General features: G+C 38.5%; 3 protein-coding genes and 2 long non-coding RNA genes across 7 annotated transcripts; 4 read left to right on the top strand and 1 right to left on the bottom strand.

Annotated features, from left to right (window-relative positions):
- The first annotated feature begins 2,742 nt into the window (after positions 1-2,742).
- On the top strand, positions 2,743-4,006 carry LOC137248552 (uncharacterized). Its single transcript, XM_067779481.1, has 5 exons — positions 2,743-3,169; positions 3,235-3,372; positions 3,438-3,539; positions 3,611-3,786; positions 3,939-4,006. Exons 1-5 carry the CDS (start codon positions 2,937-2,939, stop codon positions 4,004-4,006), a joined length of 717 nt encoding a protein of 238 aa, XP_067635582.1. The 5' UTR covers positions 2,743-2,936.
- Positions 4,007-6,193: 2,187 nt separating this feature from the next.
- LOC137249945 (uncharacterized) lies at positions 6,194-8,155 on the bottom strand. Of its 3 annotated transcripts, XM_067782041.1 has the most exons (5): positions 8,041-8,155; positions 7,829-7,969; positions 7,349-7,737; positions 7,146-7,274; positions 6,194-7,082 (listed from the first exon to the last, which is right to left on the bottom strand). In XM_067782041.1, the coding sequence occupies exons 2-3, from the start codon at positions 7,920-7,922 to the stop codon at positions 7,403-7,405; spliced, it is 429 nt and encodes a 142-aa protein (XP_067638142.1). In that variant the 5' UTR covers positions 7,923-7,969; positions 8,041-8,155; the 3' UTR covers positions 6,194-7,082; positions 7,146-7,274; positions 7,349-7,402. The 3 variants fall into 3 exon arrangements, 2 of the variants coding, with proteins under 2 accessions (XP_067638142.1, XP_067638141.1); XR_010952631.1 differs by having other exon boundaries at positions 7,798-8,105; XM_067782040.1 differs by having other exon boundaries at positions 7,829-8,121.
- A 2,359-nt stretch (positions 8,156-10,514) lies between these two features.
- LOC137247987 (uncharacterized) lies at positions 10,515-17,866 on the top strand. The gene is made up of 4 exons (XR_010951978.1): positions 10,515-10,622; positions 10,695-10,906; positions 16,016-16,196; positions 16,267-17,866. It is a non-coding gene; the product is annotated as an uncharacterized lncRNA (long non-coding RNA).
- Positions 17,867-37,765: 19,899 nt separating this feature from the next.
- Positions 37,766-43,372, top strand: LOC137249943 (uncharacterized). The gene is made up of 4 exons (XM_067782039.1): positions 37,766-40,144; positions 40,243-40,455; positions 40,513-40,668; positions 40,731-43,372. The coding sequence occupies exon 1, from the start codon at positions 38,123-38,125 to the stop codon at positions 39,047-39,049; it is 927 nt and encodes a 308-aa protein (XP_067638140.1). The 5' UTR covers positions 37,766-38,122; the 3' UTR covers positions 39,050-40,144; positions 40,243-40,455; positions 40,513-40,668; positions 40,731-43,372.
- Positions 43,373-48,103: 4,731 nt separating this feature from the next.
- LOC137247986 (uncharacterized) lies at positions 48,104-49,032 on the top strand. Its single transcript, XR_010951977.1, has 3 exons — positions 48,104-48,197; positions 48,253-48,361; positions 48,432-49,032. It is a non-coding gene; the product is annotated as an uncharacterized lncRNA (long non-coding RNA).
- The last annotated feature ends 7,983 nt before the right edge of the window (positions 49,033-57,015 follow it).

Here is a 57,015-nt window from a genome sequence, read left to right as displayed (position 1 = left end):
ACTTAAAGAAAAGTATTCAAAACTCGCGGAAGAGGAACGCATACTCCCGAGGGAAACGCGTGTCACTCTTGCTCAACTTCGTTCTGGATACTGTAACAGGTTAAACTCTTACCTATCCAGAATCAACCCCGACATACAAAATGTATGCCCCGCTTGCAATGTGTCCCAACATGACACCAACCATCTCTTTAATTGTAATGTGGAACCAACGCCTCTAACACCCCTTTCCTTATGGTCCAACCCTGTTGAAACGGCAAGTTTCCTTGGACTCCCGTTAGAGAATATTGATGACAATTTGTGATCGGTCGCGGCTATTAGGTGGGGCGAGCATTGCTACAACAACAACAACAAGGTGGAAGAAATATATGGGCGTAAATCGCAACATATTATCTTGGTCGAGCGTTTCTTCAATAGCTCTCTAGTGGTGATGGTGACAGCAGAGAAACCCAACTGTTTACAAATGTTACACTTAAAAAAGAATCAAAATATCTGCCATTGCGTCTACGGCTCAAATACCCACAGTATATGAATGAATCGAACGCACCTAATTGTCTGCCTAACGGATAGTATACATATTCATCAAATCGAAAATATTGCACCAAAAGAACTGGGTCTGAATACTGAAACAGTACACATATTCAAAATCGATGAGAAGGCCGTGATGATGGTATAGGGTGAGTTGTTGAATAACATACGAAAACCACTTTAACCCATCTATATATTTGCATTACAGCTAAAGCTTTACAAACAGCAAAAATTGCTGGCGCCAAGCAATTGGAAAAGGCAGTGAAGCATGCATCACACTGTACGGATGATGCAAAGTTAGAAACTGCTGTTGTAACTGCTGCCACCAACACAACGGTCTTCTCTACTTCGCCGAGTAGCGGCTCGTGCGACTATCTATCGAAGACAGTATAATCATATCTTTTACCAACACAGGTTAGCGATGTGCTTGCACAGGAAAATATTTAAAGTGGAAAACAAAAACCAATTAAGAGAGTTTATTTATTATTAAAGTACTTTTCTTTATATCAACTGTATTAATTTAAGTTGCAATTTCATGTGCATATATAATAAGGGATGTCGTGATACGATTGCTGTCGGAATTAGATTTGGAACCAATCAATACTCCTGCTAAGGGTTGAAGAATTATTGCTTGAGTGATTAGATTTAGAACAATAATAAGTCTGACTCAATTACTAGTCGTACATTTTTAAGTTCACCAATTACGACAGCAATCGGATTCCACGACACCTTTGAATATTCTTGATCTAAAAAAAGAGTAAACCTAATCTGAATTTCTACTAAGCTTTAAGTTGTAGATTATTCAAATAATTGAAGTTTTTTCTAAAGCTTAAAATTATTTTCTGCTCGCTTAGAAAAGATTTCAATTGGAAAACAAAAACCAGTTAAGCGAGTTTATTTATTATTAAAATACTTACTTTCTTTATATCAACTGTATCAATTTAAGTTGCAATTTCATGTACATATATAATAAGGTATGACGTGATCCTATTGCTGTCGGAATTAAACTTGAAACCAATCAATACTCCTGCTAAGAGTTGCAGAATTATTGCTTGAATGATTAGTTCATATTTTAATTTACTTTATTGCTTTCCAATTCAATTACGACAGCAATCGGATTCCACGACACCTTTTAATATTCTTGATCTGAAAAAAGAGTAAATCTAATCAAAATTTCTACTTAGCTTTAAGTTGTAGTTTTAATTGATTCAAATAATCAAATTTTTATTCGAAACCATGTAAAAGACTCAAATTTTACATGAATATAACACACTTCTGAATTGTCCAAATATAAAGTTAGCTGCAGTAGCAATATAGCTCAAAGCAATTAATATATTTTTATGTTATTGTTAAAGTACTTACTTCCTTTTTATTTTAAATGTATTAATTTAAGTTGCAATTTCATGTATATATGAGGCTCCAAGATGCAAAACCAGATGAATCCATGATATTTAAAACTTAGAAAATCACAAAAAAGCCGAAATTTTTAAAATTGCTATGAATTTTCAATAGCGGTTTTTAGAATGTTGGCTAGGCAATATTGTCGAAATTTAAATATTTTAAAATTTTTAAATACATATCTGGTTTTGTATCTAGGGGCCTCATATATTCTTTATTTGGGAAAAAATTACTAAATCTAATGATATGCTTTAAATAAATGTTTATATCATATGTTATGTTTGGTTAAATAAAAAAAATACAAAATTATTGAAATTTCAATTTTTTTGGTTTGTATTTTATTCATGTGGCTGCTCCAAGTAAAGTAAATCGGCAGGTAAAATTCAAGTTATATGGCGGTTATATAAATGGTAAAACCGCAGTAAAAATGATTGTCAAATGACTGGAAAATGTAGAGTGAAATGACCCAAAGTATGACCGCCATTTAACGCGCATTGTGACGTGTGTGAGCTGAACAGTGATATGCTAACATCCTATAAGTGGGAGCGGAATGCACAATCACATAAATAGGTACGAAATGGGAAAAGTGTAAAATAGTTACCGACGCCTGAACAAACGTGACTAAAATTTAATAAGGGGCGTGACCGCAGTATGACGGTAAAATGAGTGGGTTAAGAGTGACGAAGTGACGAAGAGCCCAAATTGGTTGGCAGCATCGCCGAGGTGGATACTGTTGTTGGTACTTGAGCGCACTTACAATATGAAACAAATAATTTTTAGAATGTTTATGTATATGTCAGGGTACAATTACCAGGTAAAAGCATCAGAGTTGCATTTTACATGTTTTTTCATTCGAAGATGGTCATAAAATGTCAAACTTTGTTTATGTTTACATTTTTCGTTTATTTACTTTTGATGTGAAAATTTCTTAATACGCAGTGGTTTTTAAATGTTTTGCAAATTTTTGTAAAGAAAGAAAACAAAATTTACTTGTGTTTTGTGCATATTTAAATATGGGAAAGTGTTGTTTGTGCAATATTAGAAGGGAGAAAGCGGGTGTGGAGCTTTTCACAGTCCCGCAAGATCCAAGGAAGAGAAAAAATTGGGAAAAGGCTTGTGGCGTTAAGTTTCCGCAAAACGGCTTCATTTGCTCGCTCCATTTTCAAGCCTCTGACCTAATTGTGGGAGCGCAAAGACTAAATTTGATGCCCAACTCCACTCCGTCGCTATATTTACCGGCTTTTATGTAAGTATTCAGTTTCCCGATTGGTGCAAGATAAAAAATGAAATATAATTTTATTTATGACTTAGGAGTACTAATCAAGAGTTTGTTAAAAACGAAAGTTGTCTCGTCGTCCCCAACCGTAATTCCTACGGTGATCTACCAAAATTTCGGACAATACTTTCGCCGCTACAAAGTAAACCTTTCATCTCTAATATGAAAGAAAAGTAAGATAATATATGCAAGTTATTTGATAGAGTCCCTTCTACATGTTTGGTTTTTTTTGTTTAAGTGACACGTTTGGAGCGAAAAGCCAATACTTGGCACGGAAAAACTGCAGCACACAAACGGATATACATGATGTTCAACAAATAAGCTGTGAAACCCAGACGCAGTAAGTTCACGTAGTTTATTCACTTTACATTTTAGTCTTTCTAATACCTCATATAAATTTAATTTATTTAGTGAAATATTACTCCAGTGTGCAATGGAATCAGAAATTACCCGCTTGAGGGTGGAAAATCTTAAGCTACGTGAGGAGAATGAAAAATTGAAAGGAAATATTGCCAACACGGCCATCGTAATGTCTGCCGTGGAGTCTCTTTTTACAGAAGGACAGATGCAGAAGATGTTGCTACGTGGTAAGTGTTTTCCGTTACCTTGTATTGTATATATACTAATTGGCATGCGTAGAACTTAGGAGTAAAGTACCATATCTTTTATTTGTGCATAGAACTTGGGATTGGGCTTAAAACCATTTATGTATTCAACATTACAAATTAAAACAAAATAGTTCCCACCCAGTATTTATTGAAAGTTTTGATCAAAAAATATTTAAATATCATACCCCAAGATGATTAAAAACGTTCAAATTTAAAAGCATTTTCTGTTCGAAAATTAACGTATCGTCTAGAGAAAAATGTACCATAAATGTGATTATTCTTGAATAATCATTTATGATTCCTATTTCGAAACGCTTTTTATTCATATTTGATATCATTGTAAAATTGAGCTTTAATAGTTTTAGAGTAATATTTGACTGCTTTTCACAGTCATTTTCTGATCATATTCGTGAATATATTTCAATCGTTTTGGTTGAGATTTTTGAATCATTTTGGAATGCCATTATAATGCATTTATTCTTCATATCTCATTCAAAATAGGATACTACATAATAATCTTATTTCATCAGGGGAAGAAAGCATGCAAAAGTGAGCTATTCGAACCACAGCTAACTCGCAAACAAACTTGACCGATATACACCTGCGACTGCGGGATGTTGAAGCCGTATCCAGGTATGTCAAGATAGTTTCACTTACCTGGGGTTCAAATAGCTCACAACCTATGTATTGTCCAATCATTATGTATTTTCTGGGAAGCTGAAGGAGAGAAATGGTTGGGGAAATCTTCGTTCACAAGCAGCATTACATTATTTTTGTCTTGAAGAATGAATATCTTCTGCATAAATAATACAATTTTTATATATTTTTTTTAGCTTCATGAAAAAATATGTGTATGCGAAAAAAAAAAGATTTTTAATGAAAAGTAAAATTTCAACAAGTATAAAATTCATTATTCAGTCAACATACATATTCATACAAGATTCAGAAAGCAGAATGAAAAATTATTATAAATTTTTGATCACCTAAAGTAAACACATTTGATTCAAATATGATTCCAAAATGTGATTGAAAAACTATATATACGAAAAACGGCCCTTATCAGGGCTACCACTAACCACCAAAGAGAAAAAATTGCGAATCAATTATACCTACGCAAAACGGCCCTTATCAGGGCCACCAAGAGAAAAATTTGATAGACAATTATGTTTTACATATTACTAGCAGACCCGGCAGACGTTTTTCTGCCCTAAATTTGGCCTATCTGCATACATTTTAATAAGCTTTTTCCGTCTAACTCTGCCCTACCCCTCTACACTTTTTCCTAATCTTTTTATTCACTCCTCCCTCCGTCTTTTTCGCTTTATCTACATCTTCGACTCATTCTATCTCTTTCTCAGTCTCCTCTCTTTTCTCAAGTTTTTCTCCTTCTTCTTCATCTCTTATTGCCAGTCCCAGAGGGTGGTATGTATTTTGTTCCAGTTCCATTCCGAGTCTCAGTCCCAGTCCCACTCCGAGTCTCAGTCTCAGTCCCAGTCCTAGTCCTAATCCCAGTCCCAGTCCGTCTCTGGTATACTTCCCGGAAAAAAGCATCGTAAATACTAATATAGGCAAATTTATATACGAAATTTCAGGCAAATAGAATAGAACTTATGTAAATAGGTATGTGGGTATTATTAATTCTTGTCTTTATTTCGGCTTCGCATGCATATTTATCAGTTCTGCTAGGTTGATGCGACTCCGAATATAACAATGAACTTTAGAGCTCTCAGCAACAGCTTTCATTTGATATCCATAATACACACACATTTTAGGGGTACCCGGGTCCACGTTTTGGCCTATATCTCGAAAGCCTAGTCACCCAGGGGTATGAAAATTATCCTGTACTATAGCACTCATCAACAGCTTTCATTTGATATCCATATTGTATAAACACATTCTAGGGGTACCCGGGTCCACGTTTTGTTCTCAAGACCCTAGGCACGTAGGGAAAAAAAGGTAGACGTTGGCCGATTCCCAGACCTACCCAATACGATCACAAAATTTCATGAGAATCGGTTCAGCCGTTTCGGAGGAGTTAAGCCTCTAAAACCGTGACAGAAGAATTTTATATATTAGATAAATTTACTTTTGGATTTTTTATATCCTTATTATTATATTATTAAAATTATGGTTATTTTCAGGGCAATACATTGAAAAAAGGGAGTGACAAGAAACCAAAATCGGAGTATAACCGATACGGAAACACTCAAAACCGAACTTTTGCCATAGCAGGTAACGATACCAGATCCGGCCTAAAACCTAAATTGATACAAAAGCCTCCTGGTTGTTAGAGCAAAGGCGAATTTAATTTGTTGTGAAAATTTCATATTTCGCAGTTTTTTCAAACATTTTACGAATTAATACATTAAAAATTCTTTCTGTGAAATGAAATTGTGATATTTTAAATTTATTGTGAAATCAAAAAGTATGTAAACATATTAACAACAAATATCAATCTAATGTTTACACGGAAATGAGTTTTACACTCAGAAAAACATTTTGTGAGGAAGCTTCGAATTAATTACACAAACAAAAAATAATTGAAAGAAAAACATGCCCTACTACATAGTAAGCTTGCTTTTCATTAATCTTCATACTAGGTACAATTTCATGTTTTCCATCGCATCAGCAATTGTATGGCTTTACACCAGCATTATAATTCCTTTCGTCATGAGCGGTAGGCGTTTCAGTAGTGTTGTCCTCAATTTGCTTTTCCAAATTTGTCGTTTCACTGCTTGTATTAGTTGCATTTGGAACTTCTTCAGCCATCTTCACGTTAACCAAAGAACGTTTGGTAGTAGTGCAGTTTGGGGGCCCACCCTAAAGTTGGGCCAAGATTTTTGAGTGAGGTATCAAAAGACGCGTATTAATCTCGAGAACAATAATCCGAAGGCGGAAAAGAAAAATGTTATCTCTGTCCGGAGATATTTGCAGTTTAAGTTGGCGATTTGCATATGGTTGTTGTTCTGTTGTACCCACAAAAAAAATTGTGCATCACCGTGGCGGTTTTTCGTTATTATCTTTTGAACGGGTAAAAAAAGTTAACTTCCGCTTTCAGATTATTGATCTAGACGTGAATACGCGTCTTTTGATACCTCACTCAAAAAAAAGGACAAATTTTAGGGTGGGGCCCCTAAACTGCACAATTACCGAACGTTTTTTATTATCTTTTTTCCACTATCTTCCCCAACGCGATTTCGCAGCCTTTTTAGGGGTTTTCTTTTACGTTCATGAACTGATTTTGTCTTACTGACGTCCGTTATAGGGGAATGCTCCTGTAAAACCAAAATGAATATTATCTATTTTTATTATTTATGCAATTTTGTGTTACAACTCACTTTAAAAGGTCTTTCTTCTTTTGTTTTCCCACCAATTTCACCAGCGCATTTAACAGCACCACATAAACAAACTTTTATCTCATTACCCAACAGATCATCCCAATGATAATTGAAGGTAAGCTCTGTGTCCTACAAAATAAATTTTAAACAATAACTTTTAACACTCTTAATATATATTTGAAGCTAGAGATAAGCGCTCTTACCGCTGCTATATCTTTTATAGCAAAAAGTCCAATGCGATTTAATCCATTTACGGACTACTTTTGTGTCTCACAATTTCGCACAAGTAATTTCTCAATAGGACTTATAAACTTTTTACTTGCTACAACTAATGTAGTCGGTGAAGGCGATACTGCCTGGTTACGTGTACGTCTCGTAGTCGTTGCATCAGTCAAAAGCTCACTATCGCTACCGCCTATATCTGGACTTGTAGTATGTATAAGCAATTCGCGGCGCCGTGTACTTCTTTTTTGAAGTCCCCCATCACTTTCGCTACCGTTATATGCAGCACCAGTTCCTGTTGGTGGTGTTGTAAATCCAATATATTTTGGGCTTAAATCCGAATACAATTCGGCCAGTAGGTCACGTTTTCCTTAAAAACCAAAACAAATATCAGAAAGATAACTACAAATTGTTCAGGCAAATAGCCTACATGCAGCACCAAATCAGTACAGGTACATTACCACTACGTATACCACGCTCTTGTCCAGATCCACTCTGTATATAAAGTGCCCAAATACCCTTTGGACCATATAATTTATGGCCAAATATTGACATTAAATCAATGTTAATTGTATTAATTGGAATTTTGCCAACTGCGTGTGCTGCGACGGTGTGAAAGAATATATTTCGTGAGCGGCAAAGATTCATCTATGGGCAGAAAACCAACTTTTACCAGTTAATTTTCTGTTTTAGTTTTCGGTTTGTTGACAAAAATTACAAATGACATTTCTTCTTCCATCACCTTTGACAACAAAAATTGAAAGACCGATGGACAGTTTATGTTCCAGCGGCAACAACAAAATACACGGGAGGGTTGCATTTTTGCGAATGCTTCTACCTGGTAATTGTACCATGGTATATGTATATGTTAAAATTAAGCTCTGCCTTTCAATTTAATCTATGCTGTGAACTTTTCTCTTTATGCTCAATTCTTTTAACTCGTCTATTTTTTTCGTTCTTATTTTGTTTCTAGCTTTAATTTCAGTCATGCTCATTTATTTTCTTTCTCTGCTCTTTTTCTCTTTGTGCTTTTTATTTTTTGCGATCACATATACTTGCATCACTGCTGCGGTTTTTATGTGTATCATACTTTTTGTAGTCGTTCCTTCACCTTCCCTACAAGACGGTGGTAACCAGTTGACCCACACATTCAAAGCTTTTTTCGCTCTCCACTAACACATCGACGTTTCATCCTGTCATCGAAATGACAGTTCATTAATTATTCCGGAAAACATTGAAACGCAAAAAAATATAAATTGTTTACAACGAAAAATATCTTGTGCTTTTAGTTGTGACATGTGACGGAAATTAAAAATTTTGTTGCAGAGAACACCTTTTGCGTTAGCGACCTTCCGCCCAAAATAACATTAAGTTAATTTGAGTTGTGACATGTGACTGAAGTTAAGAATATTGCTGCAGAGACCATCATTTTGCGTTGGCGGCCTTCGCCCAAAATAATATTAAGGGTAAAGTTTTACAAGACGGTACACCACCTAATTTAAAAATATCAAATAATAATAAAAACGGAGCGCGAGACGCGCCTTTTGATTCCACGTTTGATAATTTTTGATAAAAATTGGGTGGTGCACCGTCTTTTAAATCGTTACCATATTAAGTTGTATAGAATCGACGGGATGGCCTACAAGGTTTTATGTCAACTAAATCGCTCCCGATATGGTCGGGCTAATACCTTAATGGTTCCCGGAACGTACCCGATCTGCATCCGGCAAAGGACCAACAAAGTCGATAACGGGGAGTGTCCTTATCGCTACAACAACAACAACATTATTTACTTTCTGATTTTCATTCATACGTATGTGCATTTTTAAATAATAAAAAAAATGTTATATTATTCTAATAGATAGCATCTCCGCCGGGTTGCGATTCAGCTCAGAATATGCCAAAATCAGAGGAAATCTACAAAAACAAGGTACTTTACTGAACGTCATGCTGAACATATACCCAGTAGATATTGCGGGAAAAGCGGCCGCGGCAAGGTCGTTGGTCAGGCTTCGTGATATGGGATATAGACTTTCTGACCGCGGACACTCTAGCCTTCTAACCAATTTCGACTTCATCCCGGACAGAACGGACTACTGTATGCCGATAGCAGCTCCCTATACAACCTTCACCCCAGTTATTCCAGAGAGAGAGGATTGGGGAAGAGGAATTATCTGGGGCATGGGACCGGTTAACTTGTTCACGGATGGGTCAAAGCTGGATGGAAAGGTTGGTGGGGGGGTCTTTTGTCAAGAGCTAAATTTAAGCCGCAAGTTTAAGTTGGCTGATCACTGCAGTGTATTCCAAGCGGAAATTGCTGCAATTAAGGATGCGGTGGATGGAATGCTATCCAGTGCTACCACTGTTAGGGAATTTAACATCTACTCTGATAGCCAATCGGCTATCAAGGCCTTGAGCTCAACTACAGTGCGATCGAGGGTGGTCTGGGAGTGCCTGACCTCGCTTGCGATTGCATCGAATTATTTTACAATTAAGATTATCTGGGTCCCGGGCCATAGTGATATCCCGGGTAACTGTCAAGCGGATCTCTTAGCCCGCATCGGTACAACTGAACCGGATGAAGATGGCTGTAGGGACTTCGGGATCCCGCTGGCCACTTGTGGATTGCTCCTCCATAGCTGGGCCTCGAATCAGCTCAGCAAACGTTGGGCGGATACCACGTCTTGCAGGGTAGCAAGATCTTTCTGGCCGAAAGTGGATGGCAGGAGGTCTGCTGAAATAATTGGGTTCACTAAAGCTCACCTATCAATGGTCATTGGGGTTTTGACAGGGCACTGTCCCATGGGTATCCATGCGGTACGTCTCAATATACTGGAAACTCCATCCTGCTGCAGCTGTATGGAGGATGATGAGGTGGAATCACCAAATCACTTTATGCTTGATTGTCCAGCTTTTGCCAGAATTAGGCGAAAGTACTTCGGTCGCGACTCACTTGGATCTCCCGAGGATATATCCAAAGTTGAGATCGGTATCATTCGGAGCTTTATCGTTGCTACCCAACGATTCTCTAAGTAGCTGGATCTAGGTCACCGTTATTTTTGGTGTATGTGGTATCACAACGGACCTTCGTGTTGTCCAAGTGAGCTATCCTTATCAGGGCAGCTACCACCTAACCTATCCTATCCTAAGGTACTTTACAAGCAACATGCTTTGGAATACGGTACCAAACTGGTTGGATGTATTTCCCTAAAAAAGGGTGGAACTACGCATCTTGGTTTGCCAGTATTTGCTTCGGTAATTTATATTGATTTGTAGTGATAAAAAATTGCAATAGTAGATAATGTAATGTGAGTTAAAATTGAATAGGTAGCCGGAGCAAAAAAGGCAACTGATCGGCATGCAACTGTTATTTATGTGGTGCCACCTGGAGCTGCTGCTGCTATCCTAGAAGCATTAGAAGCAGAAATGTCTTTGATTTTTTGTATCACCAAAGTTGTCGCGTTAAGCACGCTCTCTTAAGGCAAAAAAAATCGCGTCTAGTCAGGCCCGATTGTCCAGGAATCATCGCACCAGAAAGGGTAAGTAAATTGGCTACCATATTAAATATATAAGCAACATGTATGAATTTTTTAGTGATAATTTGTCATGCTTTTGTTGATAATCAACTGAAGAATGCAAATACGACAGAGTTCGAAGTTCATGTGAAAACCAATTAATTTTTTTAATTAGCATTTGGAGAGAAAAATACATATGTATGTATGCATAGAACTGCATAGAAGGGGAGGAAAAATTAATTATTATCAGTAGACTTGCAAGATTTTTGTCATTTTCCCTGCATCGCAGTTGTCATTACATTGCGTTAAGAGAGGACATCAACACCTTACTACCCACAGCCAGTTAAAATTATTGTAAATTTTGCTCTTTTCATCACTGTTTCAAAACGTGGAAAGTTATATATCGAGCATTCCATGGAGAATGGTGCATTTTAGCAGACTTTCGCATTGCCGGCATTATTAAGATTCAATCCCTAGAAGGTTTAATGTAGTCATATCAATAGTTCCCGAGATGGTGGGGCTAGTACCACAATGGTGCTTGTTACCGGAACGTAGATAGATAGATCATTTATTGAGGATTGCACAGTGACTTGCACATCTCCTTCACAGCACCTCATCCTAGCCGACTTCCTTGATGAACCCCAGCAGTGTTCTTTGCTTGAGGGATTAAATGTGGGAATGCTCTGGCCATGGTGAGCCCATAAACTTAGCCCTACGTCTTGAAATTGCGCCGCAATCTAGAAGGATATGGGCCACCGTCTGCTGATCCATCACAAAATCGGTATGTGTTGTTCGATACTATACCCAGCTTTTGCATGTGACTGTTCAGTCTACAGTGTCTTGTAAGAATAGCCGTTGGGGTTCTTAGGTTATCTTTTTGAGAGGCCTATTAATGCCCTATATAGAGTTGTGCTGTAACCCCCTAACAGTAACTTAGATTGACTCAGGCCTGGCATATTGCGCCAGTGTTCTCTCTTTTTCCTCCCTTCTGCTAATAAATGCCCCTGTGGGTGATTGTGGGCCAACTGGCAGGAACGGCTCGGGATCGATGGGTCATGCAGTTGCTGCCTCTCTTTCCGTCTTGTCCGCCTGCTGTTGTTGTAGTAGCAGTGCTTCGCCCCATCCAATAGGTGCGACCGATTACAAATTGTCATCAATGTCCTCTAACGGGAGTCCAAAGAAACTTTCTGTTTCAACAGGGGTGGGCCATAATGAGAGGAGTGTTAGAGGCGTTGGTTGCACAATACAGTTAAAGAGATGGTTGGTGACATGTGGGGACACATTACAAGCAGGACAATGTTTTGTATGTTGGGGTTGATTCTGGATAGGTAAGAGTTTAACCTGTTACGTTATCCAGCTCGAAGTTGAGCTAGAGTGACTACTCTCGTTTCCCTAGGGAGAGTGCGTTCCTCCTCTGCTAGTTTTGTTCTTTGAGTACAGGAATCACCGGCATAGAGGTCCGACGCCTGTTTGTGGAGTTCACTGAAGACATGCTTGTGTTTTTTAGCTTCATACGGCTGTGTTCTCAGGTGCCGTATTTCCTCATAATGTAATGAGGCCGTGAACAACAAGAGCCACAAAAGATTTATAAAAGTTACGAGGACGCTGGATTTTGGAATCTAGCCCAGAGCAACCTGTCTGATACAACCATCACTTGCACGTGAAACACTGACAAGAGTATTTATTTTTTTAATTTAATTTATTTATTATTACGGCTGTTTAGGCCCAAAACTTAAACTACTAAGTACAGTTCATTGTTATAATCACTTATTTCTATTGAATATGCTGTTGGAATGCCATGTGATTCCGATCAGCATATTTACTAGCGTGACAGAGGGACGAATCTGGGAGCCACTCATTAAAGGAAGGTTGGAAAGGACGCGTTTCCAATCCTGCAGTGCTCCCAGCTTAAGGCAACAAAATTTGGAACTTATATTTTTCAATTATATGTGTATTTTAAGCTTTCGGAATGTATTAGTCTCCGATCAATGCAGCTAAACATGTCTTTGGATGTTGGAAATTGAAAATAACGTGTATCCAATCACCTTCAACTTTGTTTAGTAAAGACGCTGTCGGAATGAATGAAGATTCCGATTAGCACAGCTCAACATATAATGGGAGGTTGAAAAGGACGTGTTTCCAATCCCCCTTGCTCCAACTTTTATTTGGCCTTATTTTCGTTATTTTTGTTACACATTATATAATTTTATTGTTATATTTATGCTGTCGGAATGCGAATGATTCCAATCAGCAACAGTAAATACCAGCTGGAAATACCGAATTCCAGCGAAATTAGTTGTTGGAACTGTCTGGAGTTACAGGTGGCGACCGATTTTCTTTTCCTTAGGGCCGGATGCATTGTATTTTGCTGCTACCATTATTACCATTCCCTTTTCACGCTCCAGTATCGGTATATCATGTAAAAAAATAAAAGAAAAAAAAAAACTATCTTATTGGAAGGGTTTTACAATGCTCCAATAAACTTTTTTTAAAAGTATTGAAGTTATTACTACTTTTTATGTGATTAGGAAGTTCATTGAAATATTTCAGGCCCTTATATATATGACCGTCCTAAAAAGATTCTTTTCCGGCAAACGCAGCAAACCCATTTCTCAGTACTGGGGTCAGGAGAAGGACCCGGATTGGGGTCGATACCTTCCCGGAAGAGGAGAGTATGGCGCCGACCCGCTGCAAGGATCTGCTGGGGGGTTGATAATTTGTGGGAGAGACGCAACAAATTAAACATGGAGTCCGCCTGCTTATTGCCCTCCACTCCCCTGTGGCCTAGGACCCAGGCAAACAATACTACGTTGTGTGCTCCTTTCAGCTTTTCTACGCACTGAAGGACAAGTGCTGACTTTATTTCGAACGCCGCAAGTGCCTTTAGTGGAACCTGACTGCCTGACTGAGTATGGCAATTGTTTCATTGGGGTATCAGCGCTGAAGGTTCAGCTTAGCGCACTAACTTATGGCGAATACTTCCGCTCGAAAATGCTCGGATGTGCTTTTAGAGTTACTGATATTTTGGTTCTGGGTCCGAAAACTCTGGCTCCAATCCCCTCTGGCGTCTTCGAGCCATCTATTTACCTTCCGATCTTGAACCTAGTAATACATTGCACCCGCCTATACCTATACAGCCGTACCAAGAGACGGAGCAGCCAATTACATATTGGCACAACCGGAGCACTGCTGGACATCCATCCTATATGAAAGCTATGCATTCAAAAGTGTTTGTACCAGTGGCTGGTGCACACCGAACTGGACCAATGTATGCTATATTGAGGCCTGCACAAATACCAAGCTATATTTATGTAAATAATGTTACTGCTAATGTCAATTTGCACGGTTGAGCACATACAGTACCTACGTTTATACAAGGTGGAACACCACACTACCTACATGGCGATGTAGCCACCGATCAGGTTGTTGTAAGAGATTAATTAAAATATGTTATTCATAAACACTGATTCTTATATTTTTATTATCATTAATCTGTAGACTAGACTCATGACGGGTATTCTTACTGGACACTGCCTTCTGGCGTCACATGCCTTTAAATTAGGCTTGGTCAGTGATAGCAGATGTAGGAAGTGCGAGTTGGAGGAGGAAACGATCGATTTCATTCTGTGCTCGTGCCCTGCGCTTGCCGGGCTAAGACTCCAGCTGACAGATGTCAGATCTAGAAGCAGCAAGTGGCTTAAGTTCTAGGAAGCCGCTAACCCGCTGGAGCCATGAGGAGCGTGAGTGCACTTTGGGTGTCCCAAGACAAGTTCCGTACCTGCTCCGAATAATTTGATAGATAGAGAGATTAGATAGGGATCTGTTCTAGGTCCAACTCTTTGGAATGTGGTGTATGGCGGGGTGCTACAAATCGACCTTCCCGGAGGCACGGAAATTGTCGGCTATGCAGATGATATTGTCGTAGTAGCAGTGGCCAAGAAACTTGATCTGCTCCAAGCATTATGTAATGACGTCATGGGAAGAATAACGGAATGGTTGACGAACACGGAGCTGGAGATGGCTAGCAATAAGACAGAAGTGGTTCTGATGAGCTCAAAGCGGACTGCGGATGAGTTGGTCCTAACCATAGGAGATTTTCAAAAATATTCAAAGCCCTCCTTGAAATATCTAGGAGTAATCATTGACTCAAAACTAACTTTTAGGGAGCACTTCAGGGCGGTGGGGGACAAAGTTTCTAGAGTTAGTGGAACCCTAACGCGAATAATGCCCAACATCGGCGGCCCAAGCGAAGCTACCCGTCAGCGATTATCCAACGTAACCAGCTCTATAATATTATATGCAGCACCAGTATGGCACAGATCTAAAATGGTCCACCAAAAAGATGTACTAGCAGCCTACCGCATTACTGCTATACGAATAGCATGTGCTGTTCCGACGACGCGATCCATGTTTTATCCAGGAAAATGCCAGTAGATCTAATCTCAGGTGAAATGGCCGATCTGTATGGCATTGGATTCAGCCGACCATCTGAAGATGCTAAGAAAAGCGCAAAGTCACGAACAATAGTTAGGTGGCAAGAACGGCGGGAAGATTCGAGAAAAGAGCACTGAACTTTCATGCTAGTCCAGAATATAGCGGAATGGTACGAGCGAAAACACGGCAAACTAAATTACCATCTCACACAGATATTGAGCGGGCACAGTGGCTTGAAGGAATATCTACATAAGCGTGGGATAGAGGAGGATCCTTTCTGTCCAAGCTGTCCGTCCGAATTGGAAAGCGCAGAACATGTAATATTTCACTGCCCTCGTTTTCACGGCGAAAGACTGTCTGTAAACAGAGTTTTTGGAGAGGAACCTTCCATTAGGAATTTAGTTCCACGAATTTGCGGACAAATAGATTGTTGGATTGCTGTGAGCAAGATGGCCTTTATAGTAATGACGAAATTGATGATGCATGCCGAAGGGGAGCGTAGAGAAATGCGCATACGAAGTAGTGGCGACTAAATCGCCTTTGAAGTTACTTTACCAGGTCCTGATTCTAGTTATCTGAAATTTCTCTTGTGCCTTTGGAAAAGAGCTATGTGTGGAGCCCTATTTATGGAACACTTTTCGGCTTATATTAAAAACTTTTAATCTATTCTTACTGATATGAGTTTCTTTTTCATTCTAGGTAATTTGATTTTGACGATGTGAGGATAGAAATATCCCAAATATTCCAGCTGTGGCTGTAAGAACATACATTTGCTCAAATTAGAAGAAAACTGCACGGTTGAGCACATCCAGTATCTACGTTTATACAAGGAGGAACGCCACACTACTTTCACGGGGATGTAGCCACCGATCACGTTGTTGTAAGAGCTTATTTTAAATATGTTATTTATAAACACTGATTCTAATATTTTGTTTTGGTTTTTACTTTAGAGTCAACCTGTTATATAAGCGATGTCAGCTATGCCTGTAACGTAAGCGCCTTCAGATGTAATAGTTACCGCGGACGCGGTCACAGGAGTAGTTCACTACGTGGAGATTACACTAATCAAGGACTTTCAATATCGGAAGGTTTTCCAGCACTATAACACACCAACAATATGTGCAATCACCCGAATAAATTGTACAACAAACGTTAACACCACATCATCAGCCAGCAACAACAACAACAAACGGAACAAGTTGAAACTTCTAAACAATTAATGACTAGTGAACCACCAACATATCCGCAATATGCGCAAACATCAACACCAACATGTGTCGCCTACTTTGCAAAACGGTGAAGATGGCCAAGGCCATTCTGATTCTAATACTGATAAAGGCGAACCATTGACAAATTTAAAAACTCAAACAGACCACGAAAAATGTTGATGATGGTATTAATTCTAGTACGGATAGTAAAGAATTTAAACCTAGGAAAAAAGCTAAACTTGATAAAAACTTAACCGAAGATGACAATGTTTCTAATTCTAATACAAAGGAAGATGAACCTTTGATAAATATGAAGCTTAAAACAGAGTTATCAAAAAATGACGATGATGATAATGATGTTGATGCAAAGTCCAATGTTGAAAATGATGAAAATTATGAAACAGAATCTGAAAATAGTATGAGTGTGGATTATAACCTGAAGCAAAACTGTCATATCCGGTACGACCAGAATTAGATGTTAAGAAAAGAGCCTACATAAAAAGGCTCAGTATATTTATGGAAAATTTATCATGAGACAATGCCCAATGTATGTATTTCAATTAAATTCAGCACATTGTTGGAAAAAGCATCTAAACTTTATGCATCGTGTAGAGAAACCAGAACATTTACAATTTAAATATAACGAACGTGGTGCAAAATGTAAATTTTGTGATATTCAAGCAGCTACACCAAGCTTCAACAAATTATTGGACCATGAGATTTCTCATATGCCTAATAGTCATTATTTAAAATGTAAATTATGCGATTGGAAGACGAAAATACATTCAAGTATGAATTTTCATTTACGTGTACAACACGCTGAAACAATTGATGTAACAACGAAAAGTTTAGAATTGAATGTTAGTCCATATTGTAATCACAATGGTATTTACGCAAACACTTAATACATCTTTTCTATGTTTAGAATGTGGTGAATAATTTAGAACAAATACAAGTTTACGTGTACACCACAAGATTTGAACGGAAATATCTTGAGGGTATGGTTACACCTATGTGGCATCTACAAGCTATTTATAATGACTAGTATGGAATGAATCCGGATATGGAAGAAAACGGAGGTGACGAAATGAATCACCATGCTTCTTTGGATTCTGGTGATACTCCTGACATGCTTCCTAATTTCCCTACGTCTGATGTTACTATACCTACCAAACTAATATGACTGCAAACTGATGAGCAACACTACCAGCGCAGGAAAAATAAGAACTTCAAAACAAGGTTTCGGAAAGGGCGCGACTATGAATAGACGTTAATGTATTTATATAGTTTATAAATATAAAAATTCACATATGTAAAGTTCGCTAGAGTAATAAGGAAATAATTTAAATTGTAAAAAAACATTGTATATATGAATAATTTATAATTAAATATTATCTGAACCTAAAGGACGAGTTTCATTCATAGAAAAAGCGATTTGTCAGAAGGTAACCGATACGGGTAACCGATAGGCCAGTTACCCGTGTTGTTGTTGTTGCATATGTTTTGGTTAGCGATAACGAAAACATAACTGATGAAGTAACTTAAAAATGTAAATAACATCGAGCGAGAAGGAATGTCGAAAACACAATAGGTAAGAGCGAGAAAGCGAGTCACACGTACACTATTTTGAGAGAGCGCATGCGTTACCTTTTTCACGACAGCAATGTAAAAGTCATTAAGACGATAATTGGTGAACAAGTTATTGCTGACGATTAAATAATCGATTAGGGAAGGGGTACCTGTCTTGTAGGGTTCTAATGGACTAAGCCCCTGTAGGAAATCTGCCTTCAGCATTAGTGATAGCAACAAGGCATTAATAGATATCTTGTGTAAGCAATCTGATGGACTTAATGTACTACACTTCAACGCCCGCAGTTTAAATAATGATAAGCTGGACTATATTAGGGATGTATTATCTGATTCTAATGTTGATCTTAGTTGTGTCACGGAAACCTGGTTCACTAGTGATATTCCTGACGTTTGTTACAGCATCCCTAACTATAGTCTGACACGTGTCGGCAGAAAATGAAAGAGGGGGGGAGTTGCTATATAAGGTGCTTACACTATGAAACTACTTGATCATGTCGCGGGCGCTGGTCTTACCGTTGTTAACAATATTGTACCAACAAGATATTCACATAACTCAACTCCGAGCCTGCTGGACATCATTATAACGGCAAGCCCTGACCACATTTTAAAATTTCAACAAATTAGCTTCATCTCCGATCATGATCTTATTTTTTGCACACTAGATGTTACGTTTAATTGATCAGCTGACACCGTTACTTCTATTTATCGTGATTTTAATTCTCTAAATGTGGATGAGTTGTTTGCTGATCTTTCATATGTCGATTGGGCCTCATGTTGGTTTCTTGCTACCGTGGATGAGAAGCTTGATTTTATAAATAACACCCTCTGCAATCTATTTGATGTCCACGTACCGTTACGTGAAGTCCGATTTATAAAAAATTCTTGTCCTTGGTACAATAACAAAGCCAGATCTGCTATTAAACTACGCAATAAGCTGTACACGAAGTGCACAAAGACCAACACCGAAACTGCTTGGTCGCAGTATAAAATCGCTCGCAAGCAGGCCACTTTCATCACCAGGCAAGCAAAGCAAATATACTGTTACGAATATTAGCAAAACTAAGGAGTGCTGCCATCTCTAAGCCGATGCTAAGCAGTGACGTGAATTCACATCCATAGATCAATCATTATGTATCTACATAAACGGAACAATAATTGCGTCTACACATATGTACCATGTACGTATACGAGCAGCGGAGAGTCAATGCACAAACACATGCATATATCTGAGATACTCCTATAAGTATGCAATGAGAAAAACTATAAAATTGTGCAATTGTAGTTACAGCTGAGAAGTTTGAGAGCTGCTGGACTAGTAGATTCTGGAAGCGCCTAGAAGATGCGAAGGTAGAAATCAAAGAGTATAAAAGGCGGCAATTGTAGAGGCGCTGGAATTCAGTTTGATTTGAGTTTCGATTAAGACGATATCTAGCGAGCAATAGCAGTATTATTTTGAAAGAGAGTTTCATTTGAGCTATCAATCAGTTTGGTTGTTAAGCAAGCTAGTTGCCAAGTATAAGTGTTATTGTGAAGTACTTTAATAAAGGCCATTTTTCCATTATTCAATATTGGAGTTATTTATTCAACAGTTTAGTGATTCGAACTTAGCAGAAGGGCAAATAAGAGGATTTGCAAGTAAATTCGTTACAATTGGTGTCAGAAGAGGAATTGTTGAATAAATTCCAGAAGACAACAAGGACATGGCAAAGTTCAGTGAATTGAAGATCCAGCAACTGAAGAAGGAGTTGGAGAGCCGTGGATTGAATACAACCGGCATCAAACTCGAACTTCAGGCACGACTACGAGAGGCAATGGAATTAGAAGGAATTGACGTGGAAGAGTATGACTTTCATCTTGATGGCGAGGAAACAACAAAAATGGAAGAGACAGTTACGAGCACAGACTTGAACATGATTTTGGCTGCAATATCTGCTCAAACATCGACAGTGGCTTCTCAACTGGAATCGCAAAAGACAGATATAACATCTCAACTGGCATCCAAGATGGAAGAACAGAAGACACGTATTGCAGAAATGTCGTCAGAAATAACATCGAATATTGAAGCACAAGAAACGCGTATTTCAGAAATGTCGACACAGATTACATCCAAGATGGAAGCACAAGAGGAGCGCTTATCATTGCAGGTGGCACAAATGTCTTCGCAGTTAGAAGCACAGAATACAAAAATTGTACAGCTCGAGGACAAAATGGATGCCGAGATAGAAGCTTTGAAAGGTCCGATACAGGAGTTGCAAATAAATTGCCCAACAGTTTCAGCGAGTAATCCAAAGGTAATGACACCATCCTTTGACGGTTCTGTTCCTTTTCAGGTCTTTAAGCTACAGTTTGAGAAGACCGCAGCAGTGAACCACTGAAATGCTGAAGATAAAGTTGCAGGTCTGTTCGTGGCACTGAAAGGGCCTGCCGCGGAAATCTTACAGACTATTCCAGAGTACGAACGGAACAGTTATGACGTATTGATGGCTGCTGTAGAACGAAGGTACGGAAGCGACCACAGGAAACAGATGTATCAAATAGAATTGCAAAACCGTTTCCAAAAAAGTAATGAGACTTTGCAAGAGTTTGCTTCGGATGTTGAAAGGCTGGCTCATTTGGCAAATGCGGACGCACCCGTGGAGTACACCGAGAGGGTAAAAATCCAGAGTTTTATAAACGGCATACGGGACGTAGAAACGAAGCGAGCGACATATGCAAACCCAAAACCCACATTCGCAGAAACGGTATCCCATGCGCTGACTCAGGAAACAGCGTCACTTTTGAGTAAGCCCACATAAAAAGCTCATCGCGTGGAAGTGGAAAGGCCAGACTGGGTAGACACAATTTTGGAAGCATTAAAAGGAACGCAGCAGAAAAACGATGGTGCCGTCAAATGCTTTAAATGTGGAAAGCCAGGGCACATTGCACGTTATTGCAGTACCAACCCTAACAGTTCCAGCAATGTGGGTGGCCGTAAACGCAGAGCTGAAGGAGAGGGGCAAATCTCAAAATCCACTCAATCGTTAAACTAAAGCGAGTCAGCCGCAAGGGGCGACAGCTGGTTCCCTCAGTTGAATGCCCCATAATCTCTATCTCATAAATTGGAAGAAGATCAAGCAATCTTACTGTTGGAGGACATGTGGATGGAAAGGAACGTTTACTGACTGTAGATACGGGTGCATCCCATTCCATCATTCGATCAGATTTAGTCAACAAGAAGATAAGACCATTGCTTGGAGCAAGATTACGTACAGCCACGGACACCCAGGTAATTGGAGAAGTAGAATGCGAAGTAGCAATTGGGAACGTCACGGTATTACACAATTTTATAGTGGCAGGTATTGTTGATGAAATCATAATTGGAGTGGACTTCTTAATCAACCAAGGCATCAAAATCGATATGCAAAGCAATACGATGCGATATAAGAACATGGATGTGCCACTTAATTTCGGCTACGAGAGAGGCTACAGCAGTAAACGAGTGCTGGTGGAAGAGAGTCAGCAAATACCACCAAAATCAGAAGCAGTCATCTGGGCAAAGGTTGATGGAGATTGTGGGACAAACAAATTGTGGGTTGTCGAAGCAGCAAATAAATCAGCACTGAACATACTTGTAGGAAAAACCCTGGCTATGACAAAACAAGATGGACGTATTCCGGTAAGAGTACTCAATGAGTTCAAGTCACCATTCAATTTGACCAAAGGAGCTATTTTGGGAAGATGCCAAGAGGCCGAAATAGTTATTAACTGTGAACAGCTCCAGGAACACCTTTCATCTGGTAATACTGATCTTTCAAATGACATCATGGCGTGGGCGCAGGGGCTAGAAGAAGCCTATCAGAGTAAGGCAAAATAATTGCTCCTAAAGTACGCGAACATATTTGACCAGGATGGTTCCAAACCAGGCCGCACCAATGTTGTGAAACATCAAATTGACACGGCAGATGCGAGGCCGATCCGTCAAGCTCCACGTAGTGTTCCACTGGCGAAGCGGGAAGTTGTGAGTCAAATCATACAAGAAATGAGCGACAGCGGCGTCATCGAATCATCAGCTAGTCCATTGAGCTCACCGGTAGTACTTGTAAAGAAGAAGGATGGAAAAATGAGATTTTGCGTGGACTACCGGAAGTTGAATGACGTTACGAAAAAGGATAGCTACCCATTGCTAAGAATTGACGACACTCTGGACTCGCTATCTGGTACGAAATGGTTTTCCACACTGGACTTGAAATGCGGCTATTGGCAAGTTGAAGTGAAGGAGGAAGATAAAGAGAAAACGGCCTTCAGTGTCGGTGATGGTCTGTGGCAATTTACAGTGATGCCTTTTGGACTTTGTAATGCACCAGCTACTTTTGAGAGACTCATGGACCAGGTACTGAAAGGACTACATTGGAAAACATGCTTGGTGTACCTGGAGGACATCATCGTATTGGGCAAGAACTTTGATGAACATCTTAAGAACTTGGATGAAGTTTTCCAGAGAATAGCTGGCGCTGGTCTGAAGTTAAGTCCCAAAAAGTGTGCGCTGTTTAAAAAGAAGTCAATTATTTGGGTCACAAGTTAGCGACAGAGGGCATCTGCACTGCGAACGAAAAAATAGAGGCTGTAAAGGATTGGCCAAGACCACAGAACCTACATGAGTTGAGCAGTTTCCTTGGGCTGTGCACATATTACCGCCGATTTGTACCAAATTTTTTCCAACGTAGCCCATAGCCTCCATGAGCTTACAAGAAAAAACAAAGCTTTTGAATGGAAGAAGGAGCAAGAAGTGGCTTTCCAAACATTGAAGGGGCGTTTGTGCACTGCCTCAATGTTAGCATATCCGATTCCAGGAGCAACATTTATTCTAGATACAGATGCGAGCGGATATGCTATAGAAGGCGTTTTATCACAACTGGTCGATGGACAGGAGAAGGTAGTTGCATATTACAGCCGTTCGACTGGAAAAGCAGAGAGGAACTACTGTGTTACGCGGAGAGAGCTGTTGGCATTGGTAGAGTGCTTTAAACATTTTCACAAATACCTCTACGGCCACCGATTCCGTGTGAGGACAGATCACGCAGCGTTGAAATGGCTTCTGCAGTTCCGTAATCCGGAAGGACAATTGGCACGGTGGATCGAGCGACTACAAAGCTATGACTATTCCATTGAGCATCGAAAAGGTAGTACCCATGGAAATGCCGATGCAATATCACGAAGACCATGTAGTCTGGAATGCAAGCACTGTTCAAAGGCCGAGGCTAAAGAAGACATTATAGATGTCCGGCTAATGACTGTAACGTGTACGGATGAATGGGACAAGAAACAGATAATAAAGTGTCAGCTAGAAGATACAGATCTGTCACATGTTATGCAAGGGCTCGAACGAAACGAAAGACCAAACAGAGAAGAGATGCCAGCAGAGAGTCCCATTGCGAAGTCATATTGGGCACAGTGGAACAGTTTATAATTGATATCCGGTTGCTTGCATCGAGTATGGGAGAGTGAGGATGGTCAATGCAAGAAGAAACTGATAGTTGTTCCCAGGAAGAGGATTCCTGAAGTGCTCAGCGAGCTGCACAATGGTCCAAGTGGAGGTCATCTTGGAATCACGAAGACACTCGAGAAAATTAAGCAGAGATTCTATTGGGTTGGTTGCCGTCAGTCGGTCACCGAGTGGATTGCCAACTGCGAGGTATGCAACAGAGCGAAAGGGCCCAAAACCCGAAGTTATGGCCAGATGAAGCAGTATATTTCAGGTGCACCATTTGAAAGGATCGCCATGGATGTCACAGGTCCATTTCCTACTAGCAACCGCGGAAACAAATACGTACTGGTGGTTATGGATTATTTCAGTAAATGGCCAGAGGTATACCCAATCCCAAACCAAGAAACAGAAACAGTAGCAGAAGTGGTTAAGAACGAATGGGTTGCAAGGTATAGTGTACCAATGGAGTTACAATCTGACCAAGGTAGGAATTTCGAATCAGCTGTGTTCCAGGAAATGTGTAAATCATTGGGCATTCGAAAAACACGAACAACTGCATTGCATCCTCAATCCGATAATATGGTAGAACGATTCAATAGAACATTGGAGGAGCACTTAAGGAAAGTAGTAGACAAATACCATAAAGAGTGGGATACCTGCATACCATTATTCCGGCTTACCGATCAGCAGTGCATGAGACAACGGGCCAAACCCCTGCAAAAGTAATTTTTGGCAATGACCTTAGACTGCCAGCTGATTTGAAGTTTGGGATAGATGCCAATGCGGAGAGAAATGTCAAGAATCCACTAGTGATTTGGAAGAAGAGCTAAGAGAAATACATGATCTGATAAGGCAACGAACAAAGATTATGAGTGACAAGATGAAAGCCAGATACGATAAAGCAATTAATTCAGAAGGTTTTCAGGAAGGAGATTTGGTGCTGTTATACAACCCACAACGTAAAATAGGTTTGTCCCCGAAATTGCAGTGTAATTGGGAAGGCCCATACAAAGTTGTAAAACGGATCAACGATGTAGTGTACCGCATACAAACCATCGGTAAACCACGGATCAAAATGAAAGTGGTCCATTTGGAAAGGCTGGCAACGTTTAGATCGGGAGATTTGTCTAATCGGGACGATCAGACTTAGGTGGAGGGCAGTGTTACGAATATTAGCAAAACTAGGGAGTGCTGCCATCTCTAAGCCGATACTAAGCAGTGACGTGAATTCACATCCATAGATCAATCATTATGTATCTACATAAACGAAACAATAATTGCGTCTACACATATGTACCATGTACGTATACGAGCAGCGGAGAGTCAATGCACAAACACATGCATATACTGAGATACTCCTATAAGTATGCAATGAGAAAAACTATAAAATTGTGCAATTGTAGTTACAGCTGAGAAGTTTGAGAGCTGCTGAACTAGTAGATTCTGGAAGCGCCTAGAAGATGCGAAGGTAGAAATCAAAGAGTATGAAAGGCGGCAATTGTAGAGGCGCTGGAATTCAGTTTGATTTGAGTTTCGATTAAGGTATTATTTTGAAAGAGACTTTCATTTGAGATATCAATCAGTTTGGTTGTTAAGCAAGCTAGTTGCAAAGTATAAGTGTTATTGTGAAGTACTTTAATAAAGGACATTTTTCCATTATTCAATATTGGAGTTATTTATTCAACAGTTTAGTGATTCGAACTTAGCAGAAGGGCAAATAAGAGGATCTGCAAGTAAATTCGTTACAATACTGTCACCGAAAGTTAAATCCGGCACTACCATCTAAAGATTTATGGCGAAACTTAAAGAATCTCAACATCCATGGTAAACATACGATTGAGTGTCAGATTAATCCTCATACTCTCAACAATTATTTTAGTAGTTCGGGTATTGTTCAGGACAGAGCTGACCGGAGAGAGAATTTCAATTTAGCGCAGTAAGTGAAAAAGATGTTCTTGAATCCCTTATGAGAGTCAAGTCCGATGCCATTGGGGAGGACGGAGTATCCTTGAAGGTTGTAAAATTTTACTGCCTTTCGTGCTAGGAACCCTAACACACATAAAAAAATCATTGCTTTACAACTTCGTGTTTCCCAGTGGAATGGAAAAAAGCTGTGATTGTTCCTGTCGCCAAAAAAAATTCAGCCACAACACCTTCTGATTACAGGCCAATCAGCGTTATTCCAGCATTCGCTAAAGTGTGTGAGTCCTTGATGGCAGCTCAAATTCCATCATACGTTCAAGAACATAATCTGCTCAATCCACTGCAATCTGGTTTTCGTCCAAAGCACAGTCGTTCTACAGCTATGCTGAAAATACTGGACGGCATAAGAATTAAATTTGATAAAGGTGACCTAACTCTTCTTTGCCTCCTGGATTTTTCAAAGGCATTTGACTTAGTTTGTCATAGACTTCTTTGTGAAAAGCTCAAATGTTTTTTGGGGTTTTCAGTTACATCAGTTAGCCTTATGGCCAGCTACCTTGTCGAAAGGACTCAGAAAGTTGTATGCAAAGGCTCTGTATCTAGATCATGTATTGTCTCTTCTGGTGTACCGGAAGGCTCTGTCCTTGGTCCTCTTCTGTTTATTCTTTTTATCAATGATGTGTTCGCTAGGTGTCAGTATGTTAATGCACATGCTTATGCTGATGACATTCAATTGTATTTATCTAGTCGTGTTGGTCTTGTTGATGATTTGTGTTACAAAATAAATAGCGACTTGTCTGGTATTGCGAAATGGGCTTGTGAAAACGGTCTGTGCTTGAATGCCAAAAAGTCATATGTTCTGCCTATAAGCAATAGTGTTGTGCATATTGAAGATATTCCAAAACTGTTCGTTGGCGAAAACGTGCTTTCGTTTACTAGCAAAATAAAAAATCTGGGCTTTGTGATTAACTCAAAATTAAACTGTGTCGACCATGTAAATAAAGTTGTGAGTAATGTTTATTCTGTTTTACGTAGATTGAGAATGTCTGCTTCGTTTACTCCCCTAGAGACTAGGAAAACACTAGCTATGCAGCTGATCCTTCCACACATAACGTACTCAGAGCTCGTTTACAGTCAACTTGACTCTGCTTCGTCCCATAAAATTGATGTTACTTTTAACAATGTCACACGTTATGTTTACGGCCTACAAAAATATGATCACATATCTCCATGGAAGCGCACAGTTCTCGGATGCAGTATTTTTGAGTATATAGCAGCAAGAAATTGTATATACATGTACAAACTCATTGAATTTCAAACACCAAAGTATCTTTTTGAGAAACTTAAATTTTCCAAGTCTGGTAGACATCGCAAATTGATCATTCCCAGATATTTCTATTTGTGCTCTTCGAGGCTATTCTTTATACATGCTGTAAGGCTCTGGAATTCCATCCCAAATTCTCTTAAGGGTGTGTTGTGTAGGAACAACTACAGAAGGGTGATTCATGACTACTTCAGTTCAGTGAGCTTAATGTGATTGGGATAAAACTTTATACTCTTCCTTGTGTTTCCACCTTTCTTTCTTTTACCAACAAAACTTTCTATTCGTTAAATTTATAATTATTGTTAGTATTTGTCTTATAAGAATTTAGGCTTAATTGTTAATTATTTTGCAATGTATAATCGTTGATGTGCTATAAAAGACTCTGTCTTACAATCACAACCACTTTTTTTTAAATAAACTGAAATTGGAATTGAATTCTGCGTAGAACACCTTTCCGCGTAGGCGGCCTTCGGCCGCGCTTATTTAAAATAACCCTGGGCTACGCCATGCCAAGTCCGGGTGTGTGGTATAACCGTGGCTACCGCCACGGTGATGTCCTTCCGCATAGTAGTAAAAATATATATTTTCCTTTTTCTTTATTAACTGAAAGGTGGCACTTTAATATTTATATTTGTTTTTTCTTTGTTGATGTGGCAGCACAGCTTTGTAATGTCATCGATAAAATATATACATACATAAATGTGAATGTTGCTACAAAAGCGCGATTTATTTAATAAAAACACTTAAATTAAGTAAAAACAATGCAAGAATTATATGTGAAATATACTAAAATTAAATTTAAGTGTATCGTTGCCAATTTATATAGATATTTATGAGCATAAAGGTTTTGAAAGATGTGTAAATTGTAAGTGAGAGTGCTATAGAAATTTGCTAAATTTGCAGATTTTAACATCAAATAACTAGTAAACTATAAGTCTGCGCACTTTAAGTTATATATATTTGTGATCGGGAGAACTCCCTCTTTCATTTGATACCAAGTTTACCCCGAACTCGGGGGGTGCTAAACTAAATCGCTGCCAAATACATTAATTTTAAATCTGGCAGCCCCTTAACACATAAACGAACAGTCTACTCGTTCAAAATACACTCGCTCTGCCATATTATTTCGGTTGCAGATGACAATTCGATTATAAAATAAACAAACGAACTCGTCGACGCTGGTGTATTTTTTCAGTTTTAAGTTTCGTTAATTGTTAAATTAAAACGCGTTGTGGCTTAGTTGTTAACATTGGTAGTGGCTAAAATAACTCAGTTTAATGATTTGAACTTATTCCAAGTGCGGTATTTTAAAGAAATCGGTCAGAACGCATTAAGTTTGTTCGGTGAAATTTACATTTTTAAACGCTCATATTTCATAAACTAAAAATTTCCTAGAGTTGCGGATGATAATTTTGTGATTTTTAGGACCCCTTTTACCCCTACAAATCAACAAAAGTTTGAAAATCGTGGCACCTTATATAAAATCCAACCCCCGAGTTTTATCAGTTGTGAGCTAAGGTAAAGAATTACCGCAATGGGGTGCTCTACATAGCAAATTTGTTTGTGATTATTATATCTGGTTCTGCTTTAAAGTTGGTGGAAGGTGCAGCGACGTTATGTCGGGGAATGTTTCCAGTTATGATTTGCTGCAATGTGGGAATTCTTTTGGGTAATAGTCTAGTTGAGGGGTCGACTGCTAATACGCTACCAAAAATATCGAGAGAAGTGTCAAACGACGCGTCTTGACATCAGTATTAATAATCCGTAGGCGGAAAATAAAAATTTTAACGCGTTCAAAAGATATTAACGAAAAACCGAAAAAGACCCGCGGGTACCTCCGAAACCGGGGGTCGAATCCATATTGTTTTTGCGCAGAACACCTTTCTGCGTTGGCGGCATTAGGACGCGCTTATAAAAAATAACCCTGGGCTACGCCATGCCAAGTCCGGGTGTGTGGTATAACCGTGGCTACCGCCACGGTGATGCACAATTTTTTTTGTGGGTACGAACACAACAACAACGACATGGAAATCGCCAACTTCAACTGCAAATATCTCCGGACAGAGATAAAATTTTTCTTTTCCGCCATCGGATTATTGTTCTCGAGATTAATACGCGTCTTCTGACACCTCTCTCGATATTTTTGGTAGCGTATTAGCAGTCGACCCCTCAACTAGACTTTTACCTTCTTTTGCTAAACCAGAGGGCCATTTATTCAATCCTGCGCTTTTAAATTTAATTGTGATGTTACACCTGGATATTATACCCGTATTTGTATTAAAGGGTGTATCTATACTTGTAAATGTAACTTCTGGCATGACATTACATAGAGCTTTCATCTTGGCAATCATTTCTTTGCTTGGACAATGGAAAAATATAGAAATATTACATCTGGATTATCTGTTTTCTAAAAAATAAGTCTGAAATAGGTCGGCGTGCAATCCCATTCTGCGATAGGGCAGCAATCGATGTGCAAATGTATTAGGGCGGACTGAATAAATATAAAGCTTTCTCTTTTGGTATAGTAAAAATACGGTTAAGGACATTCAAAGAGATGGTCTATCAACATTTAAGCTTTTAATTTTAAAGTAAAGTGGTGTTTATCACGATTTTTGTTTTCACCTACAAATAACATGGGGATATTTGATTTTTAACTATATCTGGGCAAATGATTTGTGTATAAACGAAAGCTAGTACTCTAGAAGGGGGGTTTAAACAACCAAATGAAAATTTAAAAAATTTACCTCCATTAGGTCCTGCCAGGTTGACTTCAATTTGGTTGGTTCCAACATCTTCAGCCTGATCTCCTTTTAGCAGTCCTTCAGCCTGATCGACTCCCATTCCTGCTGAGGAAATGGCAGCACCTTCGGCTTCAGATGTAGCCTCATTAAAACGTCTATTCGTTGCAAACACTTTATTGAAAGAATTCGCTGAAAATTATTGAAAGTTAACTTATGTACAAATCATGTACAAGAGATTTTCTTACCATTATTTGTAGATTCCATAACTGCACTTCTTCTTGTAACTGGACTCTTCAAAAATTTTAGAATCAAAAGCTAAAGGATACGTTTTAATTATATTTTTAAGATTTATTTATTCGAAAGTGTGGAAAGTGTTACTTTATTGAAAGTTTATGAAACAAGGGTTAGGAAAAAGTGGCTTAATTGGAAAACTCATGGAATAGGTGGTGAAGAAGGGGTATAAGCAAAAATTTGTTTTCCTGAGGGATACAGAAGTACTTGTAATCAAGATCTTCTCTCTTTAAATCAACCAAATTTAAGCTTGGCTCACTTGCAACAACAATACCGAAACTATCGGAGGAGCTAACAGGTACATCGAAAAAATTTTGCGTTTTCCGAAAAACAGTACATTAAACTATTTCCAATTCTTCTGACCCTATAAGTTCTACTACCTTTATAGGGCCGACTTTTTTGCTATAACAAAAACAGTATTTATCTTTCTTTAAATCAATATCGAAAGAGCCTAGCTTGGAAGGTTTGTGAATCGATGAACTTACATCCTGCCTTTCTTTCAACCTGAAAAACAGCTGTTGCAATATTTGATTTGGTTTTCTTACTATCTTTTTTAAAAATTGCATAAAATTTTGAAACATGTAAGCAGAAAAGGAATCTAAAGGACCAAGATCTTTGACACATTCTGACAAGTGTAATAAACCATGAATGTTGAAAGTAACGCTTTCCTTCCCAAACATTACACTGAACTGCGTGACGAAATGCTCTAATATATCTTGGGCAACATCAGCCTCAGACCTAAACGACCTTTCACTTGAAAGAAGTCGAATGCCGGTATGTAGCAGTAGGAAAAGGAAGTACAACTCACTACTTATGCAGTCTTTTAAAACAAAAATGCCTGTGTATAACAGGAACTGTCTGAATTCCGTTGCTTTCCACCGACTAACTTCATCTAAACTTCTCGCAGTACGACAGAATTCAGACGGAAAGTAATTCGAAATAAATTTAATATTTTCATTTATCTTTCGGATATTTGCATCGCTATTCAAATTTTTTAAAAACCTTTTTACGACACCTAAATCTACCAAATGCATACAGTCTAGTAGAAACTGAGAAACCATTTTAAAGCCGGCATCTTCTAGAACGGTTTTCTGTTGCCTGAATTGAGGACTGTGGTGAGACACATGATTTCTTTTCTCAAAACTTATATCCGTCCTGGGTATACCAGACGTTGTGGATAAATATACTTTCCCATTAACGTCACCCCCTATATGACACCTGGGGCATCCATGTATGGCATTAAATGATATAACACCACTAACAAACGCCCTAGCTGGGGAGTCGCAAATGAACACACGCTCATCAAATCTTAACAAGACTTTATTGGGACCGACAACAATACCGTTTTCTCGCAGGGATTTTACCTCTGAAGCGAACTTAGCCATAAAATCATTAATATTTTCAGGCTTTTTAAAACCTGAGAAGCTAGCTATAACAAAAGGATCAACACTAGGAAAATGTACTAGTGCTTCAAGAATAGGCCATAAAACTCGACTCGAGCTTTTAAAAAGTTTGATACCATCTATTCCCACATCAATTAAAACCTCTTCTTGTGCCTCCAAAAATGAAAATTGTTTCGAAACTAATTGGTCTTGTATACCAAAGTACAAAAATTCACCATTTGGCATAGATTCTACACTGACTTTTTGTCGAAAGGTGTCTAAAAGAGTTTTGGCACACAACGGCAATCCTTTATCCCACCCTTTTGAAGTGCCTGAAGAAGTCCGTCTATAATATTATGAGGAACTTTAAAATCTATGGCCCAACTTCTTAGCAAGACGTTCAGATCCGTACCTGCACCCTCTTCTACATAATAACTTTGGGCACCTAAACACTCTTCTACGCTTTCATCACTATCACTTCGAACACTATCAACTGGCAAACACTGACTTTGCAAAATCTCACTACTCAAAGGATTAGCCTCACTTTCCAAAGGATTAGCAACACTTTCCAAAGAATTAGCAACACTTTGCACTTTATCTTGAGAGGACTTCTCAAGTTCTTTAAACATTTTAACGTTATCGTCAAAGAGCTTTTTCTCTTTCGATAAGCAATTAGCAAAATGCCTTTTAATATTTTTTTTATTATATTAACCTTTATTTTATTTATTAATTAATTTAAAAATCCCGTCGCGCTCTGAAATTTTTAAGACTTTTGCGTTTTAGAAAATAATAGCTTTGTTCTGATATTCTCCAAATATCGTCCTCGTGTTCCCAAAACTGACCGAAAATAATGCAAGGGAACACAAATTGAGTTATTTATGGACAGGAACGCACAGTTTCGGGCAAACATGAAAAAGAATTAACAACACCAAGTTTGTATGTATTAGTAATCGCAATACTTTTGTGTGAATGTGTTGGTGAACACATCAGTGTTCTGCTCACGCGTCTTGTAGGGAGGTCTACAAGTAGGATATGTAGCAGCGCGCACATACACAGCCACGCTCACCTGATAAAATGCTTGTTCTTGTTCGTTCCTTTTGTGGATTCTGTTTGGCACTGTTGTACTTCTTAGGTACAAGAAAAGTGTAGTAGCTGCTAACGAAAACTGCGTAAATTTTTTATTGTAAAATTACAAAGAAATATCCTTATTTACTTTCAAACGAGCACTTAATTACATCTCTTTTTAAAATCCATACGTTTTGGACAATTTTAATTAATAAATTGTGATACTTTATTACCGGGGACGATTGCTAAAACAAGACCAAAACCGTCGGGGGAGGTATTAATAGACGCATTTTTGCCTCGCTTCCAATAATTCGAATACTTTTTCGCCTTTGGACTATACGCGCCTTTTCATATCTCTTTCCACATTTATTGAAGTCGACCTCGGTTTCAAACCGTTTTTCGCGGAGAACTTTTGAACGGGTAGAAAAACTTAGCATCCGTGTTGGTATTCTTAATGCTGGAATAACTACGCGTCCTCAGATACACCAATTCGAGACTTTTGTAAAATTTTCTGTAGGATCCATATAGGGCACTACATTCTCATACTAAATTAGTTCAAAAAAATTTACCAACACAGCAACCCATATCTGATATTCCGCTCCTTTTTTTGTTTCCCTGCGTTGCTTTTACGACAGCAACCCCGGCAATTTTGACACTTCGTTCAGTGTCAAACTCATGTTCCACGCAGGTTCCACTGGGTTCCACGCTAATTTGACACTGACCGAAATGTCAAACTACAGTGTGTTAGAAAGAGAAAGGAATAATTAACCAAACAAGATAAGTCAATTATTTCCTTCTCATACATATCATACTTGTAAACCTGTACTATGGGCACGACTACGAATGAGTATGTCTTTACATATGTAGTTTGTACATATAAATATGCACATATGTAAGGTTTACTAGAAAATTAAGGAAATTATTTGTAAAAACCATTATATACATAGTTTATTCATAATTAAATATTATTTAAACAAAAGGTACGCGTTTCATTCATATAAAAAGCGAATTGACAGAATGTAACCGGTACGGGTAACCGATAGGCCAGTTACCGGTGTTGTTGTTGTTGCATATGTTTTGGTTAGCGATAACGAAAACATACCTAATGAAGTAACTTAAAAATGTAAATAACATCGAGCGAGAAGGAATGTCGAAAACACAATAGGTAAGAGCGAGAAAGCGAGTCACACGTACACTATTTTGAGAGAGCGGATGCGTTACCTTTTTCACGACAGCAATGTAAAAGTCATTAAGACGATAATTGGTGACCAAGTTATTTGTAACGATTAAGTAATCGATTAGCTAACGGGTACCTGTCTTGTAGGGTAAATATTGCTACGTCCCAGCAAAAATCTAGTGACCAAAGATGGCGACCAACAACAAAATATCCCATATTGTTCCACAATTGTTAGTATGGCAGAATGAGATGGCCTAATTGAAATGCCCGATACATATATGCTTGCCTTTTCTTACATGCTATGTACCCTCAAATACGTCACAAAAATTTTCTGCGAATCCGCCATTTATTTTCAGCTTGAAACGCAACAGCAGAGTAATAAAAAATTAATTAACAAATAATTTCGGATATAATAAAAACTAAATTTAAATTAAGTGTTGTGTGCGCTACGGTATTTGCATTTATATTTTCCACAAAGGAACCAAAATCAAGTGAGTTTTAATGAATGTAGGTTATTGCATTTTTGGTAGCATTTGCGTACAGTGAATAATTCAATTCGTGCATGCAATTTCTTTTGTGATTGTGGAAAAGATGTTGTGGAGAAAAAGTTTCAATTTATGTTGTCTTTTAATGCATGTTTATTGGAAAGCCAAGAAAAAATAGTCGCTCAGCATCAGGTGGGGTAATTGTTTTTGTATATAAATGAACATTGCGAAAAATGTGACTATCGCTGCTTTGATGAATGTGGTCGTTGTGAATATTTTTCCCTATGGTAATAGTCTAGTTGAGGGGTCGACTTCTAATACGCTACCAAAAATAACGACAGAGGTGTCAGAAGACGCGTATTAATTTCGAGAACAATAATCCGAAGGCGGAAAGTAAAATTTTTATCTCTGTCCGGAGATATTTGCAGTTGAAGTTGGTGATTTTCATGTGGTTGTTGTTGTGTTCGTGCCCACAAAAAAAATTGTGCATTGTGGGCTACCGCCACGGTTATACCACACACCCGGACTTGGCATGGCGTAGCCCAGGGTTATTTTTTATAAGCGCGGCCGAAGGCCGCCAACGCAGAAAGGTGTTTTGCGCAAAAGTACTATGGATTCCACCCCCCGTTACGGAGGTACCCGTGGGTCAATCAAGGTGGTGATTGCAATATTTATAAGAATTCCAAAATAGGAATTAAGTTTAAAGGAACTTTACCACCAAAAAGTCCCATCGTGATTTCGTCGACCACATTTCACATGTTGATCCTATCGACGGGGTAGTTTTCATCGATCCCGAAAAAAGATCGCAAGGTGTTTGGACAAGTACTTGCCGCTTTCAGATATGGACGTGAGGATTTGGACGTGCTTGGCCTGACATTTCGTAAAGACTTGTATTTAGCGCATGAGCAAATATATCCGCCACAACAAACTGAACGTTTGAAGTTCCTCCTTATTGTCCAGTTTCTTTGTCACTACAACCCGCGCCTGGCGATACGGGTAAATCTTGTGGCGTTGACTATGAGTTAAAAGCCTTCGTTGGTAAGTATAATTAACAGTAACCAATAGCTACATTGTAAAAAAAAATAATGCACAAGTATATTAAAAAAAATACTATTTGGAGCCTGAGAATCAGATTCACTTGGGCAAATCATAAGAGTGGTATTCGTGTAACATTTTCAGTTGTTTCCATTGTTTCAAATATATAATTTGTTTAAATCATAGGGTAATTCTTTACTTTAGCTCACAACTGCTAAAACTCGTGCAAAATTATTGGGAGGGGTGTCAAAAGACGTGCTTTGGGCCCAGGATCACAAATTAGAAAATTTTCATGTGATTGTTGTAATTTTGATGATTTTGTTGAACCCACAAGAAAAGGTGGGTAAAAGTGTTTTGCGCAGATATAGTTTTGGTCTCCAAACCGGTGTTGGACCCACCCAGGAAAGGTGTTCTGCGCAAAATTACTTTGGATCCCACCCCCGGTTTCGGAATTCCCCAGGGCCATTTTTCGGGTTTGGAAATATCTTTTGACAGAAACTAATTATTTAATTTCCGCTTTCGGATTCGTGGTCCTGGGTTCATAACGCGTCTTTGACACCTCGCAATATTTTTGGACGAGTTTTAGCAGTTGTGGCGAGTCCTGTTTCATTAACAGCTGAGGCTCTGCGACCCCGAACTCCTCATGGATCTAGGCGGTGGGATGGCCTAGAAGGTCGCATGTGGCCAAATCGTTCCCGAGATGGTCGGGCCTGGTACCAGTTTTTAATACAACAAAATACAACAGAACTTACCAATAAAAAAGTCAAACATTCACACAAATTATCTATCGCAATTGAAAAGCTAAACAAATTAAATAAATTACGTACTCGGAATTTGCAATTTGTTTTGCTCTGCTCATCGTTGGCTATTTGCCCCAACCTCTCGCATATTCAGGGTTAGCTTATTGTTTTCTTTTTTTTGCTGTAAAGCAAGCTATAGCGCAAGCGTTAATCAGCTTATCTGGTATAAACATACATACCTAGATATACTTATGTGCTCACTGACACATACAAGTACATTTGCGGACGATCGCTGAAGCAGCACAAAAATATTCCGATCAAAGATTATTTACGTACCTATTAATGTGAAGCTAAGTAAAGTCAATTGCCTACTAGTTAATTTATAAACTAATAATGCCCCCTAATATCAAGTCTAGACCATAGACTTGAGTGGACTGAGTGACCATATAAAGACGTCATTGGGATCAAGAGATGAATTTTACATGTCGAACACTGGTGCGCCATGACGACTATTTTAATTTGAGCTTAATCACTTCTTATCAAATTATATGTTAATTATAGTTCGTTTAGATGGGAAGACAGTTTGCTTGTTATATGACACGTACCTTCAATTTGTGTTCCTACCGACATAGAAAGCCTACCCAGCCAGCATTTTTTGAAAATTTTGATCAAAAATATTTAAATATCATACCCCAAGATGGCAGCGATTTAGTTTAGCACCCCCCGATTTCTGGGTTGAACTTGATATCAAATTAAAGAGGGAGTTCTCCCGATCACAAATATATATATATATTTTAAAGTGCGCAAACTTATAGTTTAAAAGTATATAGTAATCCCTCTAGATATTCATATTTCATGGAATGTCAACGTGGAGAAGGAGGTGAAAAGTCCTTGACTATGGTGGACAGACACACAAAAAAGTATGCATACCAAAAGGTTAGAGGTGGTTTGCAGATTAATAATGCTAACCACAATGGCCAAAGATATGGCGTTAGCAACTGCAACTAGCCTGAAGGCTTCGGGCAGCTTATAAATAACATATACTTTCAATTCACAATCTCATCAATTAGTTGCTTGGCTCGGATATTGTTGTATCCAGTGTAGAGTTAGATAATTCAAGGTTGAAGGGAGGCACGATTGTTTGAGGGACATGGTTTATAATTTATTCAAGTCCATAAAGTTGAGTCTGAAAAAATCAAAAATTTAGAAACAAGTTTTTCCAATTTCAAAAGTTTTTCTAAGCAGGGTCGCCCCTACACAGTGATTTGGCTAACATTTACATTTTTTTATTCAATATTTAGGCAAGCATATACTTTGGAAAAGGTTAAGTATATCAGCAGTGGAAGCAGAATTTTTACGCTCGCGTGTTTGGGTCCGCGCTATTTTTGTGTTTCTGAACGTGTCCTATATCAAGTAAGAAATATGAAGAGAAGAACGTTTTATAACCTTTGCAGTCAGGAAAATCAAGAATTTAAGCGCAGTGTAGCCGAATACGCCAATATTTCAAAATTTGCTCGGGCAGACGCTGATTTTAATGCAGTTGCGACAGATGTGTGGGACACCACCTCCGAAAGCTCTTTCTGCCGTCAGGAATCTTATGAATGTGCAACAGATGCTGAGAATACGTTCGACAGCTTCCCTTCTGAACTTTCGACTGTAGAAAAATTGTATTATATAAAGTCATGGGCCATGCGACATAATATTACCCAAGAAGCATTAAATGATCTCGTTCGGACCTTATTAATTATTGGGGTGAAAAATTTGCCGCTGTCGGCACAGACAATTCTTGAAACACCCAAAAATAGTGTGGAAGTACAGAATATTCTCGGTTGTGAGTTTGCATACTATGGCATTCAGTCCTACTTCGAGTCAAGGTTGTTTCCTAGTCTAAAAAACGCTACACAAGTATTAATAGATGTGGGAATTGATGGTCTCAAACCATTTGAAAGTTCGAAGAGAGTGCTCTGGCCGATTCTAGGATCAATTGTCGGTAATGCAATTGAGCGTCCTTTTTGATTGCGTGTTTTTCAGGAAAACAAAAACCAACAAACGCAAACGGTTTTTTGAAAGACTTCGCGGAGGAAGTTAGTCTATTAAGGATAAATGGCTTGAAAGTAGGCTCATTCCCCGATTTGAAACGGTTTCATGTTCATCTATTTATATGCGATTCACCCGCACGAGCTTTTATTTCTGGAGTACAAGGACATAGCGGAAAACACAGTTGTCCTAAGTGTTGCCAGGTGGGAGAACGTATAGGAACAAGATTGTCATTCTCAAAACAGATATGTGAGTTGCGAACCGACTTATCCTTTAAGAACAGACTTGACAAGGAACACCATAACTTACAACAACAAAGTGTGCTTGAGGCAGCAAACTTTCGTATGGTATCCCAATTCCCTCTAGATCCAATGCATCTTGTTGATCTAGGCGTGACAAAAAAACTGCTTCAGCAATTGGTTAACAAGGGAAACATTGCTGAAATGAATACAAGGTTTGACTATATATCTTCCTACGTCCCTTCAGAATTCGGAAGAGTTTGCAGAAATTTAGAAGAAAATAAAAACTGGAAATCAACAGAGTACAGACAGTTTTTACTTTATTCTGGGATATTTGTTTTAAAAGGTTGCGTTGATGATAATTTGTATTATCATTTCCTTCTTTTACATGCCAGCATACGAATCCTTTCTCGTGGAACATTTTGCGAAACCGAAACCAATGTTGTACAAGAAATGTTAGACGAGTTTGTCAACCTCTTTGGTGAAATTTACGGTGACGATTTAATTAGCTTTAACATCCACTGTTTGTTGCATTTGCCTGCGTGTGCCAGAGATAATGGGACTTTGGATCAATTCTCTGCATACAAATTTGAAAATTTTATGCAATTCCTGAAAAAGTTGATAAAAAAGCCCAATCAAATTTTGCAGCAACTTTATTTTCACCTTCAGGAGAGAAAATGCCTAGAAATAAAAAAAACATCAAAATATGGTTCTCTTATTATTGATCCAAAAAAAGAGAAGGATTCATATTTCTTTAGTAAGGGGACAGGTCCAATAAAAATAATAGAAACAATAAACGAATCGGGAAAGGACGTGGTAGTAGCGAACGCATTTCTTAAAGTCGATAATTATTACGAAGCACCACTTGAGTCACTTTCAGCCCTTGGTATATTGGTTGGAAGTAGGTTGGATGAAATGAGACTTGAAATTTCCTGGGAAGATATTGAACATAAGTATTTTTGTATTCCTTTTGAAAATAAATATCTTCTCATACCCTTACTTCATAACCTTTTTCACAAATTTTCTAACTAATATTCTTATATTATCGCTTGCTCCAATTTGATGACATGCGGAGGTCCACACCAAAACGTAACATTTCCAAAATGTTTATTTTGGAAAATATATATATATATTATATTCGTAAGAAGCTTTCCTAAGGCATCAATGGTAAAATTAACTTTCTCAATTTACTCGAATTCACATATGAATGAAATGTTACGTTTTGGCGAGTGTAGTATGCTTTATTATTTTTTATTAATATGAATAGTCACATACATAATATCTTCTTGATGTAAAAATTCAAAAATTACAAAGTTCAGAGTAACTTAAACACAAAGTTAAATAAAAATAATAACCCTACAGTGAGGACCTCCTCATATATTTTCAAACAAATTACTATAAATGCTACTCGTAATTGTATTTATTTTTTTTCATGGAGAACATATGATCAGAAAGAATGGCGAGCCAGGACATATTTGAAGAAGACATAGATATGTATACCTCTACTTCGAATAGGAAAAGCAACGCCTTTTTAAATATTTCCAGCTCTACTACCAACCAAACATTCAAGGGTATGGTAGATGTACTTCCCTCCGCTCCCAATGCAACGGACCCCTATTTCGTGGATGTAGCACAACACAGCGAACCGTTTCCATCTAAATTATATGCAAAGAACGCCAATCTCCGTCATCCGTCTAGCGCCACAACCAGCGAACCATATACGCGAAAATTCCGAAAGTTTTACTTGTCAAAGGGCTTCAATGCAACAAATGCGCATTTGGTCGATGTAGCAGTACACAGCGAACCGTTTCCATCTAGCTCAAAAGCTATAAACAACAATTTCAATAATTCGCCCAGCTCTAGTACCAACCAAACACACAACAAATTGATTGATTTACTTCCCTCCAATTCCGATTCAGCAAACGCCGATTTCATCGATGTAGCACAACACAGCGCGTCCTTTCACTCTTCCTTAAATACAACGAGTACCGTTTTGAGTAATGCGGCTACTTCCTTAACCAACGAAGGAACATTCCCTACAACAAACGAAAATATAATGGCAATACTACAAACAATATTACAGAAGCATATCGACCTGGAATTTGATTGACTAAGATTGAAGAAAAGGTGCGTAGTGAAATATTGAACTGTTATTTGTGAAACCCTAGCAATTGTAGCCGCAATACCTTGATTCTCTTTAATTATTATTTATGCTATCATTTCAGCTTCCAGAATTGGCAGAAGTCATGGCTATCTATAAGGTCATGCGTGACTCAAAAGTTCTGATTAAGAAAACGCACAAAATAGTATGCCGTATCAGCGAAGAAACGGAAAATGATACTCACACCGAGCTCTATATCGTTATGCCACTAACATCGCTGGATTCAGTTTATGACATTGAGCAAAAGTTGGACTCAGATGATTATCAAGAATCAATGGTATTTTTGAATATTTTTAATTGTGTTTCATAACTTAAATTGGTGGTTTTCATTTAGAAATCATATATCTTTATGCTGAAAGTGCATCATTAGACATTATTGGAGTAATGAGAAAACTTTTCTCTGACAACGTTCTTTTCAATTTTAACTGGGACGGAGTACAGGGCAAACGATCTTTATCTAAACTGAAACTCGTGAACAGCGTACTTTTTGGTAGTGTAATTTAAATAGTTTTAAAATGTTATTACTAACAATGTCCATTCCTATTAATTTAGACGTTTTCAAACTGCAAGGCAGGATCGACTTCGAAGACAGCATGAGACGGTGTTTAACGCTGAGCCACAATCGGCATAAACAAAGGCGGTATCTGACCCATAAATCCAGCTCTGAAACAGCATAAACCTACCTACAACAAACGAACAAGACACACTGAAATAATCTTGATTAAAAATTATATAAGAACCTAATAATTCTTTTTTTCCTACGTTCCTATTCTAAGCTTTTTATGCTCTTATTAAAATAATATTCAACAATCGCACAAAGTTTGCGAAGATTCTTAAAGCAATTTAAATGCAATGTATAACAAAAAAGTATTTTGACTATAAATATTTGTGATGAACTTAACTGAAATAATTCTAAGTTTTTTCCTACGTTACTAAGCTTTTTATGCTCTAATTAAAATAATATTCAACAATCGCACAAAGTTTGCAAAGAATTTTAAAGCAATTTAATTGCAACGAATTTGTCAATAATTTTTAACCAAAAATTTATAAACTAGATGTATAAGAAAAAAGTATTTTGAATATAAATATTTGTGATGAACTTAACTGAAATAATTCTAAGTTTTTTCCTACGTTACTAAGCTTTTTATGCTCTAATTAAAATAATATTCAACAATCGCACAAAGTTTGCAAAGAATTTTAAAGCAATTTAATTGCAACGAATTTGTCAATAATTTTTAACCAAAAATTTATAAACTAGATGTATAAGAAAAAAGTATTTTGAATATAAATATTTGTGATGAACTTAACTGAAATAATTCTAAGTTTTTTCCTACGTTACTAAGCTTTTTATGCTCTAATTAAAATAAAATTCAACAATCGCACAAAGTTTGCGAAGATTTTTAAAGCAATTTAAATGCAATGTATAAGAAAAAAGTATTTTGACTATAAATATTTGTAATGAACTTAACTGAAATAATTCTAAGTTTTTTCCTACGTTACTAAGCTTTTTATGCTCTAATTAAAATAATACTCGAATTTCAGAACCTGCCTGAATATTCAACAATCGCACAAAGTTTGCAAAGATTTTTAAAGTAATCTAATTGCAACGAATTTGTCAATAATTTTTAACCAAAATTTATAAAATAGATGTATAACAAAAAAATATTTTGAATATAAATAATTGCTGATGAATTTAACTGACAGTACCAATACCATCAACTAAATAGTCCTTATAAATATTGTAATCACATAATTCAAAACAAAAAATTACTATGAGTACCTACGTTTATTATTTCAAAATCACGAAGAAAGAAAATTGCATGAAGTACAGTCAATCTAAAATTATGCCACAGAATGCATATATCGCATTTTAAACTAAAAAATATGAAAACTTAAAAAAATTTCAGATCGGTATTTAAGTGTAAATCGATCCATGAAAGCATCGTGAAATAACTTTTTTTTTGGTAGTTAACGTTATCGTTTAGCCTAGTTTTGTTACCAATTTTGTTATTTTCGTGGTATAAATCAACATTCAACACAAATCTTCTCTGATTATGAGTTGAAATACTTTTTGGTTTAGGTTGTGATATGTAAAATTACATTTTTTTGTACACAGTTCTAAAATGTAAAGGGAAAAAATTTATATTTGTGTATTAGTTGAATTATTAAAAAGATATTGTTATATTAATGATATAGAGAAGCGCCAATACGAATGTAAGTGGTTTCAAACCACTGGTAGGCAATTCACCAATTTAACTGTCAAAAAAATGTTAAATTGTTCATTTTATGTAAAAAAAATTTGAAAGTTGCAATTGAAGTTCTGAAAGCTTGGAAATTTCAATTGAAGTTCAAATAATTACAATTGAAGTTCACAATTTTCAATAGAAGTTCAGTAAATTATAATTGAAGCTCAGGAATTTCAACTGCAGTTCAGCAAATTACAACTGAAGTTCAAAAAATAACAATTTAAGTTCAATTATAATTTTCTGAACTACAAACAGAAATTCTGAACTTCAATTTTAATTTTCTGAACTACAAATTAAATTCTGAGCTTGAATTTAATTTTCTGAACTTGAATTGAAATTTTTGAACTTCAATTGTAACTTTCGAACCTCAATTGCAGCTTTCTGAACTAAAATAAAAAAGTTATAGCATTAAAATTGGCGAATTACAAGTCAACTTACCCAAATTGTGAATTGCCTACTCACGATTTGATGGTTTACTGCAACAAATAGTTCTGTTAGTTCTTTTCTTTTGTTTTCTATATCATTAATTAATTTATTTAATTGTCCCTTAACTTTGTATGCATACAATCGCATACAATCGCATACAATAAAATTTGTATTTATGGGTCACCAACAAGACTGAAAAACTATTCCTTAAGACTTATACTTAATAATTTACAACTATTATAGATAATGTAATATATTGTAAAAATGTTTAATAAAAGAAATGTTAATAGATTTGAATTAAAGAAATATTTTATTTATATAGCAGTATAATCCAAGTAAAAAAACGGTCATAACACTAGTAAAAAGACGGTCATATTAACGTAAAAATACTCGTAAAGTTACAGGTATATAACTCAAAAAATGATTGCCAGAACGTGAATGTAAGAACAGTACAGCACTATAGTTTGTTTACTTTTCGATAACCTAAAACCGTATATGTGTGAGCAGTATGGACAATCACATAAATAGGTACGACGGAATGGACTGGTTACAAATGTTACTGCTGCCTTGTACAAATGCTACTTAGCGATTTACGTGTTCCATCGACACAGCTGTTAGCCATTTTCCTAGTCAATTTACGGGCACATTTTTGCTGGGGTAGTGTAGTGCAGCGACGTTGTTGTTGTTGTAGCAATGCTCGCCCCACCTAATAGCCGCGACCGATCACAAATTGTCATCAATATCCTCTAACGGGTGTCCAAGGAAACTTGCCGTTTCAACAGGTGTGGACCATAAGGAAAGGGGTGTTAGAGGCGTTGGTTCCACATTACAATTAAAGAGATGGTTGGTGTCATGTGGGGACACATTGCAAGCAGGGCATACATTTTGTATGTCGGGGTTGATTCTGGATATGTAAGAGTTTAACCTGTTACAGTATCCAGAACGAAGTTGAGCAAGAGTGACACGCGTTTCCCTGGGGAGTATGCGTTCCTCTTCTACGTGTTCTGGATATTTTTCTTCAAGTACTGGATTCACCGGGCAATTCCCGACATAAATGTCCGACGCCTGTCTATGGAGTTCACCAAGGACCTGCTTGTGTTTTTCCGCTTCATACGGCCTGGTTCTCAGGTGCCGTATTTCCTCAAAATGCTTACGGAGATGACTCCTTAGGCCCCTAGGCGGGGCTGGTTCGTCAATCAGATGTCTGTTGGGATGCCCAGGTTTCTGGGTATTCAACAGAAACTGTTTGGTCAGCATCTCATTTCTCTCCCTGATGGGGAGTATTCTCGCCTCATTATGTAGATGGTGTTTTGGGGACATAAGAAGACAGCCCGTGGCGATTCTGAGAGCAGTATTTTGGCAGGCCTGTAGTTTCTTCCAGTGGGTGGTTTTTAGGCTTGGCGACCATATGGGTGACGCGTAGCACGTAATCGGCTGGCTAATTGCTTTGTATGTGGTCAAGAGCGTTTCTTTATCTTTTCCCCAGGTACTGCCAGCAAGGGATTTGAGGATTTTATTACGGCTCTGAATTCTTGGAACAATTGCGGTTGCGTGCGCACCAAAATGTAGATCCTGATCAAACGTCGCACCCAAGATTTTGGGGTGTAGGACAGTCGGTAGCGTAGTGCCATCGACGTGGATGTTCAATATGGTCGACATTTGGGGCGTCCATGTTGTAAATAAGGTCGCGGAAGATTTAGTCGGTGACAATGCCAGGTTTCGCGAGGCGAAAAAACTGGAGAGATCAGGGAGATAGCCGTTTATTTTATTGCATAGCTCATCGATCTTAGGGCCTGGGCCTGTGGCCATTATTGTGCAGTCATCGGCGTAGGAAACGATTGTGACTCCTTCCGGTGGTGAAGGTAGCTTAGATATGTAGAAATTAAACAAAAGCGGGGATAGGACACCACCCTGTGGCACCCCTTGTTTAATTCTCCTTTGTTTTGATGTTTCGTTTCTGAATTGCACCGGTGCCTGCCGACCACCCAGATAATTTGCGGTCCACCTTTTAAGACATGGGGGAAGGGTAGACCCTTCCAGGTCTTGCAGTAACGAGCCATGGTTGACCGTATCAAAAGCTTTTGACAGGTCTAACGCTACGAGTACTGTTCTATGATGGGGATATTGATTCAAACCGCAATTTATCTGGGTGCTAATGACATTTAGCGCGGAGGTAGTGCTATGGAGTTTTCTGAAGCCATGCTGATGAGGGGCTAGCTGCAAATGTGCTTGGAAATAAGGGAGCAAAATGGCTTCAAGCGTCTTTGCCACTGGCGATAGGAGAGATATCGGACGATATGACTCACCTACGTTAGCTGGTTTCCCAGGCTTTAGTAGCGGGACCACCTTGGCCATTTTCCACTTCTCGGGTATGACAAAGGTGGAAAGAGACAGGTTGAAGACATGCGCTAAATATTTGAAACCCTCTTTCCCTAGGTTTTTAAGCATCGGCATGGCTATGCCGTCTGGGCCCACTGCTTTGGATGGTTTAGCGCGACCAATGGCGTCCTCAACCTCTCTAGCGGTGATGGTAATTGGTGACGCGCTGAGTTTGTGTTTATGTGCGTGTCTATTGGCTCTCCATCTATCTTTGTCGACCGTAGGATGCATTATATATTGTCGGCAGAAAGCGCTCGCGCATTTTTTCGCATCCGACAGCACCTTATCGCCAAAGGCGATGGAAACTTTGTCTTTGTGCTTAGTCGGATTCGATAGGGACTTTACGGTGGACCAAAGTTTACCTACACCGGTAGAGAGGTTACAACCTCTTAGGTGCTCTTCACATTTCGCCCGCTTGTGTTCGTCCACAAGCAATCTGATGCGTTGGTTTATATCCCTTATTTGGGGGTCACCTGGATCAAGCTGTCTTATAAGGTCGCGTTCCCTCGCTAAGCTCGCGGCCTCCGCCGGGAAGTGGGCCGGATTTCCGGAATTCTCCCGGCGGGAATGGAATGTGCCGAGGCGGATTCAATGACCTTACGGAAGGCACGCTCCCCTTGGCGGGCATCAGTCGGGATAGGGAGGGCAGCAAAGCTGCTGTCTGTTGCAGATTTATATTCTTCCCACTTTCCTTTTTTGAAGTTTATGAAAGTGCGTTTTTCGGTGACGATGAAGTCGGCGGTACGCTCGAACGAAATAAGTATGGGCAGGTTGTCGGATGCCAATGTTACCATCGGCTGCCAGTTGACGCAGTTTACGAGTTCTGCGCTCACGATTGAGATATTTGGCGAGCTGTGACAGCTTCCTACCATACGTGCGGGGGCGTCTCCGTTTATTGTGCAGAACGTCGTTTCGTCTATTTGATCCGCCAACATCTCACCCCTACTGTCCGCCCGCAAGTTTGAATGCCATAGGTCGTGATGGGCATTGAAATCGCCTAAGATAATACGATTGTTGCCAGTGAGTAAGGCCTCGATATTAGGGCGGTATCCACTGGGGCAACAGGTGACAGGAGGGATGTAGATGTTGATGATTTCTAGATTTGCATCGCCTGACCGGACAGATAGACCTTGACGTTCTAAGACATTGTCACTGCGGTCGATGCCAGGATCAAATATGTGATATTGCACAGAGTGGTGTATAATAAACGCGAGGCCGCCTCCATTTCCGCTCTCGCGGTCTTTCCTGTGGACATTATAACCAGAGCAGGTTTGCAATGCAGATCTTGCTGTGAGTTTAGTCTCTTGAATCGCAGCAATGCGGATGTTGTGCCGCTTCATGAAATCGACTATCTCCGTAATCTTCCCAGTTAGTCCATTACAGTTGAACTGCAGAATTCTGAAGTGCATGAGGGGTGACGCCGCCACTCTAGGGGTAAGTGAGGGGTGACTACGCCTAGGTTGTGGAAGGCCAGGACGCAATTGCTGTTGTGGCCTTGGGACTGGGCGCCCTTGGGCAAGCATTGGGGTACCCGGATGATTTGGGTTTGCGACCTGGCAACATGGCGCGATGAAACCCGTCGAGGGGTTGCCGTCGCGGAGACCAGAACATCTAGGAAAGTGGCACCACCCAAGGCAGGAGCTGTATTGAGCGGATGTCGCAAACCTATATATTCTGTGCTGGCAGACGGTGCAAACGGAGGCAGGGACTAAGAGTCTGTTTCCCAGACCTGCACGATTGCTGCCAGAAAAGAGGGGGGAGAAGAAGACGGGGGCAGGGGCTGATGCTCAGCATTTCTACCAGCTCTACTACTAAGGTAGTAGTTATGAGTGGTATCAGCTGTTTGAGTTGTTGGCGCCGTTGGGTGCGAGCAGCAGCGGGTACTTGTTGTAGCTTGCTGAGCAGCGAAGCTGCTGGAAGGTAGTGGGGATACGCTTAGGCGTAGACTACGGGACGCCCGTGGGCGTGAGCAGCAAGGAGCCACAAAAGATTTATAAAAGTTACGTGGACGTCGGGTTTTGGGATCAAGCCCAGAACAACCTGTCCGATGCAACCATCCCTTGCACGAGACACACTGAACAGAGTATGACCGTCCTAAAGAGATTCTTTTCTGGCAAATGCAGCAAAACCATTTCTCAGGACCGGGGTCAGGAGACGGACCCGGATTGGGTTCGATACCTTCCCGGAGTAAGAGAATATGTAGCAGTCCTGCTGCAAGGAGCTGCTGGGAGGATGACAATTTGTGGGAGGGACGAAACAAATTAAATGGGGTCACACTGGAATGACAGTCCTTGGTCGGGAAAAATCCCGAGTCGCTCCGGTACATAGAACCGACTGCCTTGGGAAGCGTGTTCTCTTAGCCTTCGTATGTAGAATCCATGGAGCGCGAAGCATGTGGTTCAATAAACAAAGAAGAAAACGCGTTTTTGACAAAAATGTGCGGTCTCGGGGTGAGAAAAGAACTTAAGGGCCCATTACCCATACTTAGCATAGACTTGACTTGACTTGAGAACTGTCACTTATAGTTCTGTTAAATGAACATTGCATGTTACTGATTACTCAAAACTTGGCAACACTTAACTTGACTTAGAAGTCTGTTGAATTTTGATTTTCTATATAAGTTCTAAGTGACGTTTACATTTTGAGATGCCATTTGTTTGTTTCCATTTCATTTTTACATTTTGTCATACAAATTGACATTTATTTAAAAAATTTCTAGCCTAATTATGATGCCAGATTGTACGCGCTAAGCGGAGTATAATCGTGGCTAAGTTGCCAAGCTTACGCCAAGTCAAGTCAAGTCTATGCTAAGTATTAGTAATGGGCCCTTAAGGTTCGTTTGGTTGGTAGGACTGTCAAAAGATTTTGAAGACTTTGCAACCCTTCCACCAAGAAAGCAGCCATTTTTTTGTGTATGCTGTATATTAAAAAATTTTTCTACAGGAAAAAGTGAAAGGATTTTCATCATGTAATATTTTTTAGATATTTTATATGGCTTTATACTAATAGTTGCTTGTTTACAGTTTGGGTCGAAATTCAAAGCTAATTTATATTTGGAGCTAAGAAGTCTTATCTAAGCGCTTATTGTTAAAATATCGGCCATTAAAGTACGCAAATCTTTGTAAGTTTCAGGTAAGGTTTCATCGGTTGTCTGCAGAGTTTGAAATAAATAAATATTAGTAAAAACATGACTGATTTCCAGAAATAACATATAAAACGACCAAAACGTTTCATTAAATAAAAGAACTAATGTATAGTATGGCTTAAAATGCCTATATAAAATTATTGGTGAATAGTTGTGTATAAGTGAAAAGTCCAGAACAGTCAAGTGAAAATCGTTAGTCTGCAAAAGTGCAGTGTAAAAATGTTTCGGTGTAAAGTGCGTTTTTTGTTAAACATAAATACATTTTCCTGAATGTTATGACAGATAAAAGGGAGATATTCAATATGTGGCAAAAAGAAGGCATTATTTTGTATGATTTTAAAGGTAAGATCTAAACGAATACCGATGGGAATGCTATTTGTTTGCTATACATATACGCAAATTTATTGACTTATTTCCATTTAGAAATACATTTGAAATTTAATTAATATTTAACGACGCAGAATTTATTTGGTAATAGTCTAGTTGAGGGGTCGACTGCTAATACGCTACCAAAAATATCGAGAGAGGTGTGAAAAGACGCGTATTAATCTCGAGAACAATAATCCGATGGCGGAAAAGAAAAATTTGTATCTATGTCCGGAGATATTTGCAGTTGAAGTTGCCGATTTCCATGTGGTTGTTGTTATGTTGGTACCCACAAAAAAAATTGGGCATCCCCGTGGCTATAGCTACGGTTATACCACACACCCTGACTTGGCATGGCGTTGGCCAGGGTTATTTTTTATAAGCGCGGCCGGTAATAGTCTAGTTGAGGGGTCGACGCTACCAAAAATATCGAGTTAGGTGTCAAAAGACGCGTATTAATCTCGAGAACAATAATCCGAAGGCGCAAAAGAAAAATTTTATCTCTGTCCAGAGATATTTGCAGTTGAAGTTGGCGATTTCCATGTGGTTGTTGTTGTGGTTGTTGTTGTGTTTGTACCCACAAAAAAAATTGTGCATCACCGGGTGGTAGCCACGGTTATACCACACACCCGGACTTGGCATGGCGTAGCCCAGGGTAATTTTTTATAAGCGCGGCCGAAGGCCGCCAACTCAGAAAGGTGTTCTGCGCAAAAATACTATGGATCCGTCCCCCGGCTTTCGGAGGTACCCACGGGTCTTTTTTCGTTTTTTTTTGAACGAGTTAATATTTTAATTTTCCGCCTTCGGATTATTAATACTGATGTCCAGACGCGTCGTTTGACACCTCTCGATATTTTTGGTAGCGTATTAGCAGTCGACCCCTCAACTAGACTATTACCATTTATTTTGGTAACGCTTTGCAAGACGGTGCACCACCCAACTTTTAACAAAAATTATGACAGCGATTTAGTTTAGCACGCCCGAGTTCGGGGTTTAACTTGGTATCAAATGAAAGAGGGAGTTCTCCCGATCACAAATATATATATTTTAAAGTGCTCATACTTATAATTTAAAAGTTATTTGTTAAAGTTTTCAAATTTCTATACAACTTTTATATGTGTATACGTATATATATTTTATGACATTACAAATCTGTGCCACATCTAAAAAACAGAACAAGTGCAGAATCAAAAAACTCATAAAAATACCTTTCATCTGATGTATATATATCTTCTAACTTTTCTAGTCTTTATTTACCAAAAATTTAGAAAAGCTCTTTTTTGCATTCGTGAACAAGCTGATATTACCTTATAACTCTTATGTTTATTGTTATGTTAGCCGATCCAACACCGGCTGCGCCATGCACAGTAATTCTGCGTAGAACACCTTTCTGCATAGTCGGCCTTCGACCGCGCTTATAACAAATAACCCTGGGCTACGCCATGCAAAGCCCAGGTGGTTGGTATAACCGTGGCTACCGCCATAACGCTGAAAGGTGTTTCAACTTTTCAAAATGAGTAGTAGAAGTATATATTTTCCTTTTTTTATTAACTGAATGGTGGTAAGGTAATATTTATATTTGTTTTGTTTTTGTTTATGTGGCAGCACAGCTTTGTAATGTCATCAATGAAATATATATATATAAATGTGCATGTAATCATCATCATCATCATTATTTATTGCAAAAATAGTATTAGTACAATAAGATCTAGGATCTTTTATAGTACAGCAAAAAGATAAATCGCAATGTAAAAAAGAACAAAAGTCATAACAGGGTTATGTAGGTTAAATAATCACATCAAACATAGAGAATTATCGTAATTTACTAGTATCTAAAATAAACAAATAATTAAATTCAATAACAAAACATTGTATACACTCATACATATTGATGGCGAAAACTCAAGAAGTATAATGGTTTCAACTAAAATGAGGATAAAGAACATTTTTAAAGCTGCTTTTATTTAGACTACTACGTACGGATACTGGAATAGAGTTCCATAGGCGAATGGCATTGACAAAGAATATCCGTCCAGATGTTAGATAGTTATAAGTTGGTACTATTAGGTCGTTGATTCGAGCAGACCTGGGGAATATTAGCTTATCATATAGGTAACTAGGCTCCTTATACATGATAAGTTGACAAAGGAAAATGCTGTTCCTAGCTTTCAGATATTCGAAGATTTCGCAGCCCAGTAGACGCGCTCTCCAGCTGGATATATGATCAAATCTGGCTAAGCCGAATACACAACGTGTAACATGATTAAATGCTACATCAATTTTATGAGCAGACTGGGAGCTCAGTTTACTGTACACTAGCTCAGAGTAGCAAATGATCGGCATAATCAATTGAATTGCAAGTTTTCTTCTAACATTGACCGGGTTATAAATAGCAGACATTCGTAAGTTTCTTAAGATATTGTATACTTTCTTAACCACCGAATTTACATGATCATCACAGGACAACGTCGTGTTAATAACAAAACCAAGATTAGTCACTTTTGAAACGAGTTTGAGACATTTACTGGCAACGCGCAAGGGCGGAATACTTGAGAAACTTATTCGTTTTTTAGATATAGGCAACACGTATGATTTCCCACTGTTCATGCATAAGAAATTTTTCCTAGCCCATTCAAATATGGATGTTAAGTCATTATTCAATCTTGAGCCTAAATCCTTTGTCCCCTCATGATTTCCCGACAAATATAGTTGGACATCATCAGCATATGCATGCATATGAGCATGCTGGCATGCATTAAATATGTCATTAATAAAAATACTAAAAAGTAGTGGACCCAAGATAGAGCCTTGGGGTACCCCTGCCAATAGTGGTTTTAGACCTGAAGTTTCGGAGCCGACTTTGACAAGCTGGGATCTACCCGTCAGATAACTTCGCATGAACCGCACTGCGGAGTCATCAAAACCAAAATAATTTTTTAATTTTGAGCACAGCAGGGCATGGTTCACAGAGTCGAAGGCTTTTGAGAAGTCAAGCAGGCATAATAAAGTCAATTGGTTTTTGTCAAAGGGTGCCCTGACGTCGTCTAAAATTTTTATGATAGCCGTGGAGCAACTGTGCTTTGATCGGAAGCCTGACTGGAATGGTGATAGCAGACTATGTTTGCAAACATGGTCTTGAATTTGTTCCGACAACAATATCTCAAAGACTTTCGAGAGTGCTGGCAAAATGCTGATAGGCCGAAAGTCACTAGGACAATCTGCAAACTTAGTTTTTGCAATAGGTATAACCGTGGCAATCTTCCACATATCAGGGAAGCAGGAGGTAGTAATACTGTGGTTGATAATATGCGTCAATGTAGGAAGAATGTACGGGGCAATTATCTTAACAAATTTGAGCGGTATATTGTCCTGACCGATTGCGTTGGACCTTATTTTATTTATGCATCTCGCCACATCAAGTTCCGAAACAGCTGTAAACTCAAATACTTGACAAACAGGAACCACATATAAGGGAGGGGTTGAGAAACTGGTATTAAGACAAGACGGGTTAGCTTGGCTCACAAAAGCTGCATTAAGATCTTCAGGATTAAGGGAACAGTCAGAACTCTCACTCACATTTACACGAAGTTTTTTCAGATTACGCCACAAAACATAATTAGGCAACGATATATTCAACATTTTACTGTAGTATCTGCATTTTTCTCTCCTAATATAGGCTGTGGTCTCATTACGTGTAAGTTTGTATGCACGCCAATTTGCGTCGCTTCGGTTTTTCTTCCAAAGGGAATAAAGCTTATTGCGCTTGATAATCATAGCACGGACGGATCTATTAAACCAAGGGCAAGAGGAAGATCTGTTGCTATATACCCGAGATGGAAGAGTTGTATAGAGGAATAAAATAATTTCATTTAAAAATCTCAGCTTTTCATGCACCGAACTCAAGCTCCAACAAGTAGACCAATTTATGCTGGATATGTCTCCAAGAAGGTTATTTACGTCCAGTCGTCGATAATCTGGTGAAATGGATGGTCTAGCTACTGCACTGTGGTTATCGAGCGCTACATCAAATGAACAGAAAATTAGATCAAGGTCTGAGATAAAGGATAATTGATCAAACTTTAAGACTTTAGACGTATCGGACACAATGAAATAGTCAAGAAGGCTGTGGCAGCAGTTCTGTCCATACCTTGTTGGTACACACACATTAACCACTTCAAGACCAACACTTGAAACATCGTCTAACAAACGGCAGGTATACGGGTCACTACATAAGAGATTAACATTAAAATTCCGCAGATAATTATATTAGTGTAATCAACTGCGACCGAGGACAACATTGTAAAATATTCCTTCACGTTGCACAATTTATTAGGGTTATAGACGCACGAAAAAAGGACTTTGGATATTGAACTAGACACTTCAACTAGCAAGTTCTCAGTGAGGCCAACAGCTATACTTGATATGATTCTCGACTTGAGATGTTTTTTACAATACATAGCAACACCACCACCTTTCTTTACCTTTCTATCCATCCTATAGAGTACGTATCCCTTTATGCCAAAATGGTCATCAAGTATTTCAGGTTTAAACCAAGTCTCGGAAACACAAATGATATCAACACTAGATTGTTCAAATATCCCTCTGACTACATCCATCTTTTCACCATTTAAACTACGAGCATTAAAGTGCACCACGTTGAAACCTTTATGGTGCCTGCATAGGACATTAAGCAAAGCTAGGCTATTATTCGCAACCCCATTCGCATTTCTACTATCTCCAAACACTGAGTACAATCGAATTAAAAGCAACTTTAAAGTAAGTTATAGACAAAGCCGAAGTAAAAGAAAAAAAAATAAATGTATGTTTGCGCCATCTTTACATAACAAAGAACAATGAATAAGCATATGAACTTAAGGTTGGCGAAATCGATCCAGATCAGCCTCACTGGTAACTTTTGTTGTCTGTGCGGATGTATCAAGTCCATGCCTAACGTAGACGCAGCCACGGAGCGTGAATGCCGCCTGCAGCTTTCCCTGCCGCCTTAATTGGATAGCCGCTTGTAGCAAAAGCCTATTTTCCTTGGTAAGGCTCTCGTATAGGTGGAAGTTTCCCTGGATACCAAGGGGTTCCAGAGAAACAGCGCTTTTCATACGCCTACGGTGCTCCCCAAACGCACGGAAAGTACGATTGCGTTCCAGCGGCGAATGGAACTTGATCACAATCGCACCGTTGTTGCCTGCACGTGAGGGTCTCGTGCGGAAAATATCCCTTATTTGCGGTGACTGAAAATCAATGGACATGCACACCACGTTAAAAATACTTTTTAGGTTTTCGCCCTCCTTATACGGGACACCAAAAGCGACAGCATCAGCAGCGACATCAGCAGTCAGTTTTTGCTGAAGTCCTTTTGCCAACTCTTTTTTGAGATTTTCTATTTCGGACTCAGACTTTTCTAATCTCTCCGTCAACAAAGAAATCTGCGTGGATGTTGCTACAAAAGCGCGATTGATTTAATAAAAACATTTATAATAAGTAAAAACAATGCAAAAATGAAATGTGAAATATACAAAAATGCAATTTAAGTTTATCGTTGCCAATTTATATAGATATGTATGTGGATTTAGGTTTTGAAAGATGTGTAAATTGTAATTTAAAGTAGAAATTTGCTAAATTTGCAAACTTTAACAACAAATAACTTTTAAATTATAAGTTTGCGCCCTTTAAAATATATATATTTGCGATCGGGACAGCTCCCTCTTTCATTTGATACCAAGTTTTACCCCGAACTCGGGCGTGCTATTCTAAAATTTTCCCAAAATTATCAATAGGGGTATCAATAGACGCGCTTCGATCTCTGTTTTTAGAATCCGAAACTAGTCTAAAACTATAGGAAGAGGTGTCAAACGACGCGTCTTGATATCAGTATTAATATTCCATAGGCGGAATTTTAACTAGCCCAAAAGATGTTAACGAAAACCCGTAAAATAACCCCTTGTGCCTCGGAAACCTGCGCAGAACACCTTTCTGCGTTGGCGGCCTTGTTGTTGTTGGTGTTGGTGTTGGTGTTGGTGTTGTTGTTGTTGTTGTTGTTGTTGTTGTTATTATTATTGTTAAAGCAGTGCTTCGCTCCGTCCAGTCGGTGCGACCAATCACAAATTGTCATCAATGTACTCTAGCGGGAGTCCAAGGAAACTTGCTGTTTCAAAAGGATGGACCATAATGAGAGGGGTGTTAGAGGCGTTGGTTCCACAGTACAAAAGAGATGGTTGGTGTTATGTGGGGACACATTGCAAACAGGGCATACATTATGTATGTCGGGGTTGAGTCTGGATAGGTAGGAGTTTAACCTGTGTATTTAATTTAACTTATTTATTATTACGGCTGTGTAGGCCTAAAACTTAAATTACTAAATGCAATTCATTATTAAAATTACCTAGTTCTATTGAATATGCTGTCGGAATACCGTGTGTAGTGCCATCGACGTGGATGTTCAAAATGGTCGACATTTGGGACGTCCATGTTGTAAGGTCGCGGAGGATTTAGTCTGTGATAATGCCAGGTTTCGCGATGCGAAAAAACTGGAGAGATCAGGGAGGTAGCCATTTATTCTGTTGCAAAGCTCATAGGGCCGGGGCGTGTGGCGATTATTGTGCAGTCATCGGCGTAGGAAACGATAGTAACCCCTTGTGGTGGCGAAGGTAGCTTCGATATGCAGAAGTTAAACAAAAGCGGGGCATCGGACACCACCCTGTGGCACCACTTGTTTAATTCTTCTTGGTTTTGATGTTTCGTTTCTAAACTGCACCGATGCCTGCCGACCACCCAGATAATTTGCGGTCCACCTTTTAAGACATGGGGGAAGGGTAGACCCTTCCAGATCTTGCATTAACGTGCCATGGTTGACCGTATCAAAAGCTTTTGATAGGTCTAGCGCAACCAGCACTGTTCTATGGTGAGGGTTTTGATTTAAACCGCAATTTATCTGGCTGCTAATGAGATTTAGCGCGGTGGTGGTGCTATGAAGTTTTCTAAAGCCATGCTGATTTTTAGATTAGATTAGATTATTTATTTATTACGGCCAGAAGCCTAATTCGTAAATTAGAATATATTACAGTTTTTTTTATCTTATAGCTAAGGTTTTACAATATTAATATAATTTTGTTTTAAATACTGTTATTTCGTTGCAACTTTTTATATCCATAGGCAGATCATTGTATCTTTTCAGACCCTTGTAGAAAATGTTCTGTTGATCAATTTCAGTTCTAAAAAACGGCCATTTGAAGTTATGTTTGTGCCTCGTATTTATGTTGTGAGTTTGCTCAACTAATGCTATATTTTTATTTAAATACTCAGGTACATTTCCATGTTTTATATTAAATATGAATTTCATGGAGTGGGAAAAAATCTTTTGTTTCACACTTAACCAGTCTAAAGTCTTCAACATGTCAGCCGTTCGTGTATCTAGGTTTCTGAAGAATCAATCTCATGCATCTATTTTGAAGCTTTTGGAGCCTGTCTACTTCTTTATCCGATATTATGAATATAATGGACGGGCAGTACACGAAGTGTGGTTCTATAATTGATTTATATAATGCACCATCATTTATGTTATCATTATAGATTACTTTAACATCAATTGTACTATGTACATAAACTAACACACCTCCTGTGTGCCTGCTATGGAAATCACATCTTATCATTTTATAGGTTGCTATTTTTAATTCATTGTCTAGAATATCTTTGGTTGTACATGTTTCAGAGCACAGTATGATGTCTGGTCTATGAACTTCCGCCAACACTTCCAACTCTGATTTGTTAGCTACTAGGCTATTTATGTTTAAATAGATGCATTTAAAGTCATTGTTGATGTCCTTTGCGGATCTTTTTTGATACTTTGATACCCTACGTTGCATAACATTAGCATGGTCCAGGTCCAGTGGTCTAATTGTTAGTTGCTAATACCCTAGCCTTTGTTTTTTTACATTTAAGTGTTTTAAGTAGACAGGGCAATGTCTGCTATTGCACGGGTGATTGGTATCAAGCTCTAGATTCAATTTCTCATTAGCTCTAATACAATTTATGCACATGTTTTTAGGTTGTTCCTTGCACTCCATGGGTTTATGTTTACCCAAGCATTTGCTACAAACATCTTCGTTTTTGCATTCACTAGCTTTGTGGTTGCACCCTTTACATTTAAAACAAATTGTTATATCAACACCATCGTATACTTTCCACCTTTCCCATCCTATGTTCAGTTTATCTAATTTTAACGCTTCAGTAAATATTTCCACATCCACCTCAACTATTGCATTAT

The sequence above is a fragment of the Eurosta solidaginis genome, chromosome 4, assembly GCF_040869045.1.
Source record: "Eurosta solidaginis isolate ZX-2024a chromosome 4, ASM4086904v1, whole genome shotgun sequence".
Classification (NCBI taxonomy): Eukaryota; Metazoa; Arthropoda; class Insecta; order Diptera; family Tephritidae; genus Eurosta; species Eurosta solidaginis.
This window is presented reverse-complemented; position numbering and strand designations above follow the sequence as displayed.

What these genes read in the sequence shown, in the direction of transcription:
- LOC137249945 (XM_067782040.1), bottom strand. Translation starts at nt 8,015, where the DNA reads ATGAATCTTTGCCGCTCACGAAATATATTCTTTCACACCGTCGCAGCA. An exon ending in AGAGCGTGGTATACGTAGTG is followed by an intron (nt 7,738 to 7,828) that starts GTAATGTACCTG and finishes TTGGTTTTTAAG; the next exon opens with GAAAACGTGACCTACTGGCC.
- LOC137248552 (XM_067779481.1), top strand. Translation starts at nt 2,937, where the DNA reads ATGGGAAAGTGTTGTTTGTGCAATATTAGAAGGGAGAAAGCGGGTGTG. An exon ending in CTATATTTACCGGCTTTTAT is followed by an intron (nt 3,170 to 3,234) that starts GTAAGTATTCAG and finishes TTTATGACTTAG; the next exon opens with GAGTACTAATCAAGAGTTTG. An exon ending in AGCTGTGAAACCCAGACGCA is followed by an intron (nt 3,540 to 3,610) that starts GTAAGTTCACGT and finishes TAATTTATTTAG; the next exon opens with TGAAATATTACTCCAGTGTG.
- LOC137249943 (XM_067782039.1), top strand. Translation starts at nt 38,123, where the DNA reads ATGGTATCCCAATTCCCTCTAGATCCAATGCATCTTGTTGATCTAGGC.